Genomic DNA, 72,089 nt, shown 5'->3' with positions numbered 1-72,089 from the left:
AATTCAGAATGTCCAAATTTCCTAACAGCACGTCTTCGGGACTTGTGGGAGGAAACCTGAGCACCCGGAGGAAACCCACGCAGACACGGGGAAAATGTGCAGACTCCACACAGACAGTAAGCAAAGCCAGTAATCAAACATGGGACCCTGGCGCTGTGATGCTACAGTGCAAACCACTATGCTACCGTGCCGCCCACAGTGATCCACAATTAATGTTAATAAATAATTTATAGGTTTAGCTTCAAGTGTTCCTGTAATATCCGAAAAGAACACTAAAGTAGGTGAGTGGGAGTGGGGATGTGGCTGAGCTGATCCACTGTGGGGATAAGTGGGGATGGAGGGCAGCAGGTGAGTACTGGGGCCCTGTGAGGTGGCTGTGAATGAGCTCCCTGTGGAAGTCTGATGCGTGTTTTAATGGGACAAATGAGACTTATCCTGGCTGCACGAGAAAGTTCTTTCATCTTCTTCCTGAAATGGATCCCCATTCTCTTATGTAGCGAGTTGGCATTCACCAGGGCGACCACCGCCTCCCACACGGGGCCAGTCATTTGCCAGTGCGAGGGTAGAGGAAGTCACGCCTCTGCTTCACCCCATCCATCATCTTGGTCTCCCTCCGACGTTCATGGGGCTGTTTTCTGTGCTGCCATCCATCTTGAATTTGGAACAAGTGCCAGGGAGGCATTTAAAAGGTGCCCCCACCTGATTGCTGAGCTCAAGTGATGCTAGGGTGAGGGAAACAGAGGCAGGCTGCCATGAGCGTGTTTTTTAAATGGCCGATATATGGTGATTTTTCTCACCGCAATATTGGGGGTTATGCCGGGGGTGGGGGCGGCCTTCCTTTTGGGAGGTCAAGATGTGGGTTTCCTGGTGTCCTTTGCGTGCGGTGGGGGGGGGGGGGTGGGGAGCGGTTGTTTCCTGCTTTTTTTCTTTCTTTTGGGGGAAATTCCCTATGTACATGGTAGGGAAGCGAGGCAAAGGGTTCCTTGCGTTCATGGGGGGGGGGGGGGGGGGGGGATCTTTCGATTCATTTTTAGCTCTTTTAGATATTGTTGGGAACAGCCTGCCCCGCCAACAAGGCGTGGGACCCGCCTCAAACATTCTTTTTTCTAAGTGTTTAAAAATTCGTCAGGCAAAATTGGTAGTGCAACCGATGGGCTACGCACTACTTTCCCTGCCTGAGACAACCCTTTGAAAACAAAATTGGAAGATTGCACCTATATGCCAGGATTTTCCAGGCCAATCAGCAGTGGGCATCATTTTGGGCGGGGCATGAAAATTTGGAGAGCAGCCAAATTTTTCCAACTGGCCCATGATGATGCCTGCTGGCGAGACTGGAAAATCCGAGGCATCGAGTCTTTCCTCATGTCATTTCTGGCTCCTTTGCCAATTGCATTAAATCTGTTTCCCTGAGCAGAGAAGAATAAGAGGCGATTTGACAGAGGTGTTTGAAAGCATGAACAGATTTGCCACAGTAGATAAGGGAAACTATTTCCACAATGAATCGATATCCAGAGAACACATAGTTGATGTGATTGGCAAAAGAACCAGAGGCAATATAAGGAAATATTTTTTGGTTTTTTTTGTCGTGATCTGGAATGCTTTTACTGAAAGGGTGTTAGAAACAGATTCAATGGTAACTTTCAAAAGGGAATTGGATGAACACTTGAAGGCAAAAAAACTTACAGGGATGTTGGAAAAGAGCAGGACAGGGGGATTGTTTGGCTTAAGAGTCAGCCCAATGGTGTTTTGATTCTATCCCATGGAGCCATGAGGCGGCACAGTAGCACAGTGGTTGCTTCACAGCTCCAGGGTCCTGTGGTGGTATGATTAACATAGCTGCCTGCCATTGGTGCAGAACACCGGCTTACCATTGGCCCTGGTCGGTCATGTGCCTCTCGACCGATTGGTTGAGACCAGTCAGGTGACGGCTCCCCGATTGGTCGAGAGGCTGAGTTAACCCCGCCTCCAGGGCGAGGTATAAATACCCAGTACTTCCGGCGGTCGTCCATTTACTGTAGTCGACCGCAGGGCTAACATCTAGCTGATTAAAGCCATACTTTGAAACAGCAACTCGTCTCGCGTTCTATTGATGGTACATCAATTTAATCAGCTAGAATTTTGAAGATGGAGCTCCGGATCAAGCCCGAATGCCTCCGCATCAGCCCGCAAACTCAGAACGCATCGGAAATCTTCAAACATTGGCTGGCGTGTTTTGATGGTTACCTGGCGTCCGCCAGCAGCCCCCCCCACCATGGCACAGAAGCTTCATATCCAACATTCCAGTGTGGGCATGGCGGCCTACGCGATGATAGGGGAGGAAAAAGATTACGACGCGGCCATGGATAAGCTGAAAGGACTGTATCTTAAGCCGGTAAACAGAGTGTTCACCCGACATCTGCTGGCTACCAGACAACAGCTCCCCGGTGACTCATTAGATGATTTTTACCGGGCCCTCGCTGTCCTGGGGGGGAATTGCACCTGCCTCCAAGTTTCAGCCATTGAGCACATGGAACTTTTGATCAGAGATGCTTATGTGGCTGGGATGCAGTCCGCCGCTATCCGCCAGCGGATGCTGGAAAAAGACGACCTCAGCCTAACTGAGGCACGGACTCTCGCCACCTCCCTGGAAGTTGCCGACTTAAACGCCCGCGTCTATGTCCCCAGCCGCGCTGCAGCACCCTGGGCCTCCTGGCACGCTTCCCCACCGCCATCCGCCACTCCCGACCCCTCTCAGGCCTGCGCCTCGGGACGCCCAGACAAGTCCGCGGGGCCCCGCTGCTATTTCTGTGGGTTCGCCAAACACCCCCGCCCGCGCTGCCCGGCCCGTTCCGCCCTTTGTCGTCGGTCTGCCAGGCCAAATCGGTCGCTGCTGTACCGCGCAGCGACCGGGGATCCCCCCCTCTGGGCCCTTCATGCGCACCGCGCCAATCTCTCCCCCCCCCCCCCCGCCTCTGGGCCCACTGTGCCCGGCCTGCGCGCCTCTCTACCCTCGCTCTCAGCCGCTCCGATCGGCCTGCCGGCACCGCTAACCCCGGCCCCAGCAACCACGAGGGTCCCGCGGGCACCGCCATCTTGGGCCCCGGACGCCGCATGCGGGTCCTGGGCGCTGCCACCTTGGGGCGCCGACTCCACGTGCGGGTCCTGGGCGCCGCCATCTTGGGGCCCCGACTCCACGTGCGGATCCTGGGCACCGCCATCCTGGACTGGCACACAAGGTCCTGCCAGCACCCACTCGGCAGATGACGACTACGATAATGGATCTTCTCCACGGCTCGCGGCCATTCAACTCGAACAGTTACGTCCACGCATGCTCGCCGAAACAACGACGCTGATCCACTTCAACGGCCACGAGACGGGCTGCCTGCTGGATTCCGGGAGCACGGAAAGCTTCGTACACGCTGCCACAGTAAGACGCTGCGCGTTCCCTGTCCACCCTGTAAAACACAAAATCGGGTTAGCCTCAGGTTCGCACTCCGTCCACATCACCGGGTGCTGCATCGCGGACCTCACGGTCGAAGGGAAGGTTTTTAAAAATTATAAACTCCTTGTCCTCCCTGACTTTTGCGCACCGGCACTCCTAGGACTGGGCTTCCAGTGCAACCTGCAGAGCTTGACCTTCCAATTCGGCGGCCCTATACCCCCCTCACTGTCTGCAGCCTCGCGTCCCTCAAAGTGTACCCCCCCTCCTTGTTTGCTAATCTCACCCCCGATTGCAAACCCGTCGCGACACGGAGCAGACGGTACAGCGCCCAGGACCGGACCTTCATCAGGTCCGAGGTCCAGAGGTTGCTGAAGGAAGGGGTCATCGAGGCCAGCAACAGTCCCTGGCGAGCTCAAGTGCTGGTGGTCCGGACTGGGGAGAAAAAACGGATGGTCATCGACTATAGCCAGACCATCAACCGGTTTACGCAACTGGACGCGTATCCTCTCCCCCGTATTTCCGCCATGGTAAACGAGATCGCGAAATACAAAGTCTTCTCCACTGTGGACCTCAAGTCCGCCTATCACCAGCTCCCCATCCGTGTGAGTGACCGCAAGTACACCGCGTTCGAGGCTGATGGGCGCCTCTACCACTTCCTCAGGGTTCCATTCGGTGTCACAAATGGGGTCTTCCAACGGGAGATGGACCGAATGGTCGACAAGTACGGATTACGGGCTACCTTCCCGTACCTCGATAATGTCACCATCTGCGGCCACAACCAGCAGGACCATGACACCAACCTCCGAAAATTTCTCCAAACTGCAAAACTCCTTAACCTCACTTACAATAAGGATAAGTGCGTGTTTAGCACCGACCGTCTAGCCATCCTCGGCTACGTAGTGCGTAACGGAGTGATAGGCCCTGACCCTGAATGCATGCGCCCCCTGATGGAACTCCCTCTCCCCAATACCCTCAAATCCCTCAAACGCTGCCCGGGTTTCTTCGCTTACTACGCCCAATGGGTTCCCAATTACGCCGACAAGGCCCGTCCCCTCATTCAGTCCACGACCTTCCCACCGTCGTCGGAGGCCTGCCAGGCCTTTAGCCACATCAAAGCGGACATCGCACAGGCCACGATGCGCGCCATTGATGAGTCCCTCCCCTTCCAGTTCGAGAGCGACGCATCAGAAGTAGCTCTGGCGGCCACCCTGAACCAAGCGGGCAGACCCGTGGCCTTCTTCTCCAGAACCCTCCAGGCTTCCGAACTCCGCCACTCCTCTGTGGAAAAGGAAGCCTGGGCCATAGTTGAAGCGGTGCGACATTGGAGGCACTATTTGGCCGGCAGGAAGTTTACCCTCCTCACAGACCAACGGTCAGTGGCCTTCATTTTCGATAATGCACAGAGGGGCAAGATTAAGAACGACAAGATCTTACGGTGGCGGATCGAGTTGTCCACGTACAACTATGATATCTTGTATCGTCCTGGGAAGCTCAATGAGCCTCCTGATGCCCTGTCCCACGGTACCTGCACCAGCGCGCAGATAGACCGCCTCCGCTCCCTCCACGCGGACCTCTGCCATCCCGGGGTGACACGTTTCTACCATTTCATAAAGGCCCGCAACCTGCCCTTCTCCATCGAGGAAGTCAGGACAGTAACCCGTGACTGCCACATCTGCGCAGAGTGCAAACCGCACTTCTACCGCCCCGAACGCGCGCATCTGATCAAAGCATCCCGCCCCTTCGAACGTCTTAGCATTGACTTCAAGGGGCCCCTTCCCTCTAGCAACCGCAACATTTACTTCCTGACGGTAATCGATGAATACTCCCGCTTCCCCATCGCCATTCCCTGCCCCAACATGACCACATCGACCGTCATTAAGGCCCTCTTCTCCATCTTCTCCCTGTTCGGCTACCCCGCGTACATACATAGCGATCGGGGGTCATCATTTATGAGCGACGAGCTGCATCAATTCCTGCTCAACAGGGGCATAGCCTCTAGCAGGACGACTAGCTATAACCCTTGGGGTAACGGACAGGTCGAGCGGGAGAATGGTACCATCTGGAAGACCATACTACTGGCCCTCCGGTCCAGAGATCTCCCTATTTCCCGATGGCAAGAGGTTATCCCCGATGCCCTATATTCTATCCGCTCACTCCTCTGTACCACAACAAATCAGATACCTCAAGAACGTCTTCTTGTTTTCCCCAGGAAGTCGTCCTCCGGATCCCCTCTCCCGACGTGGCTGGCCGCCCCCGGACCCATGTTGCTCCGGAAGCATGTGTGGGTGCACAAGTCCGACCCGTTGGTGGAACAAGTCCAGTTACTCCACGCTAACCCGCAGTATGCGTACGTGGAGTACCCCAACGGTCGGCAGGACACGGTCTCCCTCCGGGACCTGGCACCCGCCGGTGTGCGGCCCTCCCCCCCTTCACCACAGACCCCCCCCGTTCTTTCTCCCCCAGCGCCCCACCCAGGCCACCCCTCCCCCATCCATGGTGTCTCCACCACCAGCCCGGGTTACGGAGACAGTTCAAGGACCATCGCCCCCGGACTCCAGGGCATCAGCGGAACCACCACCATCGGCTGAACCAGCATCACCAACTCCACTGCGGTGGTCGGCCAGGATGTCACGGGCAATGAAAATGCTGATCGGGTCCATTTAACTTTTAACAACAACATGGACCTTGTATGGACAGTATGTACTGTTGCTAAATGTCTGGGCCAGTGGGAAGCCAAGGATACATTTTTTTTCCTTATATCGCTACTACTCATACCACCAGTTCTCCCTCCCCCCCCCCCCCCCCCCCCCCAAGCTCACGTTGACACCCCCCCCCTCCCGGGTTCTTTATCCACAAGGGATGAATGTGGTGGTATGATTAACATAGCTGCCTGCCATTGGTGCAGAACACCGACTTACCATTGGCCCTGGTCGGTCATGTGCCTTGCGACCAATTGGTTGAGACCAGTCATGTGACGGCGCCCGATTGGTCGAGAGGCTGAGTTAACCCCGCCTCCAGGGCGGGGTTTAAATACCCAGTACTCCCGGCGGTCGTCCATTTACTGTAGTCAACCGCAGGGCTAACATCTAGCTGATTAAAGCCATACTTTTGTACAGCAACTCATCTCGCGTTCAATTGATGGTACATAAGGTCCCAAGTTCGAATCCCGGCTTGGGCCACTGTGTGGAGTCTGCATGTTCTCCCTGTGTCTGCGTGGGTTTCCTCCGGGTGCTCCAGTTCCCTCCCACAGTCCAAAGATGTGCAGGTTAGGTGGACTGGCCATGCTAAATTGTCCTTAGAGTCCAAAAAGGATAGGTGGGGTTATTGGGTTGCGGGGATAGAGTGAAGGTGTGGGCTAAGGTGGGGTGCTCTTTCCAAGGGCCGGTGCAGACTCGATGGGCCGAATGACCTTCTTCTGCACTGTAGATTCTATATGTTACAATGTCAATCAGTGATACAGAGGAACAGGAGTAAACCTTTCAACTATTCAAGCTAGTTTCAACACTCAGTGAAGTTATGATTTATCTGTGTCCCAACTCCATTATTAATGAACTTGTCTCCATCTCCCAGAAAACCTGCAACTTCTACTAGAGAATTCAGCTTTCTAACCATACTCTTAATAAAGGCATTTTTTAATCAACCTCGTAATCAAAATCTTTCACAACACCTACCAGTGTTTAACATTTAAAAAAATGTAGCATAATTCCAATCGTAGCATTGTGTTCTCCATTGTGTATAGATGGGATGGACATCCTGAGTCACATGTCAATTATGACTGAGAAGTCAGGTCAGGACTCCCAGACATCGGCCTAAACCACTCTGCAGGCACAAAGGTTCCATCTGCACTTCCTGAAATTCCCTTTCCAATTTCCCCAGCCTTTTCAACTTCCTCTCCTCTTCTAAAACCTTTCTTGCAACCCACATCTTTAACTGAGGTGTTAATCATTCATCCTAATGGCTTTCTCTTGGGCTCAGTATTAATTTTCCTTCTGCATGTGAGGCACCAGATGATATTTTTCCGCAATAAAAACTCTAATCTATAGAGGTGACATTTTCCTTTGTTGTTACCTATTCTACAAATTGCAAATCCTCCCTCTGCAGAATAAATGTGTACGTTCATGTCCATGACAGTCACTGGACTCCAAACGTAACTCATTATGTGAAACAGTTTGCGAAAACAACTGATTCTAAACCTTAAAGTATAAATTCTAGTGCTTGCCAAACATTTGTCCATGACCAAGATGTACTTGAAAATGCATGCAGGTCTTTATATTCCAGGAAGACAAACGTATATTGTGATCTGTAATTTGGGTAAAAGAACTGAACGACTTGGACACATTATTGAGGTACACATTTAATCTCTTCAGCCCATTCTCCCGAAGATTATGGACCCCAAACTTTCTACAGGTTCTTTTTATGCATAAACTATGTTTTATATGAAACTTCTCACGTCTGAAAAGTGTTATAAGTTAGAAAAAACACACAATTAGATATCATGCTTGTGGTGAATGTATTATGGCAGCCATTCACCACTGTATTGCATTGTACTATGTTGTTGCCCTTGTGGGCTCCACCTATGGACCATTGTATTATATTACACCACATTATAATCATGTTGGTGCCCTTGTGGGCTCCGCCTCTGGCTCCACCCCTTCGGGGGGATATATAGAGCTGCTGCCCTGCAGGCGGCTCTCAGTGCAGAGTAGTCGCAGGCAGGCACTGTTCTAGCTGATTAAAGCCACTGTTCACTTCAACTCTTCGTCTCGAGTGAATTGATGGTCGCATCAATTTAATCAGCTACAACATCACGATGGAAGCAGTCCACAAACCTGATCGACTGGAGCTCGACCCACAGGCCACTGAAGCCAAAGGGATTTTTTTGCACCGGCTCCGCTGTTTTGAGGCCTACCTCGCCGCCTCCTCCTCACCCTCCATCACTGAAGAACAGAAACTGAGCCTCCACCACGCCCGGGTGAGCCATCGAATCTCCGTGCAAATCGGGATAAGCGACCTCATACGCAGACGCGGTCGCGATCCTGAAGTGGCAATACGTGAGGCCGGTGAACAAAGTGTTCGTGTGGCATCTCCTCACCACTCGCCGCTAATGTCCCATTGAATCGCTGGAGGAGTACCTACGCGAACTGAAAGCACCCGCGCGAAGCTGCAACTACAAGGCCATCACAGCCTCACAACACATGGAACTCGCCATCCTGGACGCCTATGTGGCTGGTGTCCAGTCCAACTACGTCAAACAGCGCCTGCTCGAGAAGGGCACCCTCGACCTAGAAGAGTCGGTAAAACTAGCCACCTCCCTAGAAGTAGCGTTTCAGGGCCTCAACGCTTTCCCCTCCGACCACGCAACCCCCTCGTGGACACCCGACCAGATGGTACCCCAGGCCTGTGCCGCACGGCTGCCCGCCCAATCCGGGGGCTACCCTGCTATTTCTATGACCAGCACCAGCACCTCAGGCAGCGTTGCACGGCTCGGAACGCGACCTGTAGCGCCTGCGGCAAGAAAGGACACTTTGCCAAAGTTAGCCTGGCCAGGTCCAAGTCCTCCAAATCACAGGCCTTACTCTCAGAATCACAGGCCCGCAGACCCCGCAGCATGGCTGTAGATCTGAAATCTTGCCAGCTCCGCCCCCTTCGGACGCGTCCTCCACCTCGTGTTGTCTGTGGGGGCAGCCATCTTCGACTCTACGCAACGCGTGCGACTCATGAGGGCTGCCATCTTGGCCGCCATCTTCATCGCCGCCCGACACGTGCGACCGACGGGGGCCGCCATCTTGGGACCACCCCACCACCTCTGACCACACCGGCTACCTGCAACTCGGTGCAGTCACCGTTGACCAGTCACGCCCAAAGCACCTCAGGAACACCATGATGACCGTCTTGGTCAATGGGCACGACACGCCCTGCCTGTTTGACTCCGGGAGCATGGAGAGCTTCGTACACCCAGACACGGTAAGGCGCTGCTCTCTCCAAATCTTCCCCGCATCTCAATCTCCCTTGCTTCCGGATCGCATTCAGTGCAGATCCGGGGTACATTGTCGCGAACGTCGAATACGCAAATTTTAAACTATGTGTACTCCCCGATCTCTGCGCTCCTCTCCTGTTGGGACTGGACTTCCAGTGCAACCTCAGGAGCCTGACCCTGAAGTTTGGCGGGCTCACCGTATGTAGCCTCGCGACCCTGAAGGATGACTCTCCCCCGCTCTTCTCGAACCTCACCGCCGACTGTAAACCCATCACCAGCAGGAGGAGGCGGTACAGCATCCAGGATAGGACTTTAATCAAGTCCGAGGTCCAATAGCTCTTGAGGAAAGGGATCATCGAGGCCAGTAATAGCCCCTGGAGAGCCCAGGTGGTGGTCGTCAGGACTGGGGAAAAGAACTGGATGGTTGTAGATGACAGCCAAACCATAAACCGGTACACGCACCTCGATGTGTACCCCCTCCCCCAGATAGCAGACATGGTGAATCAGATCGCACACGACCGGGTGTTCTCCACTGTAGATCTGAAGTCTGCCTACCACCAGCTCCCAATCCGCCCAGAAGACCCAGAGAGCACGGCAGACGGCCACCTCTTCCACTTCCTCCGGGTCCCCTTCGGCATCACCAACGGGGTCTCGGCCTTCCAAAGAATGATGGACCGAATGGTGGACCAGTACGGGCTGCAGGCCACATTTCCGTACCTGGACAACGTCACCATCTATGGCCATGACCAGCAGGACCACGACGCCAACCTTCAGAAGTTTCTCCAAACTGCCTGAGCCCTCAACCTCACTTATAACAAGGAGAAATGAGTTTTCCACACAACCCAACTTGCCATCCTTGGCTATGTCGTGGAAAACAGAGTCCTAGGGCCCAAGCCCGACCGCATGCGCCCCCTCCAGCAGCTCCCCCTCCCCCACTGCCACAAGGCCCTGAAAAGATGCTTTGGGTTCTTTTCCTATTACGGCCAGTGGGTCCCCAACTATGCGGACAAAGCCCGCCCACGTATCAAAGCTACCATCTTCCCACTGGTGGCTGAGGCCGCATCAAGGCAGATATTGCTAAAGCCTCGATGCACGTGGTGGACGAGTTCATCCCCTTCCAGGTGGAGAGCGACGCGTCAGAGGTCGACCTCGCTGCTACCCTTAATCAGGTAGGCAGGCTCGTAGCCTTTTTCTCCCGTACTCTCAACGCATCCGAGATTCGACACTCCTCAGTTGAAAAAGAAGCAGAAGCCATTGTGGAAGCTGAACGGCATTGGAAGCACTACCTCGCTGGTAGGAGGTTCACCCTCGTCACCGACCAACGGTCGGTAGCCTTCATGTTCGACAACACACAGCGGGGCAAGAATGATAAAATGATGAAGAATGATAAAATCTTGAGGTGGAGGATCGAACTCTCCACCTATAATTACGATATCGTGTATCGTCCTGGGAAGCTCAATGAGCCCCCAGATGCCCTGTCCCGCGGCACTTGCGCCAGTGCACAAGATGACCGACTCCGGGGCATTCACAACAACCTCTGCCACCCGGGGGTCACCCGGCCTCTCCACTACATCAAAGCCCGCAACTTGCCCTACTCCACCAAGGAGGTCAGGGCCATGACCAGGGACTGCCAAATCTGCGCGGAGTGTAAGCCGCACTTCTATCGACCAGATAAGGCCCACCTGGTGAAGGCATCCCGACTTCAAAGGGCCCCTCCCCTCTACCAACCGAAACGCGTAATTTCTCAACGTCGTTGACGAATACTCCTGCTTCCCCTTTGCAATCCCTTGCCCCGACATGACCGCGGCCACCGTCATTAAGGCCCTAAACAGTATCTTCACCTTGTTCGGTTTCCCCACTTACGTCCACAGTGACCGGGGCACTTCGTTTATGAGCGATGTACTGCGCCAGCACATGCTCGATAAGGGCATCGCCTCGAGCAGGACTACCAGTTACAACCCCCGGGGAAATGGGCAGGTGGAGAGGGAGAACGCAACGGTATAGAAGGCCGTCCTCCTGGCCCTACGGTTTAGGAGTCTCCCAGTTTCCCACTGGCAGCAGGTCTTCCTGGGGGGGTTAACCCCATTATGTCCCTTCTTTGCACAGCCACGAATGAGACCCCCTCATGACCGCCTGTTTGTTTTCCCTAGGAAATCCACCACCGGGGTCTCGCTTCCAGCCTGGCTGACGACGCAGGGCCCGTACTCCTCCGAAAACATGTGAGCAGCCATAAGTCCGATCCCCTGGTCGAGAGGGTCCAGCTCCTTCATGCTAACCCCCAGCATGCCTACTTAGCACAGCACGACGGCCGACAAGATAAAGTCTCCCTCCGGGACCTGGCACCCGCAGGATCCCCTATGACCATCACCTACCCCCCCCCAACCTCCACCGAACAGCGCCCCCACCCCTACATGGCCTCCACCCCCTCTGCTACACCCCCTCCCCCCATCGCTGACCTACAGGGGTGAAGCTCCAGAAGACACACTCCCGGAGTCCACACCCGTGCCCGCATCAACGAGTTCAACACCCGTGCCCGCAGCGAAACCCGAGCTCAGGCGATCGCAGCGCACAATCAGGGCGCCAGACAGACTCAACCTGTGAGCCACTTCACCCCCGCTGGACTTCAATTTTTTTTAACAGGGGGTGAATGTGGTGAATATATTGTGGCAGCCATTCACCGCTGCATTGCATTGTACGATGTTGTCGCCCTTGGGGGCTCCACCTATGGACTATTGTATTGTATTACACCGCCTTGTATCATGTTGGTGCCCTTGTGGGCTCCGCCCCGGCTCTGCCCCTTCTGGGGGGGGGGGTATATGGAGTTGCTGCCCTGCAGGCGGCAGTCAGTACAGAGCAGTTGCAGGCAGGCACAGTTCTAGCTGATTAAAGGCACTGTTCACTTCAACTCTTCGTCTCGAGTTAATTGATGGTCGCATCAATGCTTACTTTGTTTCCTGATTGACAGCTCATATCTAACAAGCAACTGAGCCATTCAGGCTGGGAAGATCCATTTTTACCCTGAAATAGCTGATTTGAGCCAGGATGTGAGAATGCGGGCACTAAGGAAGAAAAGTGCCAAGCAGAGTTTCCATTCTTAATTGCTATCCAAGGTTTCCTGTTTGGGTAAGATGCATGCATGAACACTGACTGAGGTCCAAAACGGGCCTGATTGGGATATCCACCATTTTCTAATAGTATATTGGCACCAAATGTCAGATTCACACATGGAGACCAGCGACTTGAAGGCTGTTGGTTCCCATGGAACAGTAACCCAGTAAGAGGCAACAAGATAGATGTTGGCTTTGTGCAAATGTGTAAATTAGGTAATATTGAATCAGCAGGCTGTTTCCCATCTCACCCATTGATGTCAATGGAAATTAAACTTGATGAGATATAAACAGGCAGTTGATTCACTATTATCCATTTACATTGTTACACAAAATCCAGATTGACCTCCAACATCTTCCAGAGGAGGAAAGAGAAAAGGAGAGAACATTCAGCAGAAGATCAACATTTCAACTGTGGATGTGGGGCAATGACCCAAGAAAGAAACATAATAAAATACAAGAACTAAAGGCACCTCAGGGCTTGTCGATGACCAGAAAGAATGAGAGAAAGCAGGGAGTGAAGGGAAACAGAAATAGCTGAACAGTGGGAAAAAGAGAGTGAGCCATTAATCATACAGATCTGGGGAGATCAGAGGGTAGTGGGAAAGGTGATGGCAAAATCATTGCCTGACCCACGTCAATACAATTCTGTTCAATTCCTAGAAAACTGCTACATCAACGAATCAACAGGTTCATTAAGATGGGCCGCCCACCGCCTTAAGTGCTCAGAAGTGTCCTATTTCCGTCACTGAGTCTAATGAGCAAAACAATGAAATGCAATTAATATATCAACAGCACCTACCAAAATGGGTGCAGTTGTTACTAATTGACTAGTGGACAATTTCAGATTGTTCAGTGAGGTTTAACAGCACTTGAAAGTGAAGCGACCATGTTTTATGAACAGTGTCTGATGCTGCGAATAAATGAAGGATAGAGATTACCAGTGCAAACAAATAGGGTATAAGTTAAATGAGTTGCAAAATCTAACAATTACCTAATGTGCAAAGTCAGCAATATTTTTACCAGAGGAACAAAGTTTAAAGATGCTTTAAGAGCCAAATATGGAATTTTAAAAAAACACAGATGACCAGCTTGCTGTATAAATTAACTTGCTCTCCCAGTGGTCATTACACATTCAAACAGGTTCAGAGAAGCTGCAACAGACTCGTCAGGTAAGAATACTATGAAATGTTTTTGAAATTGAGATCCGGACGAAACTTTGAACTTGGTATAGCATGTTGTTTACAAAATTGATCAAATTGTTCCTCCAAGGTCTGTTGCTTTCCAAGTCTCACCCTCAGCTGGTTGCAAGGTTGCATGTTCAAACCCCCCTCCAGGACTTGGACATTAACCAAGGTTGACAAGGGTTGGCATTGTTTTTCTGTTGAGAGGTTAAAATGAGAAAGCGGACCAGCCTGTTCAAGATGGAAGTGAGGGCTCCCTTTTCAAAGATGAGCAGCGAGGTGCTCTGGCCAATATTTAATCCCTCAAACACCGTCACCAAAAGAAGTCAATCTAACCATTTATCTCTTACAGTTTTTGCGATCTTGCTGTGCAAATATTAGGTACTGTGCCTGCCTGTAAACACATTGGCAACAATTCAAAGGTAATCAATTCACTGTGAAGCAGATATCGTGGATGTGAAAGACATTATATACATGCAATGTTTTCTTTCTTTTCTTTTTAAAAGGGAGTACCACATTTAATCATTGAAATGGTGCTTTGGAACCAAATCGTGCTGGTGGCTGTACTGGTCGTCTTTTCTTGCCCAAAAGGATTAGAAACATTACCTTCACAGCACCTGTGTGGCTCGCATCTAGTAGAGACTCTGTACTTTGTGTGTGGACAAAAGGGTTTCTACTATGTACCTAAAGTAAGAAGAGGCACGGAGCAGTTCCTAGGTATGTTCACCAAACTCTAAATACAATTAATAAATGGATTTCCTTTCCATATGTCGTAATTATGGGGACGCATATGGTCACCCTGAATCTGGCACGGGATCAGAAACCAACGGCCCAGCAACATCTGAATCATGAAGGGGAGGTGGTGGCATAGTGGTATTGTCACTGGATGAGTAAAACAAAGACCCAGAGTAATGCCCTGGGGACCCAGGTTAAAATCTTGCCATTGCAGATGGTGAAATTTGAATTCAGTAAAAATCTGGAATTAAAAATTTAATGATGACCATGAAACCATTGCCGATTGTCGTAAAAACCCATCTGGCTCACTAATGTCCTTTAGGGAAGGAAATCTGCCATCCTTACCTGGTCTGGCCTACATTGTGACTCCAGACCCAATGAAATGTGGTTAACTCTTAACTGCCCCCTCAAGGGCAATTAGGGATGGGCAATAAATGCTGGCACAGCATGTGGTGCCCACATCCCATGAATGAAAAGTAAAAAGAGATTTTCATTTTAATGGACTTTGAAGGATGCTAAGGGGAACTTTCAAATTAGTCTCTTCCTTCGCAGAAACATTCAACACTCTTGAGCCATTGGGACTTCAATATATAGAATTACAAGCATGTTACTGCATTACGCTCCCTACTTCATCTAACCCCATCAACATGTCCTCCTCTTCCTTTCTCCCTCATGTACTTATAGCGTCCCCTTAAATACATTAAACTATTTGCCTCAACTATTCCACTTGAAATCGATTTCCACATTCTAACTTCTTGTAGGTATTGAATTCACCTGAGTTCTTTATTCGATTTATTGGTGACTGTCTTTTCCTTTTATCCTCCCTAATTTGGACTGGCTACAAGTGGAAACATCTTCTTTACCTGTGCCCGATCAAACTCTTCAATAATTTTAAAGATCTCAATTTGGCCACCCCTTAGTCATGTCTTATCTAGAAAAAAAGATTCCCAACTGCAGTTCAGTCTTTCCTGATAGCTGGAACCTCTCAATACTGGTTCAATATCCTTATAAATCTTCTCTTCACCTTCTCCAGCTTCTCTGTGTCCCTTTTGTTTTGTTTTGTTTTGTAATATGGAGACCAGAATTGTATGCAATACTCTAAGCGTGATCTGACCAATATTCCAGACAAGTTTATTGTAACTTCCCTGCTTTGCCATTCTATTCTACTATTAAGGCAGTGACTCAACGGAAAAAAATAATGTCCGGTCTTGAATGTCCTGAGAAATACCCTGCTATTCAATGACACTTTGCCATTTTGTTGGGCCTCGGGGAGTTTTTCTCTGCTGTGGCCACGCTTAAGTAATTTCCTGCTGGCCATCCCAGCAGATAAGGTTCCTCGCAGATCGGGGCACCATATTGTCTGGCTGTCTCAATCTTTCTCCCCCCCCATCCCCTTCAGCCGATTCCCTTCTCCCCCATCCTCACGGAGTCCCCTCGTAACACCCGCTCACAGCCCCTCTACCTGGAAAGCCCGCCCCCCACCCACCCCCCGGGCCCAACCCCTAGCAGTGGCAATCTAGCACCCAGACACTACCACCCTGGAACCCTGACAGTGCCCCTGCCAGCCCGGCAATGTCATCTTGGCACCTTGGCAGTTCCAGGATCACAGTGCCATGGTGCCCGTGTGACACTGCCAGGGTGCCAGGCTGCCATTATGCCATTAACCCCCAGGTGCCATTATGACTGGTCCACATTTGTGGAAACCAGCACTAACTGATTCATTCAGTGGCTAATTTAAATGCCTAATGGATCATTTGAATATGCAGATTTGGATCACGTCCAGTGAGGGCAAGATCCAGATCACGACGTCTTCTGAGATTTTGTTAAATCTCACGAGGCGCTTCGAGAGTCACAAATTTTGTGAGGGCCACTCGTGAGATTCAACAGTCTCATCCCGACACCAAATCGGGCGCAATGAGGGCTCCCAGGGATTTGTTTACATTTATCTAATCTCCAATAACTTGCTTTGCTACTTTTAATGACTAGTGAAGCTATCCACTTGAGATCCATTTGCTGCTGTATTCCCTTTAGATTCAAATTTATTTGTGGCCCTTATTCTTTCTCCCCAAAATGTAAATTCTCACACATGTATATTATGGAATTAGAGAATAGTAGAATTTACAGTGCTAAAGGAGGCCATTTGGCCCATCGAGTCTGCACCGGCCCTTGGAAAGTGCACGCTACTCAAGGCCACACCTTCACCCTATCCCTGTAACCCCACCCAAACTTTTTGGTCACTAAGGGCAATTTAGCATGGCCAATCCACCTAACCTGCACATCTTTGGGCTGTGGGAGGAGACCGGAGCACCCGGAGAAAACCCACGCAGACATGGGGAAAAATGAAATGAAAAATGCTTATTGTCATGAGTAGACTTCAATGAAGTTACTGTGAAAAGACCCTAGTTGCCACATTCCGGCGCCTGTTCAGGGAGGCTGTTACGAGAATCGAACTCTGCTGCTGGCCTGCTTGGTCTGCTTTCAAAGCCAGCGACTTATCCCAGTGTGCTAAACAGCCCCTTAAGAATGTGCAGACTCCACACAGACAGTGAACCAAGCCGGGAATCAAACCTGGAACCCTTGAGCTATGAAGCAACTGTGCTAACCACTGCCCCAGCGTGCTGCCTTCATGTCACTGGCACAATTGTTCTGCAAGTTTATTAATGTCTTTTTGTGTTTTACTGCATTCTTTCACAGTATTAAATATACCCTCAATTTGGTGTCATTCACAAATTTTGTAATTATGGACGGAGTTTTACAGGCTTGTCACAGAGGGGTTGGGCTGGAAAATGCAGCGAGCCATTCAAAATTCCATTACCTTCAGTGAGACTGGAAAATCCTGGGATCGGAGGATGGGTATAAAATCCTGCCCATCTCTGATTCTTAAGTTCAAATTGTTTGTGTAAATGGTGAGCAGCAGTGAATCCAGCACCAATTTGAGGGGTACAATAATTCCCATTTTCTGCCAGTCTACGCAACCACCCTGAACATTTAATCTCTGCTTTCTGTACTGTAGCCACCATGCTCTCAATTATGCTACTGAATCCATATATTCTGACCATGGTTATGAGTCTACTGTTGACTACATTATCAAATATTGAATATCTTGGGTGCGGTCCAGCGAGCAGAGCTCATCAGTGCCCCCCGCCACGCCCGGACACCACCAATGCCCCAAACCACCTATAAGGGGGTTGTCAAGCCTCCTCCCGTACCCCACCTCACATGGGCAGGGCACTCCTGCACCCGATCCCGACGCAGGCAAATATCCAACCTGGCACTGCCAGTCTGGCAGTGACACATGGGAACCCTAACAGTGCCAGACTATCACCCAGATGGCACTGATCAGGGGCCCAAGTGGCACTGCCAGGGTGCCAGGCTGGCAGTGCCAACATGCTTGCATAGCACCAGCAGTGCCAGGGTGCCACCCTTCCTGGAGGTCAACTACTTGGGGCCGTTCAATTGCCTGGAAGACCCCCCCCCCCCCCAAAAGTACTGTCCTGAGTGGTCCCCGTTTATGGGTACCAGTACCAAACGGTGCCCAGCTGGGGTCTCCTCAGCGAGGCCAAAGATGCACGGCTAAGTGGGTTCTTAAACCCGTCCTGCGGGCAGGACCCAGATCGCTACATGTGGCGAGATCTAACTAGATCTCATGAGATAATGGCTCTCGGGATTCCCGGGATAGGCCTCTCCTGGAATCTACCGGCCGCATCGGCCCCTTATCTTTTTGAAAATCCCAGCCCTTCATATCTACCATCTTATCAATTACTCTTTCTCATTTCCCTTTTTAAAAGAATAATCCAATTCATCCCATTCCCTGTTTATTGTCCCCATAGATTTCCCATTTTTTCTGAGTCAAGTAAATACTCAATTTTGTTTTGAAAGCTACCATTGAATTTGCTTCCTCCTCACCATTATGCATTTGGCCCAGAACATATTTGCTGTGTGAAACCTACATTCTCATGAATTCCCTTCTTTTGCTAATGTGCCTAACCAACATCCGATGCAGTAAACGTCCTCCTCCCCATTGTGGGCATCTCTTCACATTCACTGCTGCCGAAATGCTTCTTCACATTCTTCTGAAATCTATATTCCATAATTGTGTGGATGTTCAGCTAAGAACTTTTCAAGTAAATTCAAAGAATGAAGGATTTATAGAGATGTGAATGTTAGGTTCTTTCTTTCACTGACATGATGTGGGAAAATGATGGCCTCTCCTCATGTATATACGTCCAATCACAGGATATTGTGGATTGATCAAGCGAGTGAAAGTATAAGGATAATCAGGGAGCGATGCTTCACAATAGGAGCCAAAATCCAAAGTCAAACTTTCTTGTAGAAAAACAGCAAAGACTGCTGATATTGGAAATCAGAAAGACGCAGGAAATGTTGGAAACACTCAACATCGGTATCATTGAAGTGTTAACATTTCAAATGAAACAGTGGGCTGGATGTTATGTTATGGCAGGTTTGAAGGTAGGGCATGTAACATAGAATTCATAGAATTTACAGTGCAGAAGGAGGCCATTTGGCCCATTGAGACTGCACCAGCTCTGGGAAAGAGCACCCTACCTAAGCCCACACCTCCACTCTATCCTCATAACCCCACCTAACCTTTTTTATATGGACACTAAGGGCAACTTATCATGGCCAATCCACCTAAACTGCACATCTTTGGACTGTGGGAGGAAACCGGAGCACCCAGGGGAAACCCACGCAGACACGAGGAGAACATGCAGACTCCGCACAGTGACCCAAGCTAGGAATCAAACCTGGAACCCTGGAGTTGTGAAGCAACTGTGCTACCATGCTGCCCCACCACTGTGCTACCGTGCTGCCCATACATACAGCAAGTGGCCTTCCCTCTGCCTTCCTACTCACTCTGCTGAAATGGTGGGTGCTAGGGGGAATATATTGGGTCACCCACCCAATTAATGGCCACTGAAGGGCCTCATCTCGCCACCACCATTATTTTCACCGCAGCAGAGGGAGGGCCACTCTACGTGGAAAGCCCAACAGCTTTAGCTGCATGTGCTGGTGTTGGGCAAGGGTTGGTGGTCAGGGGTGGGGACTCATTTGTGGATCACATGGTATCCAGTGCGCCCCCTTCTCCAGGTCATTCTCCCCTTAAACTTGCCCCAAAATTCTTGAACTTAGCCCCCTTCCAGCAAGAGATCTAAGAACCCGAACCTACCTGAGCGAGCTCCTTGGGGTGGTGGGACTGTCTTTTGTTCCAGCTGTGGCCATTCCTCTCAGCTGATGCCACTGGGGCAATAGAGTTGCCAGTTGACTGGCACCTCTCTTGGACAGGACTCTAAGGGTGGAAACCTCGCTTTAAGCAAATCATATTGCTTTCTGTGTTAAATTGCTGTAGGGCAGCTGTTGGGATTGTGGAGGAACTGGCCCCCACCCTCCCCCACCTGCCCATCTTCCTCCCACCCCCATTGACTTTTTAGCCCATAAAATCCAGCCCCTTAACTCTATTTATTTTTGCACAGATACTGTCTGACTTTCTAAGGACAGGGGAAATAAAATACTGTCGAATTATTCTCTTTCAGCATTACGTGGTGAAGAGTCCATTCAAGAAAATGAGGCAGAGCAGCAATATCCATTCAATAAACAGCTGGGTCAGATGATGAAGAGGGGAATAGTGGATCACTGCTGTCGCAATACCTGCTCCCTTTACGACCTGGAAGGCTACTGCAACCAATAAGAAATGTAAATGCTGTGAGCGTCAGAAAGTTAGGTGTGCAGCCGTTGTGTAGGAGACAGGTTCATTGTCATGTCCTTTATTTCAAAAGAATATCTCAAACTGTACAAAAATTTGGCAAATAAAATTTGACAAATTGCACAAAAAGCGCAAGTATAAATTTACTTTTTTTTAAATACCTTTAGTCTAATGTTTATTCCCTTTATTAAAATGAATGGAACTGTCTCCTACATTTATATGAATCATACTTTTGACCTAGCACATTCTACGCACTTTTGCAGATCGAACCAGTCTGTATCCTATTACTTATATTTTAACTTTAAAATAAAGAGCAGCCTCTGATGCCTCCAATTTTCTTTTTTAATTCTTTTTCTTAACTTCCTAATTTGACTTCACTGAGCCACTAAAACAACCCAAGACCACACACAACCCAAGATATTTTGAACTTGTTGGTGGTAAAGCCAAGCATCATGAATGTAAGTTGAGGTGAATAAAATCAGTGCGTGACACAAGGTAGAATAGGGATTAAAGATAGTCAGCATTAAACCTGAAAAGGGGATCAGATTAATGGGCTGTCCAGTTGCTCACCTGCTGAATGTGACGGAACCATACATACACAAAAGATTCAATGCCGGTGGGTAAATGAGCTCCTTTCACTTTTGGCAGTAGTTGAAGTGAGCCGAACTGCCTTCAATGACCCCATCTTTGGGACTTGAATCTTTTGGGTGATACCAGTTTCTGATTCTTTCATAACTTCAGATTGGAGCTACATCCACAAAATATAGAGTTACTGAAAAAAACTAAAATGAGTAGAAAATGTCGACTGCGGAGTAAACAATAATACATTCCCTCATACCAGGACTGGGAAGAATGCTGCCCATTTAAACTCACTACCTCATTCTCGAGCAAGTTCTAGCATATTAAACCTTAAAAATGATGAATGCATTTTCCCAAATTCTCTGCTTAGCTGAAGCAGAAAGCCAACAATCAGATGGTGGCCATGAAGCTCTTTCATTTTCTTGGATGAACATCTTGAATCACATGGAGAGAGAATTATTTGTTTACAATGTTCCCTCCTTCTGCAGTTATAGAGGGCTTGGTTGCACTCAAGTGCATTTGGGGGCATTTTCCACGTGAGTCTAAGCTGTGAGTGTTGATAGGGTCATTCAGTTTTGGAGGTACCATCACTAAGTTCAATCCACCTTCATGCACCACCTGCCATGACTGATAGGATGACCATCAGCTGGAAGAACTCTGGCTTCTTTTTCATTTCCCAAGCCAGTACACTGTGGTTATTGGATAGTGTTCCAGGTTAAGCAAAGGTCTTCTGGCTCTTCATGCTGGTTGGATCTTCTGGCTCCGTCGACGATGCACCCTCGTCGTGGGTTTCCCAGAAGATCCCGCCGCTGGCCATTGATGGGGAGCCTCTCACAATCAAGATACACGCCGTGGGGAGGCCAGAGAATTGGACATTCTGAATTCTCCATCTGTGTACCCAAACAGGTGCCGATCTGTGGCGACTGGGGGCTTTACACAGTAACTTCATAGCAGTGTTAATGTAAGCCTATTTGTGACAATAATAAAGATTATTACTATTATCGAAAAAAGGGCGACATGGTAGTACAGTGGTTAGCATTGTTGCGTCACAGCTCCAGGGTCCTAGGTTCGATTCCTGGCTTGGGTCACTGTCTGTGTGGAGTCTGCACATTCTTCCTGTGTCTATGTGGGTTTCTTCCGGGTGCTCCGGTTTCCTCCCACAAGTTGCGAAAGAAGTACTGTTAGGTAATTCTGAATTCTCCCTGTGTACCCGAACAGGCGCAGGAATGTAGCGACGAGGGGCTTTTCACAGTAACTTCATTGCAGTGTTAAATGTAAACCTACTTGTGACAGTAACAAAGATTATTGTTATTAAAAAAATGTTTCCCCCAACACACTAGTACAAAATACAAGACCTTTCTATCATTGGACTGTAAGCAAGATAAAGATCAAAGAAGCGATAATGTGGAGATCAAGTGCAACCAGAGTGAAATCGTTTCTACCTGTTATTTTGTCAATAGACACAGCTGCTCATACTCAGGTACAACTTCCCAAGAATAATGGAACAAAGCTACCTCCACGGGCTCTACTGCACAGAAAGTAAACTGAGGCAGCTATTGCACCATAAAGAGGACACTGCCATTGGCAGTCAATGTCACCTCCTTCCTCAATCTTTTCTGTGTCGCCTTCTCACAGCCGAGCAAATAGACAATTTCAGCTAATTTGCTGCCCAATGATGGATGAAACAAAATGGCACATCCAGGCTCATTATCCATCATTCCCAGCACCACAAACTATATTTCTGATGTTACAACTGATAACAGGAGCTGGACAAATGGACCTGTAGGTAAACTACGGTTTCTTTCTTCTTTCAGATTCTACTTGGAGTTTCCACATTGCTGGATTATTACCCTGCTCCATCACTTCCTGTCAGTCACACATTCCTCTTCCAATTCTACATTTAGTCACTCACCACTGCATCTCTCCATCTGGTTGAAGGCCTTCTTCTTCACCTTCTTCCTGGCAGTCCCTCTCTATGGTTCACCTCACATTTCCTCTCTCTCCACAACAGATGGCCACACCATTTCAGTCGCTTCTCAGCTAGTTTCTTCAATGTTCTTACAATCTTCACTGATGCCTTGATGTAACGATTCTTGATTTTGCCCTTTCTGTCACGACATCATCCACCTCAGTATCAGTATCTCATCAGTAACCGGTCGTTATTCCTCTCCTCTTTTTTTCTCTATAAATTTAGAGTAACCAATTCATTTTTTTTTTCAATTAAGGAGCAATTTAGCGTGACCAATCCACCCTTCCTGCACATAGAACATACAGTGCAGAAGGAGGCCAGTCGGCCCATCGAGTCAGCACCGAACGACTTAAGCCCTCACTTCCACCCTATCCACATAACCCAATAATCCCTCCTAAACTTTTTGGCCATTAAGGTCAATTTATTATGGCAATCCACCTACCCTGCATGTCTTTGAACTGTAGGCGGAAACCAGAGCACCCGGAGGAAACCTACGCAGAAACGGGGAGAACGTGCAGACTCCACACAGGGAGTGACCCAGCGGGGAATCGAACCTGGGACACTGGCGCTGTGAAGCCACAGTGCTATTCACTTGTGCTACCATGCTGCCCCTAGTCTTTTGAGTTGTGGAGGTGAAACCCACACAAACACGGGGAGAATGTGCAAACTCCACACGGACAGTGACCCAGAGCTGGGATCGAACCTGGGACCTCGGTGCCGTGAGGCCGCAGTGCTAACCACTGTGCCACCGTGCTTCCCCATTGTTCCTCTCCTCTTGATGTTGCTCGGGTGTCTGCACTGTAAAACAAGGTTATTCTCATAATTGTCTGGTAGATTCTTCCTTTCCTTTCAGCGGTATGTTTCTATCACATAACACTCCATTGCACTTCCTCCAATTATTCCAATCAGAGCTAATCCATTACTTCATTCCCATTTCCATACTTCTATCTTTTGTCACCACTAACTGCAAGCACTTGAAACTATTCACTTTCTCCAAGTCTTCATCTATAATATTTATACCTTCGCTCTGATTCTCTTCCCTAGGCTCAAACTAACATTCCATAAATTGAGTCTTAGGTGTACTGATCTTCATATCTCTGCCTTCCAGGATGTTGCTTCATTCCTCCAGTCATTCATGTTCCTATCATCTCCACATAGGTCAATATCATCTGTAAATATAATTGCCCATGACACGTACTGTCTCACTTGCTCAGTTAGAACATTCATGACAATCATGAAAAGGAAGGTGCTCATTGTTGAACTTTGGTCCAATCCAACTTTGGCTCCATAACTCTCACTCTCTTCCACACTGTTCCTTACTCTTGTCTGGCACTCCTTGTGACCCTCTTTTGCATCCAAACTGTCATATATTTCTTCCATGGCCAGGGATCTTTCTTTAACAGTCACTTTCTTTGCATTGCGTTTTTGCCTTTTTGTCCTGTTCTTTCTCCTCTTTTTAAAAAAAAAATTATTCTCCTCTTTCACATTTTCTCCCAAATTTACACCCACCAACAATAATCAATAACAAATATGCCAATCCCCATATCAATAACAATGATCCCATCCTCCCACGAAACCCCAAACGTTAGCCTGCATGTTCACACAAACAAATGACAAAAAGGAATTAGGGATCACCCAGAGTCGCCATTAACACACACAGCTCCCCTCCTCCCAACCCTCCCACCCATACGCCCCAACTAATGTTTGATATCATCCAGTTCTTGAAAGTGCACAATGAATAATGCCCATGAATTGTAGAACCCCTCCATCCTTCCCCTCAGTTCAAACTTCACCTTCTCAAGAGTCAAGAATTCCAACAGGTCCCCCCACCACGCCAGGGCACAGGGTGGAGCGGTTGCTCTACAACCTATCAAGATCCTCCTTCGGCGAATCAACGAGGCGAAGGCTACAACATCTGCCTCCGCATCCGTTTCAAACCCTGGCTGGTCTGACACCCCGAATATGGCCTCCCGGGGGCCCGGGTCCAGTTTCACGTGCGCCACTTTAGAAATTATCCTAAAACCCTCCTTCCAGTAATCCTCTAGCTTTGGACAGGACCAAAACATATGAACGTGATTAGCCCCCTGTGGTGAATGTGATTCACACCGGATTATAACCTGTATATACATGTGTCTATATTGTAAGTGCAGTTGCACTACCTGACCTCCAGGGGGAGTAGCTCTGGGAACCGCTATTCTAATCCTACAAGCACGTGTCCGTAGAATTGTTAGTTCCAACAATTTAATATACTTAGGAAACAGTCGAAGAAATCATGGAAGCAGCCCTCAAGCCCGGATGCCTAGAACTTGACCCACAGGATGCAGAGGCTAAGGAAATTTTTTCTCACTGGCTGAGATGTTTTAAAGCCTACCTGGCAGACGCCAGCACCGCCGGAACAACGGAGGAACAAAAACTCATCTACTGCACGTGAGGGTAAGCCACAGAATCTCCACACAGCTGAATCCGGCCGGTTCTTACACCGCAGCACTGGCAATATTGGACAAAATGTACGTTAGGCCCATTAACGAGGTTTATGCACGCCACGTGTTTACGACTCGCCGTCAGCGGCCTACAGAAACGCTTGCCGAGTTTGTAAGGGAATTGAAAAATCTTTCCAATGACTGTAATTATCAAGCCGATACCGCGGCTGAACATAGGGAGCTTGCTGTGCGGGACGTTTTCGTAGCGGGCCTTAGGTCTAACTATGTGCGCCAAAGACTGCTAGAAAAGGGGGCCCAGGACTTAGACACTACTGTGGAGGCTGCTACCACTATGGAAGTTTCCTTCAGCAGCCTCATATTGTTTCCCGTGGACCCCGCGACCTCATCGTGGACCCCCGACCTGTGCCACACGGCCCCCCAGCTACCGCCCTGCCAAAGCCAGTTACTCTGCTGCCCCAGCCAGCTACTCAGCTGCCCCAGCCAGCTACTCTGCTGCCCCATCCAGCTACTCAGCTGCTCCAGCCAGCTACTCAGCTGTCCCAGCCTGCCATTTCTGTGGCCAAAGCCAGCACCCGCGGCAGCACTGCCCAGCCCGATCCACGACCTGCAGTAGCTGCGGGAAGAAAGGCCACTATGCCAGAGTGCGCCACGCGAAAAGGGCCCCAGTTTTTAACTCCCCTGCAGAGAGAACAAATCGCTCCCAACACCAGTGGGCCCGCGGGGCCCGAAACGCTGCGGTCTACGCCCCAACTCCGCCCCCTCCCGCCACGTGCGATCCATGGGGGCCGCCATCTTGGCAAACCCCCACCATGCGGCCGGCCACGTGCAACTCATGGGGGCCGCCATCTTCCTCACCGCTCACCACGTGCGATCCACGGGCCCCATCTGCATCGGCATGCTCAGAAAGCTCATCTGAAGAATACGACTTCCCCGGGCACTCACCACGCGGCCCGCAACTCAACGCGGTCACCCTGGATCAATCCCGCCCCAAGCACCTACGAAGTTCGATGGCGGAGGTCCAGATCAACGGGTACAGCACGCCATGCCTCTTTGACTCCGGGAGAACCGAGAGCTTTATACACCCAGAGTTGGTAAGACGCTGTTCGCTTTCTATTTTTCCGGTGAGCCAAACTATCGCCCTTGCTTCGGGCTCCCACTCAGTCCAAATCCAAGGACGCATCGTCGCTACGCTCACAATTCGAGGCGCTAGTTATTCTAAATTTAAACTTTATGTCCTGCCCGACCTCTGCGCGCCACTCTTATTAGGCCTGGATTTCCAGTGCAACCTCAAGAGCCTCACCCTCAGCTTCGGCGGGCCCCTGCCCCCCACTCACTATCTGCAGCCTAGCCACGCTGCGCATCTCCCCCCCCTCCTCTCTTCGCCAATCTCACTCCAGATTGCAAGCCAGTAGCTACTCGCAGCAGGCGATACAGCCTACAGGATAGGGTCTTTATCCAATCGGAGGTCCGAAGGCTGCTCAGTGAGGGGATCATAGAGGCCAGTAATAGTCCCTGGAGAGCTCAGGTGGTGGTCGTCAAGACTAGGGAAAAATTTTGCATGGTCGTCGACTATAGCCAGACCATAAGTCGCTTTACGCTCCTAGACGTATATCCCCTCCCCAGAATTGCAGACGTTGTTAATCAGATCGCCCAATATCGGCTATTTTCCACGGTGGATCTGAAGTCTGCATACCACCAGCTCCCAATCCGCCCGGAGGACCGCCACTACATGGCATTCGAGGTCGATGGCCGCCTCTTCCACTTCCTCCGGGTCCCTTTCGGCCTCACTAACGGGGTTTCGGTGTTCCAACGAGCAATGGACCGAATGGTAGACCAGTACGGGCTGCGGGCCACGTTTCCGTATGTGGACAATGTTACCATCTGCGGCTATGACCAGCAGGACCACGACGCCAACCTCCACCATTTTCTCCAAACGGCAGAGAAATTAAATCTCACTTATAACAAGGAGAAATGCGTTTTCCGCACAAACAGACTGGCCATTCTCGGCTATGTCGTGGAGAACGGAGTCCTGTGCCCAGACCCGGACCTCCCTTAGAACTCCCCCTCCCTCATTGCCCCAAGGCCCTCAGACGGTGCTTGGGGTTCTTTTCATACTACGCCCAGTGGGTCCCTCAATATGCGGACAAAGCCCGCCCACTCTTTAAGGACACACGATTTCCCCTGTCTGCTGAGGCGCGGCCAGGCCTTCAGCTGCATCTAGGAGGACATCGCCAAAGCAGCCATGCGGGCGGTGGATGAATCCACTCCCTTTCAGGTTGAGAGCGACGCCTCAGATGTAGCTCTAGCAGCCACTTTAAATCAGGCAGGGAGGCCCGTTGCATTTTTCTCCCGTACCCTATCCACTTCAGAACTCCGACACTCCTCAGTCGAGAAGGAAGCGCAAGCCATCGTGGAGGCTGTTCGTCACTGGAGGCACTACCTCATCACCGACCAACGATCGGTTGCCTTTATGTTTGACAACTCGCAAAGGGGCAAAATAAAAAATGATAAAATCCTTCGGTGGAGGATCGAACTCTCCACCTATAGTTACGATATTAAATATCGACCGGGGAAGCTCAACGAGCCCTCGGATGCCCTATCCCGCGTGACATGCGCCAGCGCGCAGATCAGCCGTCTGAAAGCCATCCACGTGGACCTCTGCCATCCCGGGGTCACCCGGCTCGCCCACTACATCAGAACCCGAAACCTGCCTTTCTCCAACGAGGAGGTAAAAGCGGTCACCAGGGACTGCCCGATCTGTGCGGAGTGCAAACCGCACTTCTATAGACCAGACAGGGCCCACCTGGGCAAGGCTTCTAGGCCCTTTGAACGCCTTGCGATCGATTTCAAAGGGCCACTCCCCTCCACTAACAAGAACATCTATTTGCTCAACATCATTTTGCCATTCCATGCCCTGATATGACCTCCAACACAGTCATTAGGGCCCTGCATAGTGTCTTCACCCTGTTCGGGTTCCCCAGCTACGTGCACAGCGACCGGGGTTCGTCCTTTATGGGCGACGAGCTGCGTCAGTACCTGCTCGACAAGGGCATTGCCTCGAGCAGGACTACCAGCTACAACACCAGGAGGAACGGACAGGTGGGGAGGGAGAACGCGACGGTCTGGAAGACCGTCCTGCTGACCCTCCGGTCTAGAAAACTCCAAGTCTCCCAATGGCAAGAAGTCCTCCCAGACGCGCTCCACGCAATCAGATCCCTCGTCTGCACAGCTACAAATCAAACCCCTCACGAGCGACTCTTCATTTTTTCTAGGGGCGCTACCCCGGGAGTCTCACTTCCGGCGTGGCTGAGGACACCAGGCCCGGTCCTCCTGAGGAAGCACGTCAGGGGGCACAAAACTGACCCCCTTGTTGAAAAGGTGCGCCTCCTCCATTCCAACCCCCAGTATGCATTCCTGGAGATCCCGGACGGCCGCCAGGACACAGTATCCCTTCGGGACCTGGCACCCGCTGGATCCAGCCCCCCCCACCCCCACTGAGGAACCCCTTACCCCGTTCCATATGCTACCGCCCCCTCGCGCCCCCGATTCCGCAAGCTCACCCCACCGGTTCCACGCGCCAGAACCAGCCCGCCCCCAGTCTCCGGTTTGAGCCAGAGGTATATAAAGTTCGGACGAGACCCCCGGAGTCTGCCATCGTACCCCAGCTCTCAACACCCACCCAGCCACCGCAAGAGGCTGCAACCCCGGTGCTCCACAGATCGAAAAGAACAATTTGTCCACCGGACAGACTAACTCTGTGAGCCACCACCCCCGGTGGACTCGATATTTTTCACAGGGGGTGAATGTGATTCACACCGGATTATAACCTGTATATACATGTGTCTATATTGTAACTCCAGGGGGAGTAGCTCTGGGAATGCTCAAGAGTTGTACGGGACTTCTCCCTTGGCTCCGCCCAGGACTCCTCCCCCGGGAGCTGCTGTATAAAGATCAGTGCCACAGGGTCAGCCGGCCAGTTCACCGAAAGTTCAACGGCTAACAGGCTGACTTTGTTGTAAGTATATTAAAACCGCTATTCTAATCCTACAAGCACGTGTCCGTAGAATTGTTGGTTCCAACACCCCCCCCCCCCCCCCACCCCCTCCCCCCCAACAATGTTCATACACATCTTCTACTCCTTCAAAGAATCGGCTCATCCTCGCCCTCGTGAGGTGTGATCTGTATACCACCTTCAGCTGTATCAGCCCCAACCTCGCGCACGTCCAGGATGTTGCTTCATTCCTCCAGTCATTCATGTTGCTATCATCTCCACGTAGGTCAATAACATCTGTAAACATAATTGACAATGACACGTACTGTCTCAGTTGCTCAGTTAGAACATTCATGACAATCATGAAAAGGAAGGGGCTCATTGTTGAACTTTGGTCCAATCCAACTTTGGCTCCATAACTCTCACTCTCTTCCACACTGTTCCTTACTCCCACCTTCAGCTGTATCAGCCCCAACCTCCGGAGCAACTCACACAGGAACCCCTCCTTCATATCCTCTCCCAACTCTTCCTCCCACTTTGCTTTGATCCCTTCCAGTGGTGCCTTCTCCTCTTCCAAAATAGCTGAGTAAACCACTGACACTACACCATTCTCCAGTCCCCCTGTTGCCAGCACCTCTTCCAGCAATGTGGAGGGCGGCTCCACCGGGAAGCTCTGTATCATCTTTCTGGCAAAATCTCGAACCTGCATGTATCTAAATATTTTCCCCTGCTCCAGCCCATACTTCGCTTCCAGCTCCTTCAATGCTGGAAACCGACCCCTAAGAAACAAATCTTTTGGTTTCTTAATTCCCCTTCTCCCCCCATTTCCTCAAATTTCCATCTCACCTCCCTGGCTCAAATCTGTGGTTCCCCCAAATCGGCATATCCCTTGACCCTACGCCCAACCCGAAGTGTTGGCGAAACTGCCTCCAAATTCTCAGTGAAGCTATTATTACCGGACTCCCTGAGTATTTCCCCGGGGCCATCGGGAGCGGCGCTGTTGCTAGTACTTTCAATCCCAACCCCCTGCATAAACGCTCCTCCATTCTGACCCACTGAGAATCAACCCCTCTGACCCAGCTCCGCACCTTCTCCACATTCACTGCTCAGTGGTAATACATCAGGTTCGGACGACCCAAACCCCCTAGCTGCCTTCCCCTCTGTAGCAGCACCTTTCTAACTCTGGCCACCTTCCCTCCCCATATGAACGAAGTAATCATTCCCTCAATCTCTTTGAAAAAAGCCTTTGGCAGGAAAATCAGCAGACGTTGAAAACTAAACAGAAATCGCGGCAACACGTTCATTTTAACCGCCTGTACCCAACCCGCCAGTGACAGAGGGAGACCAGCCCACCTTGCCAGATCAGCTTTCACTCTCCCCACCAAACTTGAAATGTTGTACCTATGGAGCCCCCCCTCCCCCACTCCCGGGCAACCTGCACCCCCAGGTACCTAAAGTGAGTCCCTGCCCTACGGAATGGCAGCCCCGCCACCCAGCCCCCACCCCCTGGCCGAGACACCACAAAATACTCACTCTTGTCCAGATTTAGTTTGTACACCGAAAGAGACCCAAACACTCCAAGCAGCTCCAATAATCCCCCTGTCGACACACTCTGTTCCGACACGTATAACAGCAAATCATTGGCATATAAGGTCACCCTATGCTCTATTCCCCACCACCACCCCCCCCCCCCCCCGCACTATTCCTTTCCATACCCCCGAACTTCTTAATGCGATGGCCAACGGCTCAATCACGAGTGCAAACAGCAAGGGTACAGAGGACATCCCTGCCTAGTCCCACAGTGGAGAGAAAAGTATCTCGAGCTGATGTTGTTTGTGCGGACACTTGCCCTCGGCTCCTTATATAGTAGCTTTACCCAGTTCACAAATCTTGGTCCAATCCCAAACTGCCATCAAGTACCCCCATTCTATCTGGATAAAACGCCTTCTCAGCGTTCAATACCACAACCACCTCTGTTTCCTTCCCCTCTGCCAGTGCCATAACGACCTTCAATACCTTTCTAATGTTTGAAAAGAGCTGCCTCCCTCTCACGACCCCCTTCTGATCTTCACCTATCACCTTCAGGAGGCACTCCTCCAGCCTACCCACCAGTACCTTTGCCAACACTTTTACTTCCACATTCAAAAGTGATATGGGCCTGTACGACCCACTCTCTGTTGGATCCTTATCTTTTTTTCACAACCAGGAAATCGATGCCTGTCTCAAAGTTTGTGGCAACACCCACCTCCCTATCGCCTCTTCAAACATCCCCACCATCAGGGGTGCCAGCGTATCCTTGATTTTTTAAATAATATTCCACCGGAAACCCATCCGGCCCTGCCACCTACCCCGACTGCATCCTCGCAATCGCATCCTTTATCTCCTGCTCCTTCTAATGTAGCCCTGTCCCCCTCCCCTAACCTCAGGTACTCTAACCCATTAGAAATTCCTGCATCTCCCTGTATCCCCCAGGTGGCTCTGACCTGTACAACTTCTCATAAAATTCCTCAAAAATCTTGTTAATCAGATCCGGAGCCACCACCAGCTTCCCTGCCCTATCCCACACCTGAACAATTTCCCTTACCGCTATCTCCCTTCGGAGCTGACCTGCTAACATACAGCGTGCTCGTAAACTGCACCCCTTGCTAGTCTCAGTTGGTGCACTGCCTTCCTGGTAGATAGTCTGTCAAAGCTCACCTGTAGTTCCTTCCTCTTTTCCAGCTGCGCTGGGTCCCCATCTCTGCATAACTCCTATCTACCTCCAACATCTCATCTGTTACCCTCTCCTGCTCCAACCTCTCCTCTTTGTCCACCCTCGCCTTAAACAAAATCACCTCAACCCTCACCACCGCCTTTAGAGCCTCCCAGACAACTGCCTTCGACACCTCACCTGTACATTTGAAACCTACATATTCCTCAATTAACTTTTCAATTTTGTCACAGAACCTTTGGTTCCCCAAAAGCCCCACATCAAATTTCCACCCCGGCCTCTGCGCTACCCCCTTCTCCAGTACCATATCTACCCAATGCGGAGCATGATCTGACACTGCAATTGCTGAGTATTCCGACCCCTTACCCCCAGCCAGCAAAGCCTTCCCCACCACGAAAAAGCCAATCCACGAGTATACCTTATGGACTGCTGAAAAAAACGAGTACTCCCGTTCCCTCAGGTGGAGAAACCTCCAAGGGTCCACCCCTCCCATTTCCACCATTAGCCCAGCCAACGCCTTCGCCCCCCCCCCCCCCCCCCCAGATGGGACCAGCGAGCGCGGCCGTGACCTGTCCAACCTTGGCCCCTGCACCAACTTCCAGTCCCCCCCCCCCCACCCCCCTCCCCCCGCACTGTCAGTTTGTGTGTGTCCAAGTCGGGGATGGCCCCAAACAGCGACTTTGCGAATCCCGCATCATTCCAATTGGGACCGTATACACTTAGCAGCGCCACTAACCGCCTCTCCAGCGCCCCTGTCACAATCACATATCTACCCCCCTGACCTGCCACCACCTTCTCCATCTGGAAACGTACTCTTTTGCTGTCCATTACCGCTATCCCTCGAGCCCTTCCGTCAAACTCAGAGTGAAACACCTGACTAACCCAGCCCTTTTTAAGTCTCTCCTGGTCCTTCACCCTCAAGTGAGTCTCCTGCAGCATTGCTACATCGGCTTTCAAACTTTTAAGATGTGCAAGCATCCTTGACCTCTTGACCCGATCTCCTAACCCCCTCACATTCCACGTGACTATCCTAACTGGGGGTTTCTCACCCCCCCCCCATCCTTCTTATCCACCATCATCATACCACCGGGCCCTGCCCCATGAGCCTGACCCGCCCCATCCATTATTAACATCGAGCCCCTTCACCCTCCCAAAAACCCTCCCTACATTTCCTCTCGAAAAATCATCTCTCAGCATCAATCCCTTCCCCCCCTCGCTTACCTCGTAAGCCCATTGAATCCTGCTAACCAGGCTCCAATGTCCGCAGCCCTCCTCTCACCTCACCTCTGTTCACTAGCTGACTTTAGTTAGCTAGCGCGGGTGGCTCCCCCCGCCAAGGTATATTGTCCCCTCCCACCCAGTCCCAGAGAAAGAAAAAACAAAACAACAATCCAACCCACACAATTCACTAAAATAAGATATAACCGTCGCAACACAGAATGCCATTTAACCCAACCAATAACCTGAACTCTGTAACGATGTGAAGAGAAGTAAATTACAATACACATCAGTAAAAAGAAAGTTATTGCATTTACACATTTTCCAACTCACCAATCACAGTCCACAGTCTCTCTTCCTGCTCCGCTCCTCACGTCTGTCCCAAGCTTTCTGCCCTCACAAATGCCTCAGCCGCCTCCGCTGTCTCGAAATAAAAGTCCTTGGCATCATACGTCACCCTCAGCTTTGCCGGGTGTACCATACCACATCGCATCCCCTTGTTGTACAGTGCCGCCTTCACTCGTCCGAACGCCGCTCGTCTTTTTGCCAACTCCACCGTCAAGACCCGGTAGATGCGAACTCCAGCACCATCGAACTGCACCTCGCGCTTTTGCTTCGCAGCTTAACACCTTCTCCTTCATGCAGTATTTATGGAAGCAGATAATTACTGCTTTTGGCGGCTCATTCACTTTGGGATTCGGCCTTAATGACCGATGAGCTCAGTCCAGCTCGTACCAGGAGGGGTTCTCACCCTCCCCCATTAGCCCCACCAACTTCTTAGCAAAGTACTCTGTTGGCCTTGGGCCCTCTTGTCCCTTCGGGCAAGCTGTTCTTTCTCGGCTTTGAACGATGATCGTTTTTGTTGTAGGGCTTTGGATACCATTTGGTAGGTGATAATGACATTTTCATAGTGTTAATTAGGTTAACTGTATGTTTTTGTTAACTACAAGAACTATGTACAAATGGATCGTAAGAGGTTCAAACTGGAAGCTGTCTGCATGCTTGTTTGTGCAAAAGGATCTGTCCAACACTCGACTGACGCCCCCCCCCCCCTCCCCCCCCCCCCACCCACAAAGGTGTGGGTCATGTGTTCCCTTACATTACTGTGAGGGCAGTAGTGTACTCGGTCCCACATTAATCCTATATGTTCTGTTCTCATATATCACAGTTTTCTTTTCCAGCCTTTCTCTTCCAAGATGATGTTTGCTATGATGTGGAGATGCCGGCATTGGACTGGGGTGAGCACAGTAAGAAGTCTTACAACACCAGGTTAAAGTCCAACAGGATCTGTAATGTTTTGATTACCCACAAATACTCGCATTCCAAGCATTGTCTGGCATCTCTGACTTTGTCTATATAAATGTTTCTGGAACCTCTCCATTCACCTGAGGAAGGAGCAGTGCTCCAAAAGCTTGTGTTTGAAACAAAACTGTTGGACTTTAACCTGGTGTTGTAAGACTTCTTAAGATGATGTTTACACAGTTTACACTTTACCAGTTTTCCTAATCAAGTATGTCATTGTGTTTCACCAGTCTTCTATGGTGCCTGTTGTAACTTCAACATCCCTTAGCTGTCTCTCCACCTGCTCTCTGAACACCATCACCCCACCCCCTTCACTAGCTGACCTTTTGAGTTTCCGCCTACAGAAGTTCTGTCTGTCAATTGTTTGCTGCTGTTTCGTTTTCTTTGCAATTATTTCTGCATCCTCACTATGTTAGGTAGGCAGTATCTTCCTTTTCCTTTTTTAACCATGATGTAGACTAGCTGTCTTTCTCTACCACCACTGTTGTAGGTTATATGATGATTTCTGTCTTTTTGTATTTAGTATTACCAGTTGCTAAAACAGGGCAAACTCCAGGAGAGTGAATCCTTCTTCATTGGCTTCTACAAAACCATATCCACCAGGGACAACTCCATAGCCCACTATTTATTTCCCCACATGGTCACCTGCCATCACTAGCCTATCACTGCTTGGTATTCTTTGAACTGTGTTGTCCATTTGTTCCAGAATTCTTCTTTCTCCGCTGGTCCACACCCACTCTCTGGTGCAGAACAGCTAACCACATTTCACATTTCACCCCCAAATTCTTGCTTTACTTTGGTGATTCTGTCACTGATTCTGTCCACTGCCAGAACCTTGTCCTTCATTTCCTTTCTTAGAATTATTCGATTTCTTCTTCCATTCTACTCAAAGTAGTAAAGTTTATATCCATAACTAATTTCACTTCCATTGCTGCCTTTCCATTTTATGTCCTGATTTGTACACCTTTTCTCGCCATCAGGTCAATTACCTCACTGCTTCTCCCTGTCAGGACCAACATTTAGACTTACTATTTTGGATCAGGTCATCTCTTCACCTCTCCATCATACGTTCTTCTCTAGCCATCTTTGTCCATTGGATGGTAACCTTTGCCCATTCCACACAGGGTTTGAGCGGGAATCCTGCATGTCGCTTGCACCATAATCCCTTACATGGATACTGTGATAACCTGTAGTAACCTGCACAGGACTCATCCAGCTGGGGATGATTGTTCCCTGTGCTCAATTGGGCTGAGTTAACCCAACGCTAGCATAAAAGGCCGGCAGCTGTAGAGCCAGCTAAAAAAGGAATGAGGACCCGGTGAAAGGTAACCGGGCCCTGTGAATGTATGATGCTGTTGTTGAAATAAAGGTCTTTTAAGAAGCTTGTTGGACTCCCCTGGTTTTATCACAGGGACCATCTCCATTCATATCAACAATCATTTGGATTTTGCGGTGGTTTTACAGCGGGGTACTCTTCTGATGCTAACCCTTCCCATTTATTGAAGTGTGGGGCCTGCACTGATACACTGCCTGCACCAATTGCTGATAAACTGCAATAGCCAAATTCTCCTCCAAGTCACATGCCATCCGGACTTGGAAATATATCAATGTCCTCAAACTCCCTACCTAACAGCATTGTGGGAATACTAATACTACATGGACTGCAAAAGTTCAAGAAGGCAGCTCACCACCAAGTTCCCAAGGTCAACTAGAGATGAGCTATAAATGCTGGACTCACTCGCCCATATTCCAATAGTGAATATTCTTAAAATGTGTCAATTGTTCAAATTGAATATGACACATTTGTGACGTAGCTATTTTTGAACATTTCAGCATAATAAGTGGCATGACAACAAGGTAGATGCTGGAATAAATGTGCAAGAAAAAGACCCAGCTCTGAAATCTGGATTCTGTCCATGTTTTAAAGTTGCAGTGCAAATATACAGCCCCTTGGTATTAATGAGAAGAATCCATAATCGGAAATGTCCAATTTGCAGCTACCTTATCATTTCCTGAAAGGATCTATACCTTCTGTCTATGGTGATTGAAGCCAAACATGCAATTAAATTAGGATACCTCTGCCAGGAAGCTATAAATTAATGATGTAGGTTTTCTCCGTGGCTCGATGGAGAGAGACATTGTTGAATATGATTCTAAAGCATACAGGCCACTATCAGCTCAGGTTTGATCACTGAACTGTGTCAAGTTAGTTCCTTTCATTCCTGGGTTCAGTATTCTCAGTGAGAAGGGCAATGCCAGTTAACTCAGTACAGATTAAAGATCAGATTCAAAATGTTCCTTGAGCACCCTGACAGCTGTATGGATCTCTTTCCCTCCGAAAGTACAAAGATAACCATTGTGCTGTCAACATTAAGAAGGTTACACTGCCAACATGAACCCCACCAAATTTGAGAAGGGTAGAAGTTAGCAGACTGTCATGATACAAGATGAAGGGCAGCACGGTGGCACAGTGGTTAGCATTGCTGCCTACGGCGCTGAGGACCCGGGTTCGAATCCCGGCCCTGGGTCACTGTCCGCGAGGAGTTTGCACATTCTCCCCGTATCTGCGTGGGTTTCACCCCCACCACCCAAAAGATGTGCAGGATAGGTGGATTGGCCACGCTAAATTGCCCCTTAATTGGAAAAAATAATTGGGCACTCTAAATTTTAAAACAAATGATACAAGATGAGGGGAGTCACAAATGACAAAGGAAAGGATTCACATTTATAAAGCACTTTTCACAGCCTCAGGATGTCCCAAAACAATTTATAACCAAATACTCTTGAAATGTTGTCACTGTTGTGATGTAGGAAAACAGTGCAATCAATTTCCTTCAAGGGGGTCAACGGCCAATGTATCATCGCTGAATTTATGCGTCACTGTCCTCTAAACTGTGAGCACTTATAAAATGAATTATACGGCAGTTCAAATCGCTGTTCAAACTGTTGGTCTGATTTGAGAACCCCTCCATCTCATCTCATCTCATCTCAGTCCCAAATCAATTGCAGAATGTTCTATAATATCTATCATGATATCTATATGTAAAAGAGCAGCCGTAATTGTGATCCAGTCATCTTGACTGAGAGATTAAAGGCAAGTGGATAGTTGCAAAATTGGGCCAATTCACCAGTCTCCAGATTGCCAGAGACTGGATGTATAACTGAGACATGTATCAGGAACCTGTGGACATATACAACACCTGGTATTCCCAACAGAAACAACCGGAGGATTTCCGGGTCCATGGACGCCCATGCGCACGACGGCGACCTGCAGCGGTCACGCCGTACAACATGGCGTGGCCGGCCGTAATCCCGGCTTGCCAGATAGTGCCCTCCTGCAACCCCCCTCACCACCCCCAGATCATCCCCACCAGTCCCCTCAACCACCGCCGAAGCCCCCATGGGCAGCGGAATGCCCCCCCTCCCCCGGCCCCAGAAGGAGGCTGCCAGCCACTGGCTTTCGCTGTGCTTGGCCGCAGGTGGCAGAGGGCGTAAGCGCAGTGGCCAATATCTTCCGGACCGGCCGGCAGTGCCATAAAATACTGCACAACCTCCTCAGGGTGGCCAGGGTGAATAGGCAGCACTGTGGTCCTGGCACCAACCCCGCCCCACACACCCGTAACCTGACCCTGCTCTGCCCCACCTGGAGGACGGCCGAACCCCCACCCTGCACCACATGCCGGTGCACATACCCGCCGCCATGGCCTGGTGCCCTGATCACTGAGGCCACCAGCTACCCACCTCCTGGGCTGCATGCTTCCGACTGTCAAACACTCTTTTCTTTTTGCACCCTCCCCTCCCCACAGAGAAGGCTGAGCTCAACCACCGAGAGTGGGAGAAGACAGGAGGGGGACCACTGGACTTGCGGCCCCTTATTGTGGCACAGCAGAGGGCCCTGGACATGGTTGGTGGACCGGAGGAAAGGGAGGTCGCCAAGGTGGAGTTCGGCTGCAGGCGAGGGAGTGAGACCCCGCTTAGTTGCAGTTCCCCATGGCGCATCCCAACCCCCCCCCCCCAAACCCCGCCCCACACCCACACCAGCATCATCCCCACAACATACTCGCCCCCACGCTCACCCCCATACCACCCGCACCCCCATCACCACACCATCCCTACCCCACCACCCCCCACCCCCACCCACAAGCTTACCCACCACACCCTGGCACGCGGTTTAATCATGCTTCTTGTCTTGTGTCTTACAGGACCTGCTGGTGATGGTGCCGGTCCATTTGCCATCCCCTGACCCCAGCCAGTGGCACTGACGAAGCACCCCCACCCCTGTGAGCCGAGAAGTGACGGTGATAACAGCTCAGACACCAGCACTCAGCTCGACACCCAGGAGACCCAGGAACTCAAGTTGGAGGATAACACGGATTTCCCGTCACAGCTGTCTCCTACAGTCTCCATCATCCCAGAGATACCCATCTCACTTGGGCACTTTAGTGAAGAGGCTCCTCTGACACTCTCTGGTGCTTACCACACACTGATCAGGTGGAGGTAGGAACACCCTAGGGAGCAGACGGTCAAAGAGCAGCCGACTCCAGGGATTAGCTGCTGTCCTGTTTCGGGCTTCAGGAACATACAGTCCCATCCATAGTGGAGATGCAGTCACAGAGCCAGGGACTACATGAGGGATTGTCGGTGAGCATCCAGCACCTGCAGGCGCAGTTGGAGGAGTCCAGCCACGTGCAGCAGCAGGAGGTGGTGCCGACAATGCGTGCCACCCAGGCCAGCACTGCACGGGTGGCGTCCTTGTTTTAAAATTCATTAATGGGTGTGGGCGTTGTGATGTTCTTTGATTTCTGAATGAGGGTGGCTTCGAAGTGTAGTGTCTCACAAGGAACATTAAGCTTCGTTTTGAACAAAGCTAATTTATTTACACTACAATTAAATAGATTTGACTTGCCTGCTAAGATATAAATGACAGATTCATTCAAACTATGATTCTAATTACAGAGCTCCTGATAACACGACTACTCTCTATCTCGCCGAATCAAATGTCGTTCCATAAAGCGCGGAAGTAGTATCCCGGATCAAGAGTATCATGTGACCCACACGTTTGCACTTGATCATTATCTAGTGGTTGGATGTAGTTACAGTAAATTGTTAATCCTCCATTATTCTTACAGTATACATATTGTGTGTGTGAGGGGGGGGTTGCCCTGGTGTTTGTTGGGGGGGGGGGGGGGTAGAGGGATGTTCCTGTATCTGCGAGGAGAGGATTTCTTTGCGCAGATCAAGGCACCCTATAAAAAAGACACCCCAATCTCATTGGAGAAGACGTTGCCAGCCCTATGAGCAACCCCCCCCCCCCCCCCCCCCCCCAGAAAAAAACATGCCTCCAGATTTTCTGTGCACAGATAATTCAGCGCCCAAGTAATATTCTATCACGCTCCTGGCATGTGCCTTGCAGATAGTCAACAGAAACTCGGAAGTCTTTGAAAGACTGTTTAAAAAGGTTAATCCAGGACAGACTCAGCAAGCTGCCTGCTGATATGTTTAGTTGACACCAGACAGCAAACATTTCATGCTCTTCCTTTTCATTGTGATTGCATTCGACATCAACATTATCCTTTCCTGCAAAGGATTTTACTTTTTCTGTCCTTTTCCCTGACCAAGGTGCTGTGATTCTGTGTAATGTTTCTCAGGCTCACTTACTCACTCAGCTGCTGCAGTAGACACTGTCAACTCTCTTAGTAAACAGTAGAATATGGCCTGTACAATAAGTTCCGGTGCAACCTTTTTCACACTGCAAATTATTAATGAAGTGGCAATGATAAGCTTTGAAAGGATGGATAGGAAGGTTTCTGGCGTGGATCTCTTTGTATCTTCAATCTATTAGTTTTAACTATCAGGAAGAAGTAGCACTTATATCAAATCTTTTATATCCTCAGGATGTCTCAAAGCACTTGACAGCGAAGGGCATATTTTTAAAGCATAGTTACTGTTGCAGTTTGGAGAAGAAACTTGGCAGCTTATTGCCACACAAGAAAGTCTCAAAAGCAATGAAATAAAATAAGGTGACTTTCTTGGCAGTTCTCACAATCATCCAGGGCAGCACGGTAGCACAAGTGATTAGCACTGTGGCTTCACAGCGCCAGGGTTCAGGATCGATTCCCTGCTGGGTCACTGTCTGTGCGGAGTCTGCACGTTCTCCCCGTGTGTGTGTGGGGGTTTCCTCCAGGTGCTCCGGTTTCCTCCCACAGTCCAAAGACGTGCAGGTTAGGTGGATTGGACATGATAAATTGCCCTTAGTGGCTAAAAAGGTTAGATGGGGTTATTGGGATAGGGTGGAAGTGAGGGCTTAAGTGGGTCGGTGCAGACTTGATGGGCTGAATGGCCTCCTTCTGCACTATATGTTCTATGTAATAATCTTTTTTTAATAAATTTAGAGTATCAATTAATTTTTTCCAATTAAGGGGCAATTTAGCGTGGCCAATTCACCTAGCCTGCACATCTTTAGGTTGTGGGGACGAAACCCATGCAAATACGGGGAGAATGTGCAAACTCCACATGGACAGTGATCCAGAGCCGGGATCGAACCTGGGACCTCGGCGCCATGAGGCAACAGGGCTAACCCACTGTGCCACAATGCTGCCCCATCCACCATAATCTTATCGGCTGATTAGAGGAAACCCTAGTTCTGGGTGCCCTACTTGAGGAAGGATGTGAAGGCTTTGGACGGAGTACAGAGGAGATTCAGAAGTATGATTCCAGGGATAAAGAACTGTAGCTTCCTTGATCATGAAGGAACACATAGAACACAAAGTTATGATTACGACAAGTATTTATTCTTCGTAGTGATTTTGTGAGGTGTTTCCAGGATTGAAGGCCTGTAGTGATCACAATATACAAAGCTCTTTTGAAGATATAAACTCATTTAATGAACACCATTAAATTTGAGTTCGACACTTATTCTAAATAGCAAACATACATGTAAGAATTAAACTACACTCACTAACACGGGGCGAAATTCTCCGACCCCCAGCAGGGTCGGAGAATCGCCTGGGGGCGCCTAAAATCCCGCCCCCGCCGTGGCAGAGTTTCTCCGCCACCCGGGAAGTGGCGGGGGCAGGAATCTCACCACTCCAATCGGAGAGGCCCCTGCGGCGATTCTCCGGCCCGGATGGGCCGAAGTCCCGCCGCTGGGAGGCCTCTCCCGCCGCCGAGGTTTAAACCACCTCTGGAACGGCGGGCTCAGCGGCGCGAGCAGGCCCCCGGGGTCCTGGTGGGGCGGGGGGGCGATCGGACCCTGGGGGGTGCCCCCACGGTGGCCTGGCCCGCGATCGGGGCCCCCCGCTCAGACTTCGGGCCAGTGCCCTGGCTGCTCTATTTTCTTCCACGTCCGCCGCGGCCTCCGCCATGGCGGAGGCGGAAGAGAACCCCACATTGCGCATGCGCCGACAGTGACGTCAGCGGCCAGCTGCCGCTGACGTCACTGCCGGCGCATGCGCGGACCGGCGAAAGCCTTTCGGCCAGCCCTGCTGCCGGGGGCGCCGGTTTTTTGCGCCGGTCTTCTGGTGGCAACCGCTCCGGCGCGGGGCTGGCCCCCAAAGCCCACCTTTGGGGAGGCCCGACCCCTGAGTGGTTGGTGCCAGTCCCCTACTCCGGGACCCTCCGTCACGCCGGGTAGGGGAGAATACCGCCCACTATCTCTATCCACTAACTGTAACTATTATACCTTAACTAGTTCTGCAATACATTATGAATCTTGTCTTCTTCAGCTCCAATCTAATCTCCTCCCTAAGCCCAAGAGCCAGTGCAATTTATAGTACTGTCCCTTAGCTCCCCCTAATGGCTAGGCTTAACATAACATTAACTCTTCACATGCTGTATATTTGCATAATGTCACATTCTTGATGGTAAACATGCATTTTTATGTACAAATGATTCCATTTCCATTACTGTAAAACCATGGAGGGAGATGCTGTCCTCCTGTCGGTCTTGCCCACAAGCGCCCGCCTCCCGTCCGTCCCCTGATAAATATATATGTCTGTGTTGGTGTCTGGTTCCACCTGTTAGCGGGAGGTCATAACTGTCCATACATGTATTGGTCAGTGGCTATGCATAGTGGTGCTATTATATACAAATATATACATTGGTACAACTATGTACAATTATACATAGATATGCCTATAAGCCTATCACCACAGAGAGGTTGGGATTGTTTTCCTTGGAGGAGAGAAAACTGAGAGGGACTTGATGGAGTTATTCAAGATCCTGAGGGTAGAAACAGGGTGAGTAGTGAAAAACAATTCCCACTCAAGAAAACATGAAGAATTAGAGGCCACAGATTCAAAATAATTGGCAAAAGGACTAAAAGTGATGTGAGGGATTTCTTTCCCCCCAGAGAGTGATTGGAGTCTGGAATGAACTGCCTGAAATGGTGTTGGAGGCAGATTTGATCGAGATATTCAGAAGGGAATTGGATTACAATCCGAAAATACTAATAATAATCTTCATTGTGACAAGTAGTCTTACATTAACACTGAAATGAAGCTACTGTGAAAATCTCCGAGTCGCCACATTCCGGCGCCTGTTTGGGTACACAGTGGGAGAACTCAGAGGGGCGGGATTCTCCCAATGGGAGTCTAAGTGCCGACGCCAGAGTAAAAATCAGAGTGTTTTACTCTGGCATCGGCGCCCGTTCCCAGACCCCTATTCTGGGGCCTCTGTGGGGCTGGCAGGTGCTTGGCGCGATTTGCGGAGGTGGGGTCTCGGTGCGGCGTCGGAGACCCGGCACCGCGTAAAAGACGCAGCGCATTGGGTCCCGCGAATGCGCAGTTGGGCCAGCTCAATCCTGCGCATCCGCAGGGAACTTCTTATGCGCACCGGCCCCAACCCAACATGGGGTCGGTGTTTAGGGGCCGGCTGTGCCGGTAAGTAGTCCCGGGGGGGGGGGGGGGGGAAGAGGCCGGCTCGCCGATCAGTGGGCCCCGATCGTGCGCCAGACCCCATCGGAGGCCCCCCAGTGAAGGAGCCCCCTCTCCTCCTCCCACAGGCCGCACCCGAGCGTTCCTGCAGAGTTCCCGCTGGCAGCGACCAAGGGTGAACGGCGCCGGCGGAATTCTGTCGTGTCGGAGCGGCCGCTCGGCCCATCCGATTCCAGCGGCCCACGGCCGGCGCCGGGCCAAACACGCCAGCACAAATGGCACCGATTCTCCGCACCTCAGAGAATCACGCGTCGGGCCGGTTGCCCCGATTCTCCAGCCCGGCGCGGGGCTCAGAAAATCGCCCCCAGAATGTCCAAATTACCTAGTAGCACGTCTTTCGGGACTTGTGTGAGGAAACCGGACCACGCAGAGGAAACCCATGCAGACACAGGGAGAACATGCAAACTTCGCACAGACAGTGACCCAAGCCAGGAATTGAACCTGGACCCTGGCGCTGTGAAGCTACAGTGCTAATCACTTGTGCTACCGTGCTGTGAAGCCACATTGCTAACCACTGTGCTACTGTGATGCCCAAGAAAGAATGTGCAAGGTTGCAGGGATAAGGCAGGGGTGTAGGACTAGGTAGAACGCTATTTCAGAGACCTGGTACAGACTCAATGGGCAGAATGAATCCATAGAATCTCTACAGTGCAGTGGAGGCCATTAGGCCCATCGGGTCTAAACTGACCCTCCGAAAGAGCACTCGATCTAAGCCGACTACTCCACCTCCCTCATCCTCCCCCATCCTTCCCTCCACCGTTCTATCTCCATAACCCCGTAACCTAACCTGCAACTCTTTGGACACTAAGGGGTAAATTAGCATGGCCAGTCCATCTAACTGGCACATCTTTGAACTATGGGGGTAAAGGTCTCTTCATGCACTATAAAGATTCTGTCATTACATCTGTAAGTATGCTTCTGCCAGGTAGCAAGGAAAATGATCATCAGAGTTTCCAGTGAATCTGAGTGATTCGCTTCAGATATGTGCTTCCTCAAGCAGTGCCATGTCAGGCTATAGTTAAGTACACAGGAGTTGGAGCATGAGCATGAGCATTCAAGTCATTTACCAGCTAATTGTATTTAACATAGGTATTCAGCATTTAGCTGCATAGACCACTTAGTTTACTTTTACGGTTGAAAATCAGCAGGCAGCCTTCCCCATCAAAGTTATTTCTTCTACATCTGCCTGTGCAAGAATATCAAGCCTCGGTTTCATGTTTCATCTGAAATATAGCACCTTTCACTACGCAACACTTGCAGAGTAATGTCCAGGGATTAGCATGGAGGGCCAGTGCATGATTTCCCGTCGTGTTCTCGGGCTGTCTGATTTTCAGGAATGTCTTTAAATGCAGAATAATGTGGTGAAATTTTAGATTAGGCTTAATTTTCACCAAGTCTGGATAAGGACAGCACGGCGGCACAGTGGTTAGCACTGCTGCCTGAATCGGCAGGGATCCGTGTTCAAATCCAGGCTTGGGTGACTATGTGGAGATTTTACTTTCTCCCCATGTCTGTGTGAGTTTCTTCTGGGTGTTCTGGTTTCCTCCCTTTTGTGAGGGCCACGAAGAACCCAGCATGAGTGTGTAGAATCAAAAAGAAATAACTTTATGTACAATTACATATGTACAATTACATATGTACAACAGCCATGCTCCACCACTGCTCTCTCCTCTAGCTGGTTCCACACTGGCCAGTTCTATTTATGCAGATGAGTCTGCTAATGCTTTCTCCGCCCTCCTGATTGGGGGATCTCATACTCACTAAGGATTGTGGGATTGCCATTAGTCCCCAGCCAATAATAATCTGGCAGGTTAAAGCACTCCCACTGTCCAAAGATGTGCAGGTAAATTGGATTGGCCATGTGAAATTGCCCCTTAGTGTCCAAAAGGTTAGATGGGGTTATGGGGATAGGGTGGAGGCATGGGCTTAAGTAGTGTGCTCTTTCAGTGGGTCAGTACAGACTCGATGGGCTGAATGGCTTCCTTCAGCACTGTAAATTCTATGATTCTACTACTCGGGAGCCCTTTAAAATGCCAGGAGGGTCCTGATTGCAAATGTTGCCCCCAGAACAGGAACACATGATCCAAGGGTTAGCATGGAGGGCCAGTGCATGATTTCCGGTCGTGTTCTTAGGCTGTCTGACTTTCAGGAATGCCTTTAAATGGTGTAAGCTGCTTCCCGCCAAAAACCTGCACCTAGCATCCAGCACTCCTGACCTGGCCAGCTCCATTGCGGGGATAGGCATGTTCTACTCCTCTGTAATTTTCATTGAGCCAGACCAGGTTTTTAAAGAATCATGGTTCAGGACACCTCAGAGTAGTCATGAACCCTAATGAGGGGACCTTTTGGATGGGGAGTTCCAAAGATGTTCCTCATGCGCCCATGCCTCCCACAAAGGCAGATGGTGAGTTTGACTGGGGTGGTACACCTGTTCCATAATGTGGCTGAACACAGGCAAACTCAGGGAGATCAGAAACCTCCCCTGGAGCGGAAGGGCAAAAGCCCGCTTGACATTAATTTTCAGTATGAATGCAGATCTCGAAAGTGGCCACTGATATCTGCGGTCAATTTCACAATGATTGTTTACACAAGGTTAAATGGTCTCGAGGGTTTGTGGTTTCTGTTACTGATACTTTGAAGTGTCTCGGTGATTGACACTTTTATCACCTTGTCATGAAATACCTCTTTTAACATAGAGAAAGTAATGAATTACATTTTTTTACACGTCTTACTGTCACTATATGGTTCATTGGTTCTATACAAAGCAGAGTGGGTCAATGGGAACGGTAAGGCCATAGGTTGGAATGGGGACATGAGGAGAATGGGGTATGCGTGGGTAGTGTCATAGCTTAGCACAGGGGTATGAAGGGCCATGTGGCCTCATCACTTGGCGACACCATGGTTGTCATCTGGTTCACCTCCCCCCGCTGCCCCTCTGCTCGCAGCCGGCAAAGAAGACCCCGCTTTCGCAGGCTTTTCCTCTCAAGGCAGGCAGTCTGATCTGGGAATCGTCCTGACTTCCCCTACCCGGAGAAGTAAAATTCAGGCTGATGTGTTCACGTGTTGAGTTAAATAAATGCACGTTGATTTTTATTGTTGACTGGAAAGCATGAATATGCAAATTATCACTGCGTTGCACAGAATGTTACAGCTTCAACACAACAGGGATGAATTTCTGGGAAGATAAATTTATCCCAATCGTCCACCATAACTTTGACTGCAGGGCTGCAGAACCCATTGGAAAATGGACTTATTCCAAGGATTCTGCTGCTCTCCTGCAAAGGTACAGTAGATGAGTGGGAGAACCATCAGGGTTCCCCACCAACATGTCATCCTACTGTTTCATGAAATGCAGCTGAACAACATTTGTATCCAACTGCATTCAAAAATGAGGCTTGATCATCAATCACAGATTTTGGCCCAAGGACATTTTTCTGATAGGTGGGTAGATGGGAAAACTTGCAATTAATTTGGTTTGCTTCCATTTAGATGAATTATCTGCAAAGCCAAGTAAAGTTAAAAATTACATGAAACCCTTGTAATTGTTTAAATGAGTTGTGATGCCATAGCGCCATATGCTTTGGAGGTTGTCCGCTGTGTCTGTGGTGCTGCCTCCCACAGTGTTCAATGATAATGTCCATGCATCAAGGTGTGATTGGGATGCTGCCAATGAGCCCACATGCGACACAGAATGCCCACCCACGAAAATCCACTTGTGATACGTGAAGTGCTCACTTAAACACAATTGCCAATTCCCTGTTAGCAATAGCCTTAGGTTTCACAGCCAGACGCCTCTGCAGTCAGTGGCAGTTCTGGGTGGTCGGTGGGGCAGACAGACAGGGAATAGAGTTGCCCCCGGAACAGGAACACATGATCCAGGAACATGGAGGGCCAGTGCATGATTGCCCCCCCCCCCCAAGCAGAGCCCCCCCCCCCCCCCCCCCCCCAGCCCCCCTTCCCAGCCCCAATACCCACAGCCCCCCATGGGGGCCCACCCCCAAACAGGTCTGCATCTCCCCCAGTTACCACCCTGCCCCCTTCCTAGCTCAGGGGCAGCATGCCTAGTGCCTTCGGGCTCATTGCCTGTGAGCAAAGATGGCTGTCCACCTCCTAGCCCCGCAGAGCCCTTCCGCCAGGTTCACGTTTTTAAAGGAGTACTAATCGGTGCCAACGTGACCAGCTGCTGCGGTGGCGGCTGGATCACGGGAGGCCGTTGGATATGAGGTGGCTCCCGTTAATTGTATGGAAATAGGCCTTATGTGCTGATTATTGGTTTCTCGACACGCTATGATAGGATCACGATTTCGCCTACAGGGACGGGCCATTGCACCGCCAATCATTTCGGGCCCAGCGCGTTTCTCATTTTTAGACTCCCTTGCTATTCACTGGCCTTGACTTGAGTGAAGCGAGGAGACTGAATCACACCCAGAATCATAGAATCCCTACAATGCAGAAGGAGGCCGTTCAGCCCATCGCATCTGCTCCGAGCCACCGAAATCTCGGCCTACTTCCCCATCCCATTCCTGTAACCTCATAGTCCCATTTAACCTTTGGACACGAAGGGCAATTTAATAATAATAATCTTTATTGTCGCAAGTAGGCTTACATTAACACTGTAATGAAGTTACTATGAAAAGCCCCTAGTCGCCACATTCTGGCACCTATTCAGGTACACAGAGGGATAATTGAGAATGCCCAATTCACCTAACAGCATATTTTCCAGCCGTTGTGGGAGGAAACTGGAGCACCAGGAGGAAACCCACGCAGACACAGGGAAAACGTGCAGACTCCGCACAGGCAGTGACCCGAGATGGGAATCAAACCTGGAACCCTGGTGCTATGTAGCAACAGTGCTAACCACTGTGCTAGCATGGCCAATCCAGTTTACCTGCACATCCTTGGACTGTGGGAGGTAACCGAAGGACCTAGAGGAAACCCACGCAGACACAGGGAGAATGTGCAGGCGCCACACAGCGACCCAAGGTCGGAATGGAACCCAGGTCCCTGGCGCTGAGAAGTAGCAGTGTTAACCACTGTGCCACCCTGCCACCCACGTTTCCTGGTGAATTCTTGCACACTAAGCTGCTTTTCAAAATGGTGCCCTGATCTTCAAGGAACTACGTCAATTTACATGAATGATACAGCAGAGAAAGCCACCAGCAAACCACCTTCCCCAACCTCTATCCGTCTTTGCCAATATCCAGGAAAATTGTGCCCAGGTTCTTGAAGGAAGAGATAGGGTGAGATTTGGAGGGGTTTAAGAAAGAAAATGCGGAGCATGGATCCATAACTAAAGACATGGCTGGGTCTCTGCTGAGTCAGGGGAATAGCCTACAGGATTTATTTTGGAGGGTGTTGGTGTAGAAATGGAGAAAGATAGAGGGATAGGGAGTTAATCCATGGTGGGATTATTTTTTTAAATTTAGAGTACCCAATTCTTTTTTTCCAATTAAGGGGCAATTTAGCATGGCCAATCCACCTACTCTGCACATCTTTGGGCTGTAGGGGCGAAACCCACACAGACATGGGGAGAATGTGCAAACCCCACACGGACAGTGACCCAGAGCCGGGAACTAACCTGGGACCTCGGCGCCGTGAGGCAGCAATGCTAACCCACTGCGCCACTGTGCTGCCCTCCATAGTGGGATTTAAATATGAGAATGAGAATATTACATTAGAGTGTTTGGGGGATGGGAGCCAATGTGGATCAGCAAGGACATTGATGGTGAGCAAGTAGGCATTTGTGTGGGATAGGAGCAGCTTTGTTTTAGGTTGTTTACAAAGGATAGAGGATGGTAGGCTGGCTTGAATTGACAACATGGGAAATAGCAGGGTGAAGGAAGCTGAAATATCCCAAACAAATGACTACAAGGGTTAACATAGAATAAGAGAAAAATCACGCTGTGTAATTTGTTAGGTGTTGGCAAAATGACAAATGGTTGCTGAAGCAGTGTTTAAGAACATCATATTCTCCAGGTTCCCCTCCAAGGGACACACCATCCTGACATTCACACATAGTGCTGTACCTTCATCACTAGTGTTCCATAATTCCATATTTCTGGGAGTCCCTATGTCACACCATTTTAGCAGCATTTAAACATTTGGAATAGAGCTGTTCAAGAAGATGGTTTTTTGCCACTGTTCCAAGGGCAACAAGTGATGGTCAATAAATGCTGCCTTTGCCAACGAAGCTCACGTCCTGAGAATTAATAATTTAAATAATTTAAATAAACTCTTCAGATGACAACCTCAACATCAGGAGTAAAGTCCAGCAATAAGTTTCAACTGCATTTCTAAATTATGGAATTTTATTGATAAAAGTCCATCAACTCCTCATCAACTCCTCCTGGTGCTTGGATGTGGTGACCCTGGCGACCTACTGTTCCCCAGACTTGGAATACTTGACCGTAAAGTGCCGCCCATACTATCTTCCACGTGAGTTCACTTCAGCCATTATCGCAGCGGTCTACATCCCACCCCAGGCAGAAGTGAGGAAGGCGCTGGATGAACTGTACACAGTCATAAACAACTATGAAACAGAACACCCGGAGGCCCTGTTCATTGTGGCCGGAGACTTCAACAAAGCCAACATCAAGAGTGTACTGCCAAAATTCCACCAGCACATCTCCTGTACCACCAGGGGCGACAACACTCTTGACCACTGTTACTCAAAAATCAAGGGCGCCTACCGTTCCATCCCCCATTTTGGGAAATCAGACCATAAGACTGTGCTCTTTCTCCCAGCTCACAAGCAGAAACTCAAGCGGGAGAATCCAGCTAAGAAGGTTGTGCAGTGCTGGTCCGAGGAGACAGAAGAGCTCTTACGTGACTGCTTAGAGACAGTGGACTGGTCCATATTTAAGAACTCAGCAACTAACTTAAATGAGTATGCCACCACCATCACAGACTTCATCAGCAAATGTGTGGACGACTGCGTGCCAAAGAAAGCAGTACGTACGTTCCCCAACCAGAAACCATGGCTCAACCGCGAGATTGACTCCCTACTGAAGGACAGATCTGAGGCGTTCAAGGCAGACGACCCTGTCCTATACAAGAAATCCAGATACGACCTCCGCAAAGCCATCCGAGATGCCAAGAGAGAATATCAAACTAAGCTAGAGTCACAGACAGACTCTCGGCGGTTGTGGCAAGGACTAAACAACATAACGGGCTGCAAAGCGAAGCCGAGAAGTATCTCTGGCAGCAGCGCACCCCTCCCCGATGAACTTAATGCATTCTATGCTCGGTTTGAGCAGGTAACCAACAATCCGCTGTCGAGTGCCCAGCAGCCCATAATTCACCCATACCCACCATCACAGTTTCCGAAGTCAGATCGGCCTTCCTGAAAGTGAACCCACGGAAGGCGATGGGCCCAGACGGGATCCCTGGTCGTGCACTCAGAGCTTGCGCATACCAGCTGGCAGAGGTATTCACAGACATCTTTAACCTGTCCCTACTCCACTCCGAGGTCCCCACCTGCTTCAAGAAGACTACCATCATACCGGTACCAAAGAAGAACCAGGCAACATGCCTCAATGACTACCGCCTGGTGGCCCTGACGTCAGTTGTAATGAAGTGCTTCGAGAGGCTGATCATGAAGCGCATCACCTCCATACTCCCGGAACGCCTTGACCCACTTCAATTCGCATACCGTCGCAACCGGTCCACATCAGACGCCATTTCCCTGGCCCTACACTCATCCCTAGAGCATCTCGAAAACAAGGAATCCTACATCAGACTCCTATTTATTGACTACAGCTCCGCCTACAACACCATAATCCCAGCCAAGCTCATATCAAAGCTCCAAAACCTAGGACTTGACTCTCCACTCTGCAACTGGATCCTTGACTTTCTGACCAACAGACCACAATCAGTAAGAATGAACACCAACACCTCCTCCACAATAGTCCTCAATACCGGTGCCCCGCAAGGCTGCATACTTAGCCCCCTACTCTACTCCCTGTACACACACGACTGCGTGGCAAAGCTTGGTTCCAACTCCATCTACAAGTTTGCTGACGATACGACCATAGTGGGCCGGATCTCGAATAACGACGAGTCCGAATACAGGAGGGAGATAGAGAACCTAGTGGAGTGGTGTAACGACAACAATCTCTCCCTCAATGCCAGCAAAACTAAAGAGCTGGTCATCGACTTCAGGAAGCAAAGTACTGTACACACCCCTGTCAGCATCAACGGGGCCGAGGTGGAGATGGTTAGCAGTTTCAAATTCCTTGGGGTGCACATCACCAAAAATCTGTCCTGGTCCACTCACGTTGACGCTATCACCAAGAAAGCACAACAGCGCCTATACTTCCTCAGGAAACTAAGGAAATTCGGCATGTCCACATTAACCCTTACCAACTTTTACAGATGCACTATAGAAAGCATCCTATCGGGCTGCATCACAGCCTGGTATGGCAACTGCTCGGCCCAGGACCGCAAGGAACTTCAGAGAGTCGTGAATACCGCCCAGTCCATCACACGAACCTGCCTCCCATCCATGTACTCCATCTACACCTCCCGCTGCCGGGGGAAAGCGGGCAGCATAATCAAGGATCCCTCCCACCCGGCTTACTCACTTTTCCAACTTCTTCCATCGGGCAGGAGATTCAGAAGTCTGAGAACACGCACAAACAGACTCAAAAACAGCTTCTTCCCCACTGTCACCAGACTCCTAAATGACCCTCTTATTGACTGACCTCATTAACACTACACCCTGTATGCTTCAACCGATGCCAATGCTTATGTAGCTACATTGTATATCTTGTGTTGCCCTATTATGTATTCTCATGTATTTTCTTGTATTTTCTTGAATTTTGTTTAATTCCCTTTTCTTCCATGTACTGAATGATCTGTTGAGCTGCTTGCAGAAAAATACTTTTCACTGTACCTCTGTACACGTGACAATAAACAAATCCAATCCAATCCAATCCAATCACTTTGAGAATAAAGATATTGATTTCTTTTTTGTGGGACATTTTTCTTGTCATACCAAACTCCAGAGGTTTTCATTCCAATTGTCTCCTCTGGTTTTCGGTCCGAGTCCCTTTCATGCATGGTAAATGTCACAGGTACTCTTCAGCTTCTCAGCTAAGTGTCAGCTAAGTGTCGGCTAAGTGCTGCCAGGCTTGTGAATGGCTCAGATTTAAAAATCATGTTGGACATATTCTAGGAGGTTTCAGTCACATGCTTCTGAATGCTGGACACCTATGCTCTTGAGGCGTATGCCAATTGGAAACCAAAGAGACTCGCTGTTGGTGGATGATTCTTGTCTGTCAGTCAAATAACCACCTTCCCCAGCTCCGGTGGCCAACAGATTGAGATTTAAATGCTGGAGATTTCAGCCAGTAAAATCCAAGAGGCTTCCCTCTGGACCACATGAGAGAGGAGCAGCACAACCAAACCCATCCTGTCCTCACCCAATATACACATGGCTAGTTGGAAAGCAATCAGAAGCAGGAAAAGGATGCTGATTTTTCTCAGGGATCAAAAAGACAATTTTAATTCCACCAAACTCTGGCTGAGAAAGGAAACAGCATCTGATCAATGCACACTGCAGGATATTGTCTGTTTTATTTGCAGGAAAATCAGGACAGGGTGTAACAGTACTTATTTTTCATTTATAGATGTGTTTTAAAGATGCCCCTCTCTAGAGGGGGCACTAAAATATGAAACAATATGAAGTTGCTCCATTGATGCTGCCCTTCTTCTGAGAGAAGGCAAGTACAGACTGTATTTATCTTTTGGTAAAGTTGTGCTAATCTGAACACCATCATTTAGTCTATTTCAAAAGAAGGAAATTAAACTGCTCACAAACAGTGAATATAGCTGTGACAATGAGTTAATAGCAGCCAGATAATCTGCTACATTGCCACAGAACACAATTATCTCATAATTTAGGAGTTTCACAACCTTCGATCATGTTGAATATAGCTTTGATAGTGAATTGCACAAAATTTACATTGCCCTTCATATTTGTGAAGTTGATACCTTTAACTACATCTGCAGTTGATAGGGGACATCACTGCAGTACAAAACCTGTATCAGTAATTGCTGTGCGTTTATCATCAGTCCAGTGGTTAACAAATTAACATGCCAATTGTGCTGGAGACATCTTTCTCCCCCCACCCCCAGCCAAAATGACAAATTGGATACTTGATTGCAATAGAGAATGAAAAACCTATCTTGGGATCATTTACATTTCAATGCAAACCTATGAAAACCTGGCACCAGTTAGCTGCTCAGGCAGCCCTCTCATTACTTTGTGTCATTGTGATACCTACATAGTCTGACACTACCTGCACTGTTATAAACCTGCCCAGCACAAGTCTTGGGGTGACTGCATGCCGTATCCAATATATAATATGAACCTGCTGGGCTCTGAGAATCTAATGGCAGGATCCCTTTCACTTCGGCAAATCGGATTTAACAAATTTGCACAGTAAGACCCAATCAACAATAATAAAGTGTGTTTATTCAGCATCTTTAACATTGTAAAATGTCCCAAGACCCTTTGGAGGAGAATTATCTAACAAAACATGACACCAAGGAGATGTCAAAATGCTTGGTCAGAGAAATGGAGTTTAAGGAATATCTTCAATGAGCAGAGTGAGAGAGAGAAACAGAGAGGGCAATTCTCCGACCATGCCATCCCACTATGTCGGGAGAATTGCGGGAGAGCCCTAAAACAGGTTGTGTTGAGCACAAAGCCATTCCCGATTCACCCTGCCCCTCCAGCTGGTGTGAGCAGGATCTCACCCAGAAAGGATGAGGAACAGATCACAGCTAATTTGCATCCATTTTAATCTCATTAGTGACATTAAAGTCGAATGCAGCGGCCTCCTGATTGGTATTTCCCCCCCCCCCCACCTCCCAGTGGGAAGTGACCGAGGCGCGAATCACTACTGTCCTTAAAAGCAGAGACCAGAGGCCTGGATTCTGAGGGAGAGCAAGGAGGCGAGTGCCCTTCTCCACTTAACTCCAGGGAGCACAAGGGCACAGCTGCCGCTGGCCAGGTAATGTGGGGGGGGAGGGGCACCTTCACGGGAAATGTTCCCTCAATCTCTCAGCCATTACAGTCAATCAGACGGTAGTGGCTGGGGAACAAGGGCTATCCATATTGTGGCTCATGGCTCCACTCCACAACCTAACACAAATGGTCAGCATGCATTCAGTAAGTGCCACACTACCACGATCAATATCAACAAGCAAACATCTAGGTGCTAAGGAAATAGTTCAGCATCCTCGCCTGCTCTGGAGGTATCTTCCACCACTCACTGGAGCAGGAATCCTGATTTGGGGTGGACTATTGTCACTGCACAACCTGGCCATCCTCTTCTCTTCGGCAATCCCTCAGGATTCAGGATGACTTGCTTTCATTCAGGTTTAATGGACTTTGAGAGGGCTAATAATGGGCGATCTGAAGACTCTGTCACATGGGTGCAGGCGGTGCTTGAAGGGATGGGCAGCTGAAGTGTTGAGAAATTTATGGGCTCTCTTTGTTGTCTTGACTTCACCTCTTTGAGCTCTCGGTGAAGCGTCTTGGTGTGTTTGGTGCTGTTATGTATCTGGGAATCCTGCTGGTTATGCGTCACGTGTTGCATAGTGATGTCAGCAAAGTGTTTGCACAGGTTTTGAGCAGATAGAACATAGAACAGTACAGCACAGAACAGGCCCTTCGGACCTCGATGTTGTGCCGAGCAATGATCACCCTACTCAAACCCACGCATCCACCCTATACCCGTAACCCAACAACCCCCCCCCCCCCCCCCCCCCACCCTTAACCTTACTTTTTCGGACACTACGGGCAATTTAGCATGGCCAATCCACCTAACCCGCACATCTTTGGACTGTGGGAGGAAACCGGAGCACCCGGAGGAAACCCACGCACACACGGGGAGGACGTGCAGACTCCAACTTGATTGTATGAGCAGATCACCAACTTGATTATATGAGCAACACACTTACTAAACCTGTCATCTAGTTTTACAAGAATCCTGAGTGTGGGCACCTCCATACCTTATATTTTTGCCATAACAAAGAAATATAACACAAGAGAAAACTAGCGATAAGGATTGAGGCAGAAAAAAAATCGCTGGAAAGAAGATTTTCGTGGACTAAATGTGGGACGGCATCAGATGTAACAGAAGTTTCTCGGGACTTACTGTGCATACACACAGATGTCAGGTGAAGTGCTGCCGCTGATGTGAGTCTTTAACTGTGGGCGGGATTCTCCAACCCCCCGCCGGGTCGGAGAATCGCCGGGGGCCGGCGTCAATCCCGCCCCCACCATGTCCCGAATTCTCCGCCACCAGAGATTCGGCGGGGGCGGGAATCGTGCCGCGCTGGTCGGCGGGCCCCCTGCGGCGATTCTCCGGCCCGCAATGGGCCGAAGTCCCGCCACTGTAAAGCCTCTTCCGCCGGCGGGAATCAAAACACCTACCTGACCGGCGGGATTGGCGGTGCGGGCGGGCGCCGGGGCCCTGGGGGGGAGGCGCTGGGTGATCTGAACCCAGGGGTGCCCCCATGGTGGCCTGGCCCGTGATTAGTGCCCATCGATCGGCGGGTGGGCCTGTGCCATGGGGGCACTATTTTTCTTCCGCCTTCGCCATGATCTTCACCATGGCGGAGGCGGAAGAGACCCCCTCCCCTGCGCATGCGCTGGGATGCCGTCAGCAGCCGCTGATGCTCCGGCGCATGCACGGACTTACGCCGACTGGCAAAGTCCTTTCGGCCCCAGCTAGCGTGGCGCCAAAGGCCGTTCACGCTAGCCAGCGGAGCGGGAACCACTCCGGCGCGGACCTCGCCCTCAATGTGACGGCTTGGCCCCTAAAGGTGCGGTGACTTCCGCACCTTTGGGGCAGCCCGACGCCGGAGTGGTTCACGCCACTCCAACACGCCGGGACCCCCCACCCCGCCAGGTAGGGAGAATCCCGGCAAATATCTTTGACAGGCCCCCTCCACCCACCTTGCCTCTCCTACGCAGTTATCCACTTCTGCCATCCGACCTACACACTTACACACCTACACATTCACCCATCCACTCGTTCACTAACACACTGATATGTTTTGGGACATTTATATTCGTACTGAAACGTGACAGCTGCTGCTGTAAAAGAGGGTCTGGCTTCTGCACAGATTCTCTCCCTTGCACCCTCCAAGTTTTCCTGTACTGAGTGACATTTGTGGGTTCCTCCATAAGAAGACTGGCCAGGAAAATGGGAGGAAAGTATGTGGATAGTTTGGGTTCTCACCCTGATATGAAGGTTTGAACCATGAGTTCTAGAATTCCTTGAATTCTGAAGTTGAGCTTCACTTGTAATTGATCGTCGAGTGTTGACCATATTTTTTCTGGATTCTTAAGATGGCCATCAGACAGATTTGATGTGTCCAGTCTGTAGAGGCCTTCATTGCTGATAGCAATTTTAATTTTTAGGTCTTGTTTGCCTGGTTTTGAAAGATGGAGGCTCAGAAAACATAGCTTGGTGCGTTCTTAGAAAGATGCCTATTCAGATAGGAGATGTATTGCTTTTTAATTGAGTGTTGGAAATTTTTAGGTCCATTTTTAGCTTTTTGCCGTATTTTTAATGCTGCCTGGAATGTTCAACAGCTAAGGAGTTTCTTCCAGTTCTTTAGAGCTAATGTACCTCTGAGTTGCAGTACCTATAGCAGCCATTGCCTTAGCTGGTCATAGGATACTGCTTAACTGCAATGGTGGTGCCGTTGAGCCCCATTATCCCCCTTGATAACCTTGAAGCTCCTCCTACAAAACAATGAGTGGGATTCTCCGTTTGCCGACACCAAAATCGCAAAACGCGATTGGGCAGAGAAGAGGTTCTGACGCCAAAATCGCATTGGGCACTGATTTGATGCCAAATTACGATTCTCCATCACCTCAACAGCGGCATCAATGCATAAAGGAACGCACGTACAGTGAACGCCGTTTGCATATCATTAGCGAGTCTGACCCGGTATTCTCCGGCCTCCACAATTCTCCGCCTTCGCTGGGCCGAATTCCAAACGGCGCGGTTCACTTGTACTACTAAAAATCGTGAACCGGCATGGTGGCTGATAAGGGAGAGAGAGAGGAGGTAGGACACAGAGAGGAGCGACTATGGACTGGCAGGTCGGATACTTGCCGGGCTGGCCAGGGGGAAAACGGGAGCACAGGCCAAGTGGCCGGGGCTGGGGTGGTGCCCGGGCACGGACTGTCATTACCAAACAGACCACCCATCTCAGCCCCTGGTTCGGCAGAGTTACACCGGCCCAGTGCATCAGCCACCCATCCACATGCCCCACCCTCCGCCATACCGCCCCATCCCTGCACCTCTGCCACACACCCCCACCACCCAACCGGCCGATACCCAACGGTGGCCCACCCAGGGCAACATCCACAGTAGGATGCTTAGGACGTTACGGGGCCACGGTGCATACCACTAGCAAGGGCAGCGCCAGCCGATGGTACCCCTGGCATCAGGAACGGGCGCCAGAGCCAGAGGCCTCATGGTGCCGGCCACCAACGGGGCCAGGGTTACGGGGATGGGTGTGGGAGGGAGGGACATGCAGGGCAGAGCCCAAAGTGTCAACCGGGGCCATATGTAGCCTGATGGACCTGTTTGGCCACAGAGGCATGCTAACATGTTGGCCTTTCACCCCTGCAGACAATGGAATTGGAATTCAACCAATAATGGTGGCCTTCCTGCTGGCCATCGCAGCCCAGGGGGATGCCCTGTGGCTGTAGGAGTGGGTGCTGCTTGAGGAGGAAGAAGCTGCAGCAACAGAGCATGCAGCAGCGGAGTGTGCAGAGGTGGAGCGTGCAGCAGCACAGCATGCCACAGAGGGACAGGAGGCAGCCACCCAGGATGGAGTGCAAGCCGCCTAACAGGCCGAGGAGGAGAAGATGTCAAGGAGACGCCGCATGAGGCCTCGTGTGTACCAGCACCGCCTGTCATTTGAGGACCCGCCGGATGGGGCATGCAGTTGAAGACTCCAGCTGAGCAGAGAGACAGTGCGACATATCTGCCAGATCATGGTGCACCTGGCATCGTGTGACATGAGGGAGGACACCAGCTCCTGGTGACCGTTAATGTAGCAGTCGTCCAGAACTTCTATGCCACAGGGTCTTTCCAGTCGCCAAGTGGGGACCTGTCTGCAATCTCTCAGGCCTCGGTGCACAGGTGCATCCGTGCCATCATGGAGGCTCTATATGCCCAGGTGGCTCAATACATCCACTTCAATGTGAACCGAGCACACCACGATGCCCGGGCAACGGTGTTCGCCACCATTGACGGATGCCCCTGGTCCAGGGGGTGATCGATGAGATGCATGTCCCCATACGGGCAAGACCGAGCAGCACTGAAACAACACTCACACAGTCAACCCCACTCAGCTTGCAGCCATGGCATGAGACCCCCGGCACCAAGATTTGGAGACGCGGACCTGGGGAGGCTCATAGATGTGGTTGAGACAAGGAGCGATGTCCTGTTCCCCTGAGGATCCTGGAGGCTGAGCCACAGGGTAGCCAGTGCCGCCATGGATGAAGTGACAGCGGTCGTCAGCTCGGGTAGCGTGATCAGGAGGACTGACTTCCAGTGCCGCAAGAAGGTCAACGGCGGCAGCACTGGTGAGTTGATACCACTCCCCCCGCCCCCCCCCCCCCCCCCCCCACCCCCCCCCCCGCCCCCGAGACAATTCCATCCTCATGCGAGCATCCCCTCAACCCTCCATGTGCCCCAACCCTCTCTTGATCCCCCTCGCTTGACCCCCTGTCCCTTCGACCCTTAACCGTTCCTTTACCACTGTGAATCACGCGTTCGGTAACGATGCCTTCTCTGTATCTCCGCTGGATAAGCTTTCCCACAATTACTGGGACAGGGCCCAGACTGATGGAGAGATGGCGGACATAAGAATCCACATGATCTTCGAGAATCTGGTCCTGGGTGGCCAAGGACAGAGCGGTCACCAATGCGGAAGATGGCGACACCACTGCGGTGAGGATACACCGGGCCCCATTCGGAGGACCTGTCAAACATGAGTTGTTTAATGCCATATAGACTGACTCTCTCTCCCACTAACGACATGTCCATTCCCTGCAGGTCCTCCAGCTGACAGCACTGGCCCATCCAGGGTGGCCCTTCCCTTGAGACCACCTTGGAGGAGAGTTCTGAGGGTGCCACAATCGACGTGTCACAGGCTGTCATCCTCACCCTCCACCAGTGCAGATAACACACCTCAGTGGACAATGTTAGTGGTCAGGCTTCTGGGGTACAATCTTGGTGAACACCATACAATTGCTGATGCACATCAGGTGGAGGCAGTAACCCCCAGGCGAGACAGGCGAGACAGCGGTCGGAGGTCTGTTGGATTACAGGACCGAAGCTGGGTTACAGCCAAATGCTGAGCCTATGGAACAGCCTATCCCGGAGCTGATGGAGACGTTAGGGAGTGGCCGGTTATTCAGAAGGAGATGCCAGTGACATTGGCTTCTCGCCAATCTACAGCGGGATCCCGATTTCGTCTACGGCAGCAAGCCAGTTGCATTGCAAAGTGTTTGGTGCCTGGCGTGGGTTTTCGTTGTTGGCCTCTCCCGCTATTTACCAACCTATTCCCTGAGCACAACGAGCCCAGAGACTCACACCTATGTACAAAGAACTTCTGGGAGCAAGATATAGTACATCTGACTGGTAAGGGCTGGTTTAGCACAGGGCTAAATAGCTGCCTTTTAAAGCAGACCATGGCAGGCCAGCAGCGCGGGTTCAATTCCCGTACCAGTCTCCCTCGAACAGGCGCCGGAATGTGGCGACTAGGGGCTTTTCACAGTAACTTCATTTGAAGCCTACTTGTTGACAATAAGCGATTTTAATTTTAATTTCATGACTTCTACCATTGCTGCTCATAGACTGCCTAACAAGTGATAAGACTTAATGCACCATATCCTGTTGAGGTGGGTAATTGTTGTACCCCCACGGCCCCATAGGTCCTCACCGATTAGGCTTCCCAACAGTCTCGTGGGTATGAGCTTCTCCGTGTAGAGATGGCGCCCCATTATCAGTGGGAGAGGAAATTGGAGTATTAAACCCAGCCCAGTGTGAGCCAGGTGCAGTAGTCCCTGTCGGGATCTATGTACGTTGTATTTTCAAACTTCTGTAAATAAACCTTCGTTCCCAACGCTTCCTGTGGTGGCTGCTTCTGTGAACTCAACCGTACTGTTTTGACAATAGTTAATGATATGCTCACTTAAAGTTGTGTGCACAATCATGTCACAACACTGGCAGTGATGGAATCATGAATACTTCATCCTGAGTGAGAAAAGACTGTCCGTACTTCATGGTGCCACTGCCATTTCCCCCAGGATGGTGCGGAACAATCTGAATAATCAGTGGATTGCTGGACTATTTTCATACACCTGCAAGCCTCTTGAGTTCTGGTGCCCACAGCTATGAAGGCTGCAGCATGTTACATGCTGAGATATCATGATCTTCGATTCCATGCCACTTCTTTGGCCAGGGCTTTTTTACATCAACACCAGTAGATCCATTCCAAGCTATCCTCAGAATTCTCTTCCTCCGAGACTCTTCTCACTGACCTCTCTGGATCTTAGAATTGAACGGCTGCCAGTGTGAGACTAGCTATCTCAACCTTTCTCCTCCCCACTATCTCCTTCTGAATTTACAACATTCTGTTCTTTCAACTTTATTATCAAACATGCTGACAAATGAGATGCTGCTGTTGTTACCGTGCTGGCCTGTACTGAGCTGAAGTTGAATGACTACTCTCTGGCACTTCCTCCTAGCTTCCCCTAGACCATTGCCGGCTTTCTGCGATCCCCCGCAGAGTTGGAGAATCACCAGAGGTGCGTGAATCGCGCCACGCCGCTCCGACGCCGACCCACCGATTATCCGGCGGCAATTCCCGAGCGCCCGCGGGATCACGGCCGCGCCAGTCAGGGGCCGTTGAAAGTGCCCCACCCCCGGCGATTCTCCGCACCTCGATGGACCGAGTGCCCGCTGAGTTCGGCCGATTCCCTCCAGCGTGGGCTATGTATGTTCCTACCGGCAGGGACCTTGGATTACTGGCTGCTGAGGCTGTCCTGGTGGGGGGGGGCGGGGTATCCAACTCCGGGCGGGACCTCCACGGTGGCCTGGCCCGTGATCGAGGCCCACCGATCAGCGGTGCGGGTTTTTCCATGGGGGGGCTATGTTCCTCCGCGCCCGCCCCTGTAGGGCTCCACCATGTCGCCCGTGGGGCTAGTGTGGAGACGGGAAACCCAAGCGCATGCGTAAACCCGCGCCGGCCATAGCGTGCATGCGCGGACCCGCGCCGGCTGTGGCACACCGGCTGGAGCAGCGGACACCACTCCGGCACCGTACTAGGCCCCCGAGGAAGGGGTGAATACCTGGGCCTGGAGGCCATTGACGCCGGGAGTGGCTCGCGTCGTTTTTGACGCCGGCGTCAGAACTTGGCCGCGGGATCGGAGAATCCCGGCCCATGACTTCACCCCTGAACATTAAGACATATTTTCCTCATCTCCTCTGGAGATCTTCCCTCCACGTCCTCCAATCTCAGCCCCCAATCTCACACAGTCCACTCTACCTCTGTCCCAAAATTCATAAACAGGACTGTCCAGCATACTATTGGTTCGCGCCGTCTCCTGCCTCAGTGGACTGTTTTCTACCGATTTTCAATCCATATTTTCTCCCCTGATCGTCCCATCTACATCCATGACTCCTCCAATGTCCTCCAGCACTTTAATGGTTTGCTGCTTCCCAGCTGCAAATGTCTCCTCTTCACCATGGATGTCCAATCTTACCACACTTCCACATCTCCCCAGAAAGTCTGAGGCTGCCCCACCCCTGCTTTCTGTCTTCTTGAAGGGATGCTAAACCAGTCTTCATCCACACACCCTCTCCAAATGCCAGAACCTGTGCTCACTCTGAACAACTTTGCCTTCAATCAAATACACTCACTTCCTCAAATGAAAGGTGTTGCAATGGTTCTCCAGATGGGCCTTTCCTATCCTGCCTTTTTGTAGGACAGGTGGAATATTTTTTGTTCCGGTTACTTCAGGTCCCCATTCCTCACTCTTCTTTTCTGCTACATTGACGACTGAATTGAGGATGTTTCGCAGGTCCTGCCCCGAACTGGAAAATTCCAGGTAGCTTCACTCTGCCAATTTCCACCTTTTCTGATCTAACCTGTCCATCCCTCACTCTTTCCTTTCATTGCTGAGCTTCCCTGTCACCATTTCTACAGATCGGCTATCAAATAGTATTCAATGTTAGATCACTGAATTCCACAGCTACCTCGATTACACGTCTTTATATCCCAACTGGCCCTAGGGACTCCATCTCCCAGTTACTCTGTCTCCATTGCATCTATCTGATGACGTATCTTCCATACCAGCAATTCGACATGTCTTCCTTTTTCCACAACTGAGTGCTCCCCTAGACTGAAGGTTAGCAGAGGCCTCAACTGCGGTTTGTCTCATTTTCCACATTCTGCTCTCACCCTTCCCTCCGCTCCTCCCTCATCAAACTTCTCTCAAAAGCATCACCCCATCAGTCTCCATATTCGATGGATCATCCTCCCCGATATTCCTCCAGAGTAATGCCTCCATCAAACACATAGACATTGAAATGAGAAGCAGGAGGAGGCCATTTGGCCCTTCAAGACTGCTCCACCATTCATTATGATCATCAAGTTGAACACCCTGATCCCTTTAGTCCAAAGCACTATGCCTAATTCCTTCTTGAAATTACTCAATGTTTTGCCCTCAATTACTTTCTGTGGTGGTGAATTCCACAGATTCACCACTCCCTGGGTGAAGAAATATTTCCTCACCTCAACCCTAAATGGCTTACTCTGTTATCCTCAAACTATGATCCCTAGTTCTGAACACCCCCACCATCGGGAACATTCTTTCTGAATCTACCTGGTCTAATCCTGTTAGAATTTTGAAACTTTCTATGAGATCCCCTCTTACTCTTCTAAACTCCAGTGAATAATCCTAACCGATGTATTCTCTTCTCAAATGACAGTCCCACCATCCCAGGAATCAACCTGGTAAACCTTTGTTGCACTCCCTCCATAGCAAGGTCATCTTTCCTCAGATAAGGACACCAACACTGAACACAATACTCCAGGTGTGTCCTCACCAATGCCCTATGCAATTGCAATAAAACACCTCTTTCCTATACTCAAATCCTCTCGCTATGAAGGCCAACATAGCATTTGCCTCTTTTACTGCCTGCTGTATCTGCGTGCTTACTTTAAGTGACTGATGCACAAGGACACCAAGGTCTCACTGAGTTTACTCTCTCAGTTTACACCCATTCAAATATTAATCTGCCTTCCCATTTTTGCTACCAAAATGGATACCCTCACATTTATCCACATTATACTGCATCTGCCATGCAAATTCCCACTCACTCAGCCTGTCCAAATCCTGCTGAATCATCTCTGCATCCTCCTCACAGCTCACCCTCACACTCAACTTTGTATCATCTTCAAATTTGGAGATAACACATTTACTTCTGTGGTCTAAATCATGAATATATAATCTGAACAGTTGGGAGAATCCGCCCACTGTATTTGCTGCTTTTGGTGCAGTCTCCTCTACACAGGAGAAACTTGGATGACCATTTTGTGGAACAGCTTCTTTTGGTCTGCAAGTGTGATCCCGTGGCTTGTGTGCTGTTTGCATTACTTCAAACCGCAATGCATACATCGAGCATCATGACACCCATATCCGTTTTGGGCGCTGTCAAATATTTAGCACTTTGCTTCTCTTTCTGCACCTGATTTAATTCTAATTCCTCCTCATTTTCCATCACTCCTGTTTCTTTTTCAATCCTTAAATTAATTTGCTAAAGAGGTTTGTTGTTCCTGCCATTGACTAAAATACCCATTGTTTTCTTTCTCTTGCACACTGTTATCAGCTCGCACTTACATGGTAAAATTAAATTAAGCTGTAAAATTAATTCAAGCTGAAAGGTGCAAGAAAAAGCCTAACTAAATGAGTGTATGTCATGAGATGCTCCACTCCAGCAAGATCTGGACCCAGTATCAAGGCAAATTGAACATCTTAATCTCACACCTTAAATTTTCACTGACATTCCTGCTGAAACAATTGGCCAATGGAGACTCAAGTCCAATCTAAATCCAGAAAAGCCTTTCTCATCCCAAATATTAGAGGAAAACTGTACCACATCCACCCATTATTCCCATTCTGTTTTATCATTTGATTCAATGAGGTGAAAAATGAGAATGTCTGCGAACATTTCTCGTGTGTTTTTATGTTCAATGTGAACAAAATGGGGCAAGCCAAGCTCATTTTAATTAGACCTTTTATTGACATTTAAACCATTAAGACAGAGAGAAGTTAAACAAACAGAAGTGAGTAATATCCTTGACCCCATTCATTCCCTTTTCTTATTCAATTCTAAAACTAAGTCAGATGGAATCCAGAATCAGATGGAAGTACTGAGCCAAACTCTGACTAATACAAACATTTCTACAGAAAATCAACCTAATCTTTTTGTTGATCCTTTCAGTGCTGACTCACATTCAGTGTGAGCCGCTACTACATTTTGGAGTCTGGCTGATGTAGCCTTACATCGTGTGTGAGCCGAGAGAGTGGATGGTTGCAAGCTGTTTGACATCAGGGGAATCACAACAAAAGCCAGAGTCTGGATTCTCTAGTCCCTGAGCCGCCTGTTTATCGGTGGTGCACCATTCGTTAGCAGCGGGCTGCTTGCCAATAGGATTTCCCATTGTAGCCACCCCACGCCACCAGGAAATACGCCAGCAGGGGTGCTGGCAGTATAAGAGAATCTCAATGGCGAATTCTGGCCCAGGTTTTGTTTTCACATGACAGTACTACAAACACAATTTTAGATGAATGCTGGGAACTTTGGCAAATATTTGAGCCCCTTTATGCCCTAGTGTTGCTGTGGCCAGTGTGATGTCCTTGGGGATCACTTGTATTTTGGTGCTAAATTGTGGAAGCTAGGATCACCTCGCGACCTTTTTAAAAATTCGTTCATGGGATGCGGGTGTCACTGGCCAGCCTTCATTGCCCATTCTTGAGGGCATTTTAAGAGTCAACCACATTGCAGTGGGTATGGAGCCACATGTAGGCCAAACCAGGTAAGGATGACGGATTTCCTTCCCTACAGGACATTAGTGAACCAGATGGATTTTTATGACAATTGACAATGGTTTCATGGTCATTATTAGATTTTAAATTCCAGATCTTTTTATTTAGTTCAAATTTCACCATCTGCCATGGCTGGATTTGAACCTGGGCCTCAGAATTACTAGTCCAGAGACAATACCACTATGCCGTTGCCTCCGCTATATGTAAACCCTTCATGGGTTACATATCCCAGTTCTGTATTCAACATTATATTTTGTCACTGTGCCATCCTAGAACTCTCTCCCTAACAGCATAGTCGGTGTACTTGCACCTCAAGGACTGCAGCAGTTCAAGAAGGCAATTCACCACCATCTTCTGAAGGGCAACTAGGAATGGGCAATAAATCCTGGCCTAACCAGCGACGCCCACATCCGGTGAATGAATTAAAAAAAAACTATTTGAGCTGCTTTTAGGAGAGTCTGAAACTTGAAACATTGACAATACATTTTAAGCAAAAAAATACAAATGCAGGAAATAACAGGTCAGGCATTATCTCTGGTCAGGGAGAAACAGAGTTAATGGGCGAATTTTGTAGCTCCCCCATCATAGAGAGTGTCTGCTGCCATCGAAAGTCAATGCACTTTGGGCTGGAACGTCAAAACCCTGGGGGCAGATCCAATCATGACAGTGTTGGAAAGCTCCAGCCGAAGTTTCAGGCCAATGACTTTTCATCAGAACATTTTAATTATAGTTTGGTTATGTTGCATGTGTTCTATTTGCCAACATCATAAACTTATAATAAGATAACAATATAATTTGATTATAATAACATTGCAATCAGAGAATGTAGTTAAGAAAGAAAGAACTTGAATTTAGATTCAATTCAGCACAATCTCACAATATCCCAAAGTGTTTAACGCCCAGCTGATCACATTTGAAGGATAATCATTATTACGTTGTAGACCACTACAGCAGCCAGTTTAAATTGAGCAAGTTAGTCCAACCAGCAATGAGAAAGATGTCCAGATTATCTGTGGTAATGTCGGTTCAGGAATGTGTTGACCAGGATACCAGAAGAACTTCCCTGTCCTTTTTTGATTAGGACAATGGGATCTTTTCCATCCAACTACGAGGGCCTTGTTTCACACTGATCTGAAAGTCGCCACTTCCTCCAGTGTGGCATTCCCTCAGTACTGCACTGAGATGTCAACTTGGATTATGGGTTCAAGTTTCTGGTTGAGTAATGAACCATGGGGTTATGATAAAGAATTACATTCTTGTAAAAGGGGATATCGACATTGGATGAACTGAGTTGTTAATGAACAATTGATGTCAGAAGATACAGTTCAGTCGAACCAGTCAGTATTGCTCACCTGGAATCCATGACTGGCCTGGGGCCTCCCTGGTGCCTGGAATAGCCCTTGTCTTTGTTGGCCGAACGTTATTCTGTGAATAGGGGAAAGGTCACAATGAATGGGAATAGACACCTCTATTCAGCTGCTTATTTTGCCACAAAGACCATTAGGAAATGAAAAACAGGGCAGCATGGTGGCGCAGTGGTTGGCACTGCTGCTTCACAGCGACAAGGTCCCAGGTTCGATCCCAGCTCTGGGTCACTGACTGTGTTGAGTTTGCACATTCTCCCCATGTTTGCGTGGGTTTCGCCCCCACAACCCAAAGATGTGCAGTAAAGGTGAATTGGCCACTCTAAATTGCCCATTAATTGTAAAAAATGAATTGGGTACTGTAGCCATCTGGGATGGCCACCTGCAAAGGACCATGGGAATTATGGCCAACCTAGGACTCAGATACGTAGCTTCTGTATAGTTGAAATGCAGATAGCTAGACCTGATGGAAAACCCCGCTCGTTTGCATTTTAATGTCTTGTTCAACAGAACAATAGGGCTCCAATCAAGAAACTGATACAGCTACAGACTGATTGGCGCCACTCCCTTTACTCAGAGAGCCGAACTGCCAAGGTCAATGACCGCTAAGGACACACCCAGCTACCAAGGCATCAACCCCTTTATTGGCCGAAATCAAAGATAGTGATCAGAGACCTGTCAAACTATTGGGTCCAGGTTACGGACCATCCCAAAGAGCGCAAAATCCCAGAGGGATAAAAGGGAACACAGCCATGTGTTCTGCCTCTTTCAGACCCGGCCTGTGCCAGCCAACTGTAGCAGGAACAGCCAGCCAAGTTCAAGACCAACGATCACTATCTGACGGATGAGCCCAGCAGAGACAGAGCCACTTCTTCAAACCATGAGATCAAGATAAAGGCCTTATCCATCTGCACAGTGCTGGTCGCCCTGAGGTTAAGTATAGGTTATTGTAGCTGATAGGTGTAGTTTAACTCGTAGTAGATATTGTGCATGCTTGTCGAAGTAATCCTTGTGTCTGTAAATAAACCATCTTTTGAACTGACTAACTGGTTGTGTGGTCATTTGACCGATATAAGGGAAAGATTTGTGGTTCACCGAGATAAATAGAAATACCCACAGTATTGGCGATGCTGTTGGGACATAACATAATATAAAGAGAGCCTCATTATCATAAAGAGCAACAGTACTCTAAATTTATTTTAAAAAAGGAAACAAAAAACAAAATGCAAAACAAAATCAATTGTCAGCAACTAAGATTCATGGCCCGAATGAGAATTTTGAGTATCTTATTCAGTTGTTTGGAAATACAAGTTTTGGTTTCTGTAAACATCTTTTGAGTCTGAGGTTGCCGACAGTGCACTTTGGCCTATCTGGCATTATCTTTTCATCATCAAACCTGGGTCAATTTGAACTGGAGATGATGTGATATTTATATCACAAAGCTTTGGGTGTGGTACAAAGGTCATGACTTGAAAACCCAACATGTGAAGTTCTCTTGATCACTAGTTTATCCAAGTCAGCCTTGTCAGAATGCATTCCAATAGAGCTCAGAAATGGCTATTGTCTGCAGTGTCCAACTTTAAAAATAGCCTGAGATCTTGCAGACTTATCAGGTCAAAAATAATGTGGACTGCCCATCACTTTCAGTTCAATATGTCCAGCCCAAACAAGATGACACTATTGACCAGTTGAATCTGAACATAATTTTTAAGCTTATCTGGAAAGAATGCGTTTTCAACCATGTCTTTGTATCCCGTCCCCCAACCCCTCGAAATCTTTAACGGACTTTTCCTATTCCCTTCACTTTAACATTCATTTATGTTTTTTATTTTCAGTTTATCAAGTATTATGAGACCTTCCTTTCCCATAAGCTGATTTCATGAAGAACCTTCCTACATGATGCATTAGAGCACAGTGTGCTCAGCTATGGAACACTGTTCTCTAACACAGTGGAGGGTGTCAGCATCTCTAATACACAAGCAAAGTACCAAGGATATGGAAATCTGAAATTAGAACAGGAAATACTGGAAATACTTACTGACTTTTCATCGGAACTGAAGAAAGATAGAAATGCAATAGGTTTTGAACCAGTGGTAAGGAGTGGCGGTAGTTGATGGAGGTGGGGAGGGGGTAAGAAGAACAAAAGGGAAGATCTCTGATACAGTGGAGGGCAGGGGGGATTAAATGACAAAGGTTTCATGGTACAAAGTCCAAAGAAAGTGGTAATGGGCAGAGTAAAGGAACAAACAACTTGTCCAAATGAGATGTGATTGACCACAGAGCAGCCAGCCAAATGCAACTTGAAGTGATAAAGAAAGCAATGAGACAAGACCAAACTAGCAAAAACAAATTCTCACAAAGAGCTGAGGAGATCAAACCTATCTAATAGGTAACCTATTAGAAGCCTCCAGGATGTGCAAGGTTATGACAAGGTAAATAACAATAACATACTTCCACCATCAACAAGACTGTAATTAGATGGAACAAGTTGCAGATAACATGAGAAAATTAAAGGCAATATCAGTGAAAATATATGGAAGGCAGTTAGATTTCTCTGCCACAAATCACTCACGAATAAAGACCAGCAGTTTTTGAAAAGTAACAACTTGCATTTATATACCAAAGGAGAAAATGCTGAAAAATCTCAGGAGGTCTGGCAGCATGTGTAGGGTCATCTAGACTTGAAACCTTAGCTCTTTTCTCTCTCTACACATGCTACCAGACCTGCTGAGATTTTCCAGCATTTTCTCTTTTGGTTTTAGATTCCAGTATCCGCAGTAATTTGCTTTTAACTTGCATTTATATAGCAGCTTTAATGTAGTCAAACAATCTAATAAGCTTGACACCAAGCCACATAAGGAGATAGTAAGACAATTGTTCAAAAACCTGGTCAAAGTGATAGGTTTTAAAGAGTGTTCTTACGATCTCTGTCGATTTCAATAACCTTTAAAAAGATATCTGAATTCCCAGTGACCAACTTAAAGGAATTGAACGACAATATTTCAAGTTTTCAGAATTTACTGCAACAAACAAACTATTTTTTTTCTTCTTTTTTTTAATAAATTTAGATTACCCAATTATTTTTTCCAATTAAGGGGCAATTTAGCGTGGCCAATCCAGCTACTTTGCATATGTTTGGGTTGTGGGGGCGAAACCTACGCAGACACGGGGAGAATGTGCAAACTCCACACGGACAGTGACCCAGAGCCGGGATCGAACCTGGGACCTCAGCGCCGTGAGGCAGTTGTGCTAACCACTAGGCCACCGTGCTGCCCCTCAACAAACAAACTAAAAGTAACATCAACTAAATATGATTTAGGAGGCTGATGGCACTCAAAATTAACACTACAGAAATGAAAACCCTTATTTCTGTCTTAATGTGAATGATAACCTCTCATCACCCACACACAGACACATATTTATATTGTTCCAACTTGCTCTTCACAGGAATGCAGGGCACAATTTAAAGGGAATGAAACAGAGTCCCGTTTTGGGCGCATTTAGCAGGGAGTTTCCTGGTGCTTGCATATTTGGGCCTCAGCGAGGGATGCCCTACTCCACCAAGGACGCGCTTAGGCTCATTTCCTGCACTAATGAGCTCAGCTTGCCAGTGCAGGAAGAGATCAGGGCATCATTTTTGAAAAAACATTTCCAATTTAGGGGCAATTTAGTGTGGCCAATCCACCTACCCTACACACCTTTGGGTTGTAGGGGTGAGACCCACGCAGACACAGGGAGAATGTACAAACTCCACACGGACAATGACCCAGGGCCGGGATCGAATCTGAGTCCTCAGCACCGTGAAGCAACAATGCTAACCACTGTGCCACCGTGCCACCTCCAGTCCCACGTTCTCCGGACCCTCCCAACACCCCAAATCACCAATTAGGGGGTCCTCGAGTTCCCCCCCACCCCACCCCCACCCCATATCATAAGGGAAAGGCAACCCCGGGTCTGCTTCCCAGCACGGGCAAGGTGCCACCTGGGAACACTGGAACTGCTAGGGTAGCACCCAGAAGGCACTGCTGCAGTGCCGGGGTTACCTGTATACCACCCTGCCCAGATCTGACCACCCTAGGGTCTCCAATTGCCTAGAAGACCCTCCCAAGTGCCGGTATCCATGGTCCACGTCTGTGGCAACCAGTGCTAAACGGTGCCCGCTTGGAGCCTCCAAGGTGAGGCCGTTGGGTCCCGTGCCGTTGATAACTTCGGCGCAAGCATATTCACGTGAGACTAACGTCTCACTTGAATATGCAAATCTGGATCATGCTCATTGAGGGTGCCATCCAGATCGCATAGTCTCAGGAGATCTCGTTAGATCTTGTGTCATAAACCTCACAAGAGGCTTCTCGTGATATTTACTGGCCTCATCGCATCCACATGTTTCTATGTGTTGCCATGGTCATAAATCTCATAGTTACAGAAATAGCAGAGTTACAAATAAGCAGCAGGCAATGTTGTAACATAGAAATGTGTAAACATTGGAGCCTATTTGGCCATTCATGCCCATATTCATGCTTCCGCTTCATTGAAGTTGTCCATCCTTGCTCGTTCCACATATCCATATAATTGAAACCTTCGGATTGACTCATTTTCAATGTAGCCAATATATGTTTTCGATCTTATTCAAAGAGAGTTCCCTGATGCTATTTGCATGCAAGATGAATTAGATTTCACTCATGCACGTTGGTTTGATAGAGAACAGAAACAGGATTAAGAAAATAAAGCAAATTGCTGCAACTGTGATATTATTCACCATGATGTCTTCAAAGAGAGCTCTCACACACAGAGGAAGGGAAAGTTAGAAGGATAAGATTACTGAGTCAGCTTGCCCTACCCAACTGAATCATTGAACAGAGCAGAAAATTAGTTACCCGTCATGAGTCAGGAGCTTAGTGGAACCTAGTGGTTATAATATTTGTATTATAAAGTATTGTACACATTCTTTGCTGAAGCTAGACACTGGGGCTAGTTGAAAAAACCCTGGAAAATTGTTCTTGTCTCCAGTAATAATCATAGCAGGTCATTTTTTACTAACAGACATGAAGGAAAGAAAGACTTGCATTTACAAAGCACCTTTCATGACATTAGAATATTGCAAAGCTCTTTACAATCAGAGTACTTTTGAAAATGTGCTTACCGCACTGTCATGTAGGAAAAGCAGCAGTCAAGTTGCCCAATGCGAGGTCTCATAACAAGGAGATAAATGGCCAGATTATCTGTTTTAGCGATGTGGGTTGAAGGATCAGTATTACCAAGGACACTGGGGAGGTGTCT

General features: G+C 49.2%; 1 protein-coding gene across 1 annotated transcript; it reads left to right on the top strand.

Annotated features, from left to right (window-relative positions):
* The first annotated feature begins 13,658 nt into the window (after window positions 1–13,658).
* On the top strand, window positions 13,659–20,479 carry LOC119971004 (insulin-like). The gene is made up of 3 exons (XM_038806124.1): window positions 13,659–13,677; window positions 14,196–14,406; window positions 19,977–20,479. Exons 2-3 carry the CDS (start codon window positions 14,220–14,222, stop codon window positions 20,129–20,131), a joined length of 342 nt encoding a protein of 113 aa, XP_038662052.1. The 5' UTR covers window positions 13,659–13,677; window positions 14,196–14,219; the 3' UTR covers window positions 20,132–20,479.
* Window positions 20,480–72,089: the final 51,610 nt, after the last annotated feature.

The sequence above is a fragment of the Scyliorhinus canicula genome, chromosome 9 (genome assembly GCF_902713615.1).
Source record: "Scyliorhinus canicula chromosome 9, sScyCan1.1, whole genome shotgun sequence".
NCBI lineage: Eukaryota > Metazoa > Chordata > Chondrichthyes > Carcharhiniformes > Scyliorhinidae > Scyliorhinus > Scyliorhinus canicula.
Note: the sequence above shows the minus strand (reverse complement) of the source record. Positions and strands in the feature narration are given on the sequence as shown.

Coding starts and splice junctions, on each gene's coding strand:
- LOC119971004 (XM_038806124.1), top strand. CDS start 14,220: ATGGTGCTTTGGAACCAAATCGTGCTGGTGGCTGTACTGGTCGTCTTT. Junction 14,407..19,976: donor AGGCACGGAGCAGTTCCTAG/GTATGTTCACCA, acceptor ATTCTCTTTCAG/CATTACGTGGTGAAGAGTCC.